At 45.2% G+C, this 72,089-nt stretch overlaps 1 protein-coding gene across 1 annotated transcript; it reads left to right on the top strand.

The window, feature by feature from the left end:
* The first annotated feature begins 26,514 nt into the window (after positions 1-26,514).
* On the top strand, positions 26,515-41,377 carry LOC137546375 (vomeronasal type-2 receptor 26-like). The gene is made up of 2 exons (XM_068268798.1): positions 26,515-26,615; positions 40,470-41,377. The coding sequence occupies exons 1-2, from the start codon at positions 26,540-26,542 to the stop codon at positions 41,375-41,377; spliced, it is 984 nt and encodes a 327-aa protein (XP_068124899.1). The 5' UTR covers positions 26,515-26,539.
* The last annotated feature ends 30,712 nt before the right edge of the window (positions 41,378-72,089 follow it).

Raw genomic sequence — 72,089 nt, 5'->3', positions numbered from 1 at the left:
ATGTGTGTCAGCTTAGCCAACCTTAAAGCGCGAATGAGATTACTCCCATTATCACACACAACCATGCCCGGTTTCAGGTCCAGCGGTGCCAGCCACAAATCCGTCTGTTCCTTTATTCCCTTCCAAATTTCCTCCCCTGTGTGCTGCTTATCCCCAAGGCAGATCAGCTTCAGCAACGCTTGCTGACGCATGCCAACAGCTGTGCTGCACTGCTTCCATGATCCTACTGCTGCTGGGTTAGCGTTTCCGGATGAGGTACAGCTTTGAGATGCGTTGGAGGAGAAGGAGTCAGAGAGGTAGGTGCTGCTGTTGTTATCCAGTGGGAGGGACGGCGGTGCAGCTGTTTGCTGCGTGAGCAACACCCGCGCCGTAGCAGGTGAGGAATCGCTGCCAGGCTCCACAAGGTTCACCCAGTGCGCGGTAAGGGAGATGTATCGACCCTGTCCGAACGCACTCGTCCAAGTGTCAGTGGTGAAGTGAACCTTGCAGGCAATGGCATTCTTCAAGCTTCGGGTTATTTTGCTGACCACGTGCTCATGCAACTCAGGCACTGCAGAGCGCACAAAGTGGTAGCGGCTGGGAACCACGTAACGTGGGATGGCCACTGACATCATGCCCTTGAAGCTGTTTGTCTCCACCACTCGATATGGCAGCATTTCGCAGGCCAGAAGCTTGGCTATGCTGGCTGTTACTGCTACGGCCCGGGGGTCATTTGCTGGCAATTTCCTCTTGCGCTCAAACATCTCCGACACAGACAACTGAACCGTAGCGCTGCACACGGAAGGGCTGTTGGTTGTTGTGTTTGATGAACACTGGGAGACCTCAAGAGCACTACTCCGGAAAGTGACAGTGTCAGCGTCGTCTGATGTTTGTGAATGTTGTGAACCACGCAATGGCTGGGCTACTGCTGCTGCTGAGGCGGGTCTGGTGGTGAGTCTAGTGAACCCAAGGGAGGCAGTGTTGCTGGTACCCTGTCCTGCCGCGTTTGCCCACAGAGTGGGATGTTTGGATAGCATGTGGCGGCTCATGCTGGTGGTGGAGAGGTTGTTAATACTTTTCCCCCTGCTCAGGCGGGTCTTGCACACCTTGCAAATCGCCATGGTAACATCCTCAGTGCAGTCTTCAAAGAAAGCCCAGACTTTGGAGCACCTGCCTCCTTGCTGGCGATTTCTGTTTGCTCCTCTTTTGCCTCTCACTTGAACTTCCACGCTTGTGGTGCCTGAAATTGCGCGCCGCCTACCTTGTGGCACAAGGCGAACTCGTGCAGCAGTGGGTTCTTCAACAGACTCATCTATGCTGCTGCTACGATGGCGATGTTCTCGTTCAGAAACAAAATCTGGGTCTATGTCCACATTGTCCATCTCCTCAAACTCGTCATATGTCATTGTGGGGGGCCGCCGCCGTGGAGTAGAGCTCCCCAGAACAACCTCTGCGCAGCTCACTCCAACGTCGTCTTCCAGATCTTGTCGGCCGACCTCCTGCAATTGCAGCCCCTCCTGCCCAACTTGCTCTGGGATTTGGGTTTCCGAGTCCTCCTTGGACTCGCCTTGTATTTCAGTGCGCGGTGCATTTCCCACAGTTAATGGTTGTGAATCTGGGCACAACATTTCTGGCTGTTCCTCCATTGACCTTTGAAAGGTGGAAGTTTGTTGGGCTGGGAATAGCTCCTGCGAATACCCCATTGTGTCCTGAGGTAATTCATCGGACTGGTTATCTGGCAGTTGTGTGCGTGGTGTCGCTGCCGGTTGTTTCAGCTTTGTGCCCACTGGCTCCTTGTAACTGGCTGAGGACTCGGACCTCGTACGTGATGTTCTGGTGCTGCTTAACCCACTGCTGGACGCTTGAGAGGTCATCCAAGTAATTATCTGGTCCTGTTCTTTTGGATCTGTGAGGGTTGTTGTCCTGGACAACATGGGCGGTATTGAGTGGGTTTTCTTGGGTGCTCCCCTGTGGCCTGTACGTGAACCGTCAGGGGAAACACCTCTTCCCTTGCCCCTTCCTCTTTCACCGGATTTCTTCCTCATTTCACTTATCCTTACAGTACACGCTGACTGGCAGCAGTACAGTGGCAGTACAGAAATGCTATACAGTACCACTATTCCCAGCAGCGACACAGAGCACAATGCTATACAGTGGCGGGTGAGCGGTGTACCACTATTCCCAGCAGCGACACAGAGCACAATGCTATACAGTGGCAGGTGAGCGGTGTACTACTGTTCCCAGGCCCAGCAGACACAGAGTGGAAGTAAACACAATGCTATATAGTCTGGCTGAGCGGTGTACACAGAGTGGCAGTACACACAATGCTATATAGTCTGGCTGAGCGGTGTACACAGAGTGGCAGTACACACAATGCTATATAGTCTGGCTGAGCCGTGTACACAGAGTGTCAGTAAACAATGCTATATATAGCGTGGCTGAGCGAGGTACACAGTGGCAGTACACACAATGCTATATAGTCTGGCTGAGCGGTGTACACACAGTGTCAGTAAACAATGGTATATAGTCTGGCTGAGCGGTGTACACAGAGTGTCAGTAAACAATGGTATATAGTCTGGCTGAGCGGTGTACACAGAGTGGCAGTGCACACAATGCTATATAGTCTGGCTGAGCGGTGTACACAGAGTGGCAGTACACACAATGCTATATAGTCTGGCTGAGCGGTGTACACAGAGTGGCAGTACACACAATGATATATAGTCTGGCTGAGCCGTGTACACAGAGTGGCAGTACACACAATGCTATATAGTCTGGCTGACCCGTGTACACAGAGTGTCAGTAAACAATGCTATATATAGCGTGGCTGAGCGAGGTACACAGTGGCAGTACACACAATGCTATATAGTCAGGCTGAGCCGTGTACACAGAGTGTCAGTAAACAATGGTATATAGTCTGGCTGAGCGGTGTACACAGAGTGTCAGTAAACAATGGTATATAGTCTGGCTGAGCGGTGTACACAGAGTGGCAGTAAACACAATGCTATATATAGCGTGGCTGAGCGAGGTGCACAGTGGCAGTACACACAATGCTATATAGTCAGGCTGAGCCGTGTACACAGAGTGTCAGTAAACAATGGTATATAGTCTGGCTGAGCGGTGTACACAGAGTGTCAGTAAACAATGGTATATAGTCTGCCTGAGCGGTGTACACAGAGTGGCAGTAAACACAATGCTATATATAGCGTGGCTGAGCGAGGTGCACAGTGGCAGTACACACAATGCTATATAGTCAGGCTAAGCCGTGTACACAGAGTGTCAGAAAACACAATGCTATATATAGCGTGGCTGAGCGAGGTGCACAGTGGCAGTACACACAATGCTATATAGTCAGGCTGAGCCGTGTACACAGAGTGTCAGTAAACAATGGTATATAGTCTGGCTGAGCGGTGTACACAGAGTGTTAGTAAACAATGGTATATAGTCTGGCTGAGCGGTGTACACAGAGTGGCAGTAAACACAATGCTATATATAGCGTGGCTGAGCGAGGTGCACAGTGGCAGTACACACAATGCTATATAGTCAGGCTAAGCCGTGTACACAGAGTGTCAGAAAACACAATGCTATATATAGCGTGGCTGAGCGAGGTGCACAGTGGCAGTACACACAATGCTATATAGCCAGGCTAAGCCGTGTACACAGAGTGTCAGAAAACACAATGCTATATATAGCGTGGCTGAGCGAGGTACACAGTGGCAGTAAACAATGCTATATATATAGTGTGGCTGAGCGAGCGGTGTACTACTGTTCCCAGCAGCGACACACAATGACTGGGGGGGACCCTGGCTAGCGTGGCTGGAGAGCGAACTACCCTGCCTGCCTACCCAAAGCTAAACCCACAGAGAAATGGCGGAGATATGACATGGTTCGGGTATTTATTTACCCGAACCACGTGACCGTTCGGCCAATCAGAGCGCGTTCGGGCCCGAACCACGTGACCCGTTCGGCCAATCACAGCGCTAGCCGAACGTTCGGGGAACGTTCGGCCATGCGCTCTTAGTTCGGCCATGTGGCCGAACGGTTTGGCCGAGCACCGTCAGGTGTTCGGCCGAACTCGAACATCACCCGAACAGGGTGATGTTCTGCAGAACCCGAACAGTGGCGAACACTGTTCGCCCAACACTAGTAGCCACCATGAAGACGGGCCCGTACTACCCCTAGTTTACCAGAGGTGCTTGAAAATCCTGATTGGCATTCCCCTGATTCTGCCGCACCCGTACTGCCCCCTTTCACCACCCAGTCTGGAGTCCAGGTGGAGTCAGATAATCTAGGATCGGCCCTAGACTTTTTCTATCTGTTCATCACCCAGGATCTCTTAGACTTAGTCGTGGCAGAGACCAACCGTAAGGCCACTCAATTTATAACCGCCAATCCGAATAACTTTCTTGCCCAGCTTTATCGGTGGAAACCAGTCCAAGTTTCCGAAATTAAATTTTTTTGGGCCTTTTCCTTCACATGGGACTAGTCAAACTGAATGTGTTGTGGTCTTATTGGTCAACTGACCCAGCATATCACGTTCCCTCGTACTCTGCCGCCATGTCCAGGACACGATTTGAGAACATCCTGCGCTTCCTGCACTTCAATAACAACGAAACCTGCTTCTGCAGCAATTTAGGTCAGCCTGGAAGTCATGTTAGTCTATGGCGACGCACTTCATTACTAGGCCGAATGCTACTCTTGTGGTATTCCCTGAAGGTCTGTTTTGGGCGATACGGTGTGGCGGGCTCGACCCACTGGATATGCCAATATGCAGTGTGAAACCAAACATCTGGTTTCAAGAGACCCTAATACACAGGGCTGCCAGAAACCTCTCCTTTCACTTGGGACAGAATGCGTAATGTACTTCGCCACAACTCTGTGTGATTTGCACTTCGCACATTGTCCCATGGGGGAGGAGAGGTTTGTCCTCGGAAGGTAAGTTAAAAAAAAAAAAAAAACAGGTGAGCAAAAAAGTGAATGTTTGGTTCACAATGTAAAGGTTTTGTTGAAGTTATTGCTTTGCTGCTTGCTTGGTTTTTTTCTCTTTTTTCCATCCATAACCCTTCCAGGTGGACCGAGCGACCGACCAACCAGCTGCAGCACTGATGGTGCACCCTGACAGAGGCATAGTGCGTCTGTCAGATTACACACAAGTTGGTGCATGCAGCACTGCAGGACGAGATTTCTCCTCCGCAGTAAAAAATATAAGTTTGCCGAGGCATATGAGCCGAGGGGCAGTGTTGGAGTTCCTATGCTTTGGCAAGCACTTTGTATCAAAAAAGAACCCTGGCAATGATTTGTTCATCCACATCGATTGGTGTGTGAAAAACACATACTACTTCTCCTGAGTACGGCAATACCACATGTGTGACACTTTTTTTGCAGCCTAGGTGCGCTAAGGGGCCCATAGTCCAATAAGCACCTTCAGGCTAATTTTGGCACATTTTGTGGGGCACCCCCCCCCCCCCAAATGCAAGGACAGTAAACACACCTTACCCCACAAATGACCCCATTTTGGAAAGTAGACACTTCAAGGTATTCAGAGGAGCATGGTGAGTCCGTGGCAGATTTCATTTTTTTTTGTCACAAGTTAGCAGAAATTGATTTTTTTTTTGTCACAAAGTGTAATTTTCCACTAACTTGTGACCAAAAATAAAATCTTCTATGAACTCACCATGCCTCTCAGTGAATACTTTGGGATGTCTTCTTTCCAAAATGGGGTCATTTGGGGGGTATTTATACTATCCTGGAATTTTAGCACCTCATGAAAAATGACAGGTGCTCAAAAAAGTCAGAGATGCTTCAAAATGGGAAAATTTACTTTTTGCACCATAGTTTGTAAACGCTATAACTTTTACCCAAACCAATAAATATACACTGAATGTTTTTTTTTTTTTTTTATCAAAGACATGTAGCACAATAAATTTGGACAAAAATATATAAAGAAATCTTACTTTGACAAATTTATCACAGAAAGTTAAAAAAAATCAGTTTGACAAAATTCATGTATTTTTTGATGAATATAACAAAAACTAAAAATTTCAGCAGCAATCAAACAGCACCAAAAGAAAGCTGTATTAGTGACAAGAAAAGGAGGTAAAATTCATTAAGATAGTAGGTTGTATGACAGAGCAATAAACTGTGAAAGCTGCAGTGGTCTGAATGGAAAAAAAGGCTCTGGTCCTTATGGGACGAAAAGACTGTGGTCCTTAAATGGTTAAACAAAATTAGGCAGGTGCATAAATTTGGGCAATACAAAAAAGAAATGAAATCAATATTTAGTAGATCCTCCTTTTGCAGAAATTATAGCCTCTAAATGCTTCCTTTAGGTTCCAATGAGAGTCTGGATTCTGGTTGAAGATATTTTGGACCATGACTCTTTACAAAACATCTCTAGTTCATTCAGGTTTGATGGCTTCCGAGCATGGACAGCTCTCTTTAACTTACACCACAGATTTTCAATTATTTCAGGTCTGGGGACTGATATGGCCATTCCATAACATTGTACTTGTTCCTCTGCATGAATGCCTTTGTGAATTTTGAGCAGTGTATATGGTCGTTGTCTTGTTGAAAGATCCAGCCCCTGCACAGCCATAGCTTTGTCATGGATTCCAGGACATTGGTCTCCAGAATCTGCTGATACTGAGTGGAATTCATGCGTCCCTCAACTTTGACAAGATTCCCAGTCCCTGCACTGGCCACACAGACCCACAGCATAATAGAACCACCACCCTATTTTACTGTAGGTAGCAGGTGTTTTTCTTGGAATGCTGTGTTGTTTTTCCTCCATGCATAATGCCCCTTGTTATGCCCAAATAACTCAATTTTACTTTCATCAGTTCACAGCACCTTATTCCAAAATGAAACTGGCTTGTCTAAATGTGCTTTAGTATACCTCTGTTTGCGCTGTGGGTGGAGAAAAGGCTTCCTCTGCATCACTCTCGCATACAGCATCTCCTTGTGTAAAGTGTACTGAATGGTTGAACGATACACAGTGACTCAATCTGCAGCAAGATGATGCCGTAGGTCTTTGGTTCTGGTATGTGGGTTGACTCTGACTGTTCTCACCATTCGTCGCTTCTGTTTATCTGAGATTTTTCTTGGTCTGCCACCTCGAGCCTTAACTTGAACTGAGCCTGTGGTCTTCCATTTCCTCCCTAACTGTGGAAACAGACAACTGAAATCTCTGAGACAGCTTTCTGTATCCTTCCCCTAAACCATGATGGTGAACAATCTTTGTCTTAAGGTAATTTGAGAGTTGTTTTGAGATCCCCATGTGTCTATTCTTTAGAGAAACATAAAAGAGGAGGGAAACTTACAACTGAACCCGTTAAATACTCTCTCATAATTGGATTCACCCGTGTATGTAGGTCAGGGGTCGCTGAGCTTACCAAGCAATTTCAAGCTCATATAATGAGATCTAAAGGTTTTGGAATCAATAAAATGACAACAGTGCCCAAATGTATGCACCTGCCTAATTGTATTTAAACAATTATTGCACACTTTCTGTATAACCACCCAACTACATTTTCACTTCTCAAATATCACTGTGTGTGCCTCCTATATTATATATTTAACTGACTTTTTGTATTGTAACAACCAATGATTTATAAAATAAAAACAAATAAGATCCGCGCTCCTGGAGCTACTTTCTACACATTAAATTATAGTGCGCCCTCACACAATCCGATGAATCCGATGAATCAGATTAGTCCACAGTCCAAACATACAATAGTGAGTAGCGCACAGAGCCTCTCTTTGAGAAAAAGGTACTGGAACCTACTATACAGTGACAGACCGATATTAAGTCCTCTTTTTGTCAAGGTGCGGATATCCAGGTTCCTCCGCTTTATTCTCATAGGGCCAACACAACATATGTACAAAAAGAGACAAAAGAGACCAATAGCGTAATTCCGTTAGAGTATACGATTCACCACCTCCATATATACTATGGCTGGATAGGCCGTGAGATTAGGATTACTGCAACACCTCAGGTGAGCACCGTGACATTCCCCCACAATGTCTGCACTCACCCAGCAGTCCTCCACAATTCTCCGGAGGTAGGATTAATCACTTTGGGGGTAACTCCAACCAAATCAGCTTACTCCAACTAGACCAGTTCACCACGTCATTCTATAAACTAAAATGACACCTCATAGCATAAAACTGTTTAATATAAGAGAACTTTAAAATTCATTCACTGCACTCACAAGAGGAGACTTGATCAAGAGCATTTTCTGTGTTACAGATGGGTCCCAGGTGACCTCCCACACAACTGCCACTCGAAATCCCCGCGTCTTCCTCCTATTGCACTACACACCAGCAGCGGCCGACGTAGAAAATGCTCTTGATCAAGTCTCCTCTTGTGAGTGCATTGGATGAATTTTAAAGTTCTCTTATATTAAACAGTTTTATGCTATGAGATGTCATTTTAGTTTATAGAATGACTTGGTGAACTGGTCTAGTTGGAGTAAGCTGATTTGGTTGGAGTTACCCCCAAAGTGATTAATCCTACCTCCGGAGAATTGTGGAGGACTGCTGGGTGAGTGCAGACATTGTGGGGGAATGTCAGGGTGCTCACCTGAGGTGTTGCAGTAATCCTAGTCTCACGGCCTATCCAGCCATAGTATATATGGAGGTGGTGAATCGTATACGCTAACGGAATTACGCTATTGGTCTCTTTTGTCTCTTTTTCTACATATGTTGTGTTGGCCCTATGAGAATAAAGGGAAGAGGAAACTGGATATCCGCACCTTGACATAAAGAGGACTTAATATTGCTTTGTCAATGTATAGTAGGTTCCAGTACCTTTTTCTCAAAGAGACGCTCTGAGCGCTACTCACTATTGTATGTTTGAACCAATGACTTATACAGGAAAATCATGATGATTAACAAGGTTGCCCAAACTTTCACATCCCACTGTATAACATGAACAGTATAACTCTTCTCTCTGCTCTGCCCCCCCCCCTCCCCCTCCCCCCTTGCTGTGGTGTTGTATGATTAGTTACTCGTTTTTAATTATTTTTCTTTATGTGTATGTTTCAATATCTGTATTTCTTGTTTAGATTTATCATCAGCTTAAATCCATTAAACATTCTTTTGAGCCAAGTGGACCAATGCCATTATTTAACGAAGATAGAGAATTTGTTTATCACTACAGGATAACAAATGGTGTAGCAAAAGAGAATTCTTCCAGTGTGAAGACTGTGGGTAGATTTACCCCCTGGGCGTCTGAAGATCAGCAGCTTCATATCAACACATCGGCCATAACATGGAGATCCTCCACTGAGGTAGGGCTAGAATGATTGGAAGCAGGGCCAGTTTAAGTAGAACAGGTGTTCCCGGGGCAAAGGTAACCTGGGGGTATACAGACACCAGCGTTTTGCTCTTTCAAGTGTGAATGGGCACTTGGAGATCTAAAGCTAAAACTATCCCAAAAAAATACTTTGGGCGGAAGGCAATTTTGACCCTTGGAGATGTCTACACAATAATGAAAAAGACTATACATATTTCTCTAATGTACACCTATCATACCCCTGCATAGATCATATACTGATGGATATTGTTATCCTCCAGGAAGTCTCAGATGCAAAAATAGGGAGCATAACATGTCTGACCATGCTCCAATTAGCATAGTTTTAAAAAATTATAACAAAACTAAATTGTTCCCCTCTTGGCGACTCCATGTCTACCTTGTCAATTCCAAAGAACTGAAAAACAAGATCTTACAGGAAATAGAAAAATATTTTTTTTTCTATTAATGACACTCCGGATGTTTCCCAATTTACAATTTGGAACGCCCATAAGGTGTATATTAGAGGAATATGCATAGCAATAGCCTCTAAACTCAAAAAGGAAACATAGGCTTATACTAATCCCATACTAACTAAAATCCATGCATTGGAACAGACCCATAAAAAAGACCTTAAACAAGACAGTCTGCAATCTCTTAAAAAACTCAGACAAGAATTATCAACTGAACTATTATGCCCAGGCCAGGACAACAAGGCAGGAGCACTTCTAGCTAGGCAGATTAAAGGCAGAAAAATTAAAGTCAAAATTCCTTATCTTTTCAGCACACAAGGTACTAAATAATTTAACCCTAAAGATATAGACAATAGATTTGCCAAATTCTATGTCACCTTATACAATTTAGAAAAGGATCCTAATCCAATGTATATCTGCTCTCTGGAAATCCATAGAACAATATATCAAATGCAACTTTATCCCAAAATTCTGTCTGTCACCACAGTTAGTGTTATTTACAGGAATGCTCGGATACCCCTTTTTATTTGATTCAGATCCGGATAGTAAGCTATCTGGATAGATTTGGATATCTGAATTCGAACTGTTCTGGAATTCGAATAGATCCGGATATAAGAACGCAATATGCGGGTTAATCCCGGTATCTGTATTGAAAACCGGAAGTGCCTTTAAATTGCTTCCAAAACATATTTTATAGTAAGGTATATTGGTAGGAGAACAGAGGCGCCAGAAGGATAAAAGTACATACATTTTTTTAAAAATTGCTGGGAGGAAGTGGTGTCCCAGAGGTGCTCTGCTTGCTATAACTGAATTGCTGTTGTTTATCCTCTGCTTATTGCCTGAAGAAGTGGGCTGTGCCCGCGAAACGCGTTGCATCTTTGGGGTATTTTCAATAAATGTGTATATCTATATATTTACAGTCCTTGGTGTCTGCTTTAACAGAGGCGAGTCCACCACTTCCTCCCAGCAATTTTTTAAAAATTTTATGTACTTTTATCCTTCTGGCGCCTCTGTTCACCTACCAATATATTTGAGTCCACCCCAGGTGGAGGGGTGATCTACCCTCTTTCCTCCTATCTACAGAGAGCGACTTCTTAATCCTGAGTGAGGACAGGTCTAATCTCCTCACCTGCCTAATGAGTGGTTACCTAGGTGGTAACCTGTGTTTGTGAGTATTACCATCTCACTGTTTCATTTATCCAATCAATTTTGACATACTACACCATATTGGGCTCTCGATTTCTCTTCAACTTTATCTTTTATAGTAAATGATGCATGAAGCATCATGTTTTTAAAGAAAAACAGTAATTGTTTATGGGGGCAGTTATAATACAAAAAAAAATGGCTGTAAATTGACATCAGGAGGTTCCAGACAGCGGCCAAATGGCTGTAAATTAACATCAGGATGTTCGAGACAATGGACGTGCAGCCCACATTATGTCCAAAGTCCAACACACAACTGAGACATCACAGGTTTCAGCCCAGACACTTCAAAAAGATTACACAGCAATTGTGTTTTGGGTTAAATATAGGTGGTATCAGCAGTGGCCTGTGGCACCCTGGCGTTGGGAGCAGCACAGGCAGCAGGAGCAGGGCAATGCAGCAGCAGCAAGTGTAACATGTGCCAGGAGCATGTCGGAGATTGCACCATAGCACGTAGCATTGGTACCACGGCTGTAAAAAAAAAATTGTGAACCGGGCTTAGTTAGTAATAGTTAATGATCAGGAGCCAGGAGGTTGTGGTGGTAAATGGTGGTAAGTCAGGCAAAGTGATTCCTAGCCACTTCATGTCCCCCTCTTGACAACAACAGTTAAAGACTCGCCCGACAGGGTCTGGCGGCATTTTTTCCTTGCACAGGAAGCGAAGGAGGGAGAACTGGCTGCCCAAACAGGCCTAAATGTGGGCAAGAGTGGCAGAGGGGGTTCTGGTAGTCTGAGGCTGGAGGTGCCATTCGGGTGGGGGGGGGAGGTTGGTTCACAACCTCCGCTCAGCTTTAGTTTGCACACATTGCATATGGCAAACTTGCTGTCCAATGAGGGCAGAGTGAAAAACCGCCAGATTGGGGAGGTGAACATTCCCCTGCGGCCTGAATGGGATGCTGCTGCTTTTCTCCCTGTGGTGGTTGGGGGTTGAGTGGTGCGGCTGGTGGTAGTGGCAGAAGATGAAGCAGCAGGCTGTGGGTCCCGCATTCTACGCTACTCCTGCCACTGTCTGCAATGCTGATCCTCCATGCCAAACCCACCGACGCATCTTCCTCCTTAGAGTCAGAACTGACATCCCCCTCGTGTGGATGGCAGTCACGGTCCTTCATCTCATCATCAACATCATACTCCCCCTCCTCAAACAACTGTTGCTGGGATGATGACCCCCAAACTCTGCTTCTGCTACCACCAGCAAGGACCCCTCCCCCCAACAACCACTGTCTGCATCTGTGACTCCTCCACATAGCCCAAAGCACCCAGAATATCCATCTCAAACTCTCTGCTGGTAACAGCCCTGCTGAGTGTGAACATGGTGCCTGGAGTAAAACGTGCACTCACTGAGGGTAGGCAGGGTCAACGCGATGACCGAGTCCCCAGTAACTGCTGCTGGGTGGCTGCTGCTGCTCTTGTGAACAGGAGTGCTGGTGGGGGTGGAGCTCTCTGTTGTAGAGCTGCTCATCCATCATCAGCTGGGAAATGGCTGCTGCATGCTGCTGCGCCTCTGCAGTGTGACTACCCCTAACAGCTGGATGGCAAGTGGCTAGCAGCGGAAGAGGAGAGGGAGCAACATTGCTGCCACCGTCTGCTACGTCAGTAGCAGACAGTGGCAGCAATGTTGCTCCCTCTCCTCTTGGCCTTGCTGCCCCTCCCCCGGCTGCCAGTGCCAGCAGACATAGTACAACTTATATGTGATGATGATGTCACCAGATGATGTGGGGTACTTGTCCTTTATTAAAATCGGGGTTGGGCTTTCAAAAAAATCAGCACGGAGTGACAGACAGCAGAGTAGAAGACAGTGCACACTAACTGGTCCATCTGTCACACTGACACTCAGCACAGCAGCACTGCAGTAATCTGTAGTAAGCTGATACAGTACTACTCTAACAACTAACCAGCACTGCAGTACTAACTACACAATAACACAGTAATCCTATTCCCTAACCTATACTGTAGCTAAGGCTAATAGCAGGCCAGCAGCAGCAGGCTTTGCCTGCACACACACAGGACCTAACTAGCAGCTGCTGCAGCACTGAGTCTGACTGTCACACTAACTAAAACCATAATACAAGCTAGCTAACTAAAAAACAATAAAATAGTGGTATAGTACAGGTGTTTATGTGCAAAAATGTTACAGTATACAGCACTTGCTTAGCCAACAGCACTGGAGATGTCTCTCAGTGAGCAGTCACAGCAAGGACAATTTTTATCATGGCTCCTACCTTATATACAGGATGGGCTGGCCAGGGTTCCCCTCTGTGATTGGTTGCTAGGGTTTCGGCTGGGAGCCCTCTAATTGGCTCAATGAGATCATGGAGCCCTCTGATTGGCTCAATGACATCATCTATGTAATGCTACCCAGATTCAGATATCCAAACTAGATATCCGGATTTCTTTCCGGATATCACATGTGTATCTGTATCCGGATTCTGGATTTGGCCAGCTATCCGGAATCCGGATCCGAGGTCGGATAGCTGAAAAGATTTGGATAATCTGAGTAGTTCGGGTACCCGGAATCCGGATGAGCATCACTGAATATTTATCACTATTGATAAAGTTTACCTTGCATTCCATAAACAGATTACTCACCTAAGCATGGCAACCTTATGCACCATCTCGAGCAATTGGAGACCTACAGATTTATTTGACTTTCCCATTCTCTTGGCAGTGTATAAATGCAATATGACTTTAGAGGAATATCTTAGGCCAAATCCTACCCCTTAATAGATGAAGATGCATTTAGTGGTATGGTCATTAATAGCTCAAATATAACTTCAATATAAGGTTTATGGTGACGTCCCAAGTTCTATTTTAGAAATGTTGATTTTATGTTTAATTATATTTGTTCTGCTCTTACTTTCATAAGGATATTTTATTCATCTCATAATAACCAAGTCTACAAACGTCATATCCCTACTTTATGTACTTCATTTACAAATGTCTCTTGTTAAATGATTCCTAGACTTCTAATCTGGGGTGCTCGGATACCCCTTTCAAAATTCGGGTTGACCCGGATCCGGATACCCAGATATCTGGATCCAGATCTGATATCCGGATTTGAACTTGTGTATCCGATCCGAATCGGATATCCAACCCCAGTATCCGGGATATCCGGGCAAATTCGGATATCCCGATAGAAAAAATGGAAGTGGCTTTTAAATTGCTTTAAAACGTTTAGGGTAAATGAATCATGTAGCATTATATTTTTTTAAAGGGGAACATTAATTGATGATTTGGGGACTAAAATTCCCCCCCCCCCAAAAAAAAAATGGCTGTCAATTAACATTAGGCCTAGGTTCCAGACAGCGGTCGTGCAGCACACATTGTGTCCAAAGTCCAACCGCACAACTGAGACATGGCAGTTTTCAGCCAAGACACCTCAAAAAAAAAGTATGCAGCAATTGTGTTTTGGGTTAAACATAGGTGGTATCAGTGGCACTTGCCACGTGTCATGTGACACGTGCCACTACAGTACTAACTACACAATAACACAGTAACCCTATCCCAAATACCTAACCTAATCTATACTGTAGCTAGCTAAGGCTAATAGCTGGCCAGCAGGCATCAGCTGGCCTGGTCTGTGCACAACACACACACAGACAGCACTGGAGCACACACACTGACTGTCACACTATGAAATTAAGCTAATTAACAATATAACAATAGTGTAGTGATAGTGAAGGGGTTAATCACTGAACAGCTTACCACTGTGTACAGCTATTACTAGGCCTGCAGCACTGGAGCACACACTCTGACTGTCACACAATGAAATCAATCAAGCTAATTCATGATTTAACAATAGTGTAGTGATAGTGAAGGTGTTCATCACTGAACAGCTGTAGGTTTATAACTGTGTACAGCCCTTGCTAGGCCAGCAGCACTGGAGCATGTCTCTCAGTGAGCATTCAGCAAGCTAGGACGATATGTCTCATGGCAGTCATCCTGTTATACAGGGGGCTGGTCAGGGTTCCCTTCTTTGATTGGGTGCCAGGGTTTAGGCTGGGAGCCCTCTGATTGGCTCAATGAGGTCAGGTTTGGCTGACCAGGGTTCCCCTCTGTGTATGGTTGCTAGGGCTTCTGCTAGGAGCCCTCTGATTGGCTCCAGGATGTCATCTCCTTAGTTACAGTATTTCGGATCCGGATATCCGCAATATCTGCGATATCAGCGTTATGCGACCAAATATCCGCAGATTGCAATCCGGATCGTATAGCTGAAAAATGGTCGGATATCCGGGTTTCCCGGATATCCAGAATCCAGATGAGCACCAATGCTTCTAATATTTTGTCTCTGCACTCTTTTCTGTATTTTCTTTGTAGTATACTTTGCTCATTTGACATGTAATTATAATTTGTATCATTTATGTTATATACTTTGTCTTCAAACCAATAAAAACTTATTGTTGAAAAAAAGAAAAGGACTCTTAAACCCATGACCTGCTCAAACAGATATCCATACCTTTTTGCAAAATATTGGCCTACCTCAGGGATCTATAGAACAACTAGATAAATGAAATGCTCCTATAACAGAGTCAGAAGTTACCAAATATTACAATAAAATTACAGAAATCCCCATGTCCACATGGACTAATAGGACAATATTATAAAGCATTTGGGGTGGCTCTTACCCTCTACATTACTAAAGTGTTCAAACAAGCTTCCAAGAAAGGAGTTTTTCCTGAAGAAATGCTTCAAGCTTTAGTAATTACTCTCCTGAAACCTGGGAACCAAACAACCCAGCAAACTTTAGACCATTATCGCTTTTAAACATAGATTTAAAGGGATACTGTAGGGGGGTCAGGGGAAAATGAGTTGAAGTTACCCGGGGCTTCTAACGGTCCCCCGCGGACATCCTGTGGCCGCGCAGCCACTCCCCAATGCTCCGGTCCCTCCTCTGGTTCACTTCTGGAATTTCAGACTTTAAAGTCTGAAAACCACTGCTCCTGCGTTGCCATGTCCTCACTCCCGCTGATGTCACCAGGAGCGCACGGCGCAGGCACAGACCATACTGGACCTGCGCAGTACGCGCCAGGTGCCATCACCGGGAGCGAGGACACGGCAACGCAGGAGCAGTGGTTTTCAGACTTTAAAGTCTGAAATTCCAGAAGTGAACTAGAGGAGGGGCCGGAGCATTGGGGAGTGGCTGCGCGGCCACAGGATGTCTGCGGGGGACCGTTAGAAGCCCCGGGTAACTTCAACTCATTTTCCCCCGACCCCCCTACAGTATCCCTTTAAAATTACATGCCACTATCATAGCAAACCCACTGGCCAATGTTCTACACTCACTTATAAAACAAGACCAGGTAGGGTTTGTTAAAAGTATCTTCTCTGCTCCTAACATTGGACATGGAGAAGGCCTTTGATAGAGTCTACTGGGGTTACCTCAAATTGGTTCTTGACAAATTTGGGATAGAGGGCTTAATATAGGATGCTATACTTGCATTATTTACAAAACCATCAGCCAAGATATATACAGAGGGACTAATGTCAGATGCGTTCCAAATAACAAACGGAACCCAAACTAAATCTCATATTCTCAGCCTAAAAATTTTAGAGCAAAGGCAGAGGCACTTGAAAAGGAGGTAATCTTCAAACACAATTTGGGTCATCTGGTAGTAGTTAATTCAGGTTAAATTACATACCACTGCTGAAAAAAAGTGTCGGATTTGTGCTCTGGGTATGGCAGGCTTTCCTTATCCTGGGTAGGCAGAATAGCAACTATACGCATGATGGTGATGCCTATACAATTATACACATTCCGTATAGTAATAACCCCCCTCCCCAAATCTTACCTAGCTAAAATGCAAAGTATTATTACCAAATGTATATGGGGTGGAAAGAAACCAAGATTCTCAAAAAATATTCTCTCTACTTCTCCTAAATTAGGGGGAATGGGAATTCCAGATATAGATACATATTGAAGAGCCACTGTAATGGATCAGTCTTACCGACTGATTAGCCAAGCTGATAATAATTAGGTTCAAATCAAGATTTCATGTGCTCCTATAGATTTAAAATACTATTTATTTCAATCCCTGGCCCAAACACCCAAAGTCCTGAACCAATCTCTAGCACTACTTAAAGCCACAACAGAAGTATGGAGATCATGTAATCTCCATTCTCACCATAACAAAAATTTTTCCGTATTTGAACTACCCCTAATTTGGATATAGAGTGCAATCTCAGAAATAGATTTAACCTCCTGGGTCAAAAACAGGGTGAAGAAGCTATACCAACTAATCACTGACCACTCATGAATGTCCTTTGAACAAATCCACCAAGCGTATAATATACCTAATTCAGAGTTTTATAAATTCCTATGATTATGACATTTGTCTGCTTTGGATGTGGGTGAGCCTAAAATACATAAAGAAATTGTCAGATTCTTAACATACAGATTAAATAAAAGGAAAGGTATAACCAGGTTTTATAATATACAACATACTAATACAATTAAGGAAAATATGAAAATTCATCAATGGGAACCAGATCTTAAAGAGACTCAGAGATGAAAAAAATAGTAGATGTACTGTATAGATGACCAGCTACAGACCTGTCTCTAATCTCCCCTTTCTGGGTAAGCTAATTGAAAAAGCTGTTTACCTCCAGCTAGAAGCCAAAATCCTACATGACAACAGTTATGACCCATTCCAGTCTGGCTTCAGGAAACACCACAGCACTGAAACTGTCCTCATCCAAATATGCAACCACCTGCTCATTGCAAGAGACAGAGGAGAGTGCTACATCCTCATACTGCTAGACCTTTCTGCAGCCTTTGATACAGTTGACCATGACATCTTGATAAACAGGCTACAGGAATACTGCGGCATTGATGGCATAGTTCTTCAATGGTTTCAATCCATCTTGAGTGGCTGAATGCACAAAGTGTCTATGGGGCCCTTCCTGTCCACCCCTGTACCACTTATGTATGGGGTGCCCCAGGGCTCAATCCTCTCTCCCCTGCTTTTCATGACTTACATGTTACCGCTTGGAAAACTAATCCAAAAAAATGGCCTGACATACCACTGCTATGCGGACGACACCCAACTATATCTTTCCTTCAACCCTGGTGTGACAGACCCAACTCTAACTATAAACGCCTGCTTACGTGAACTACAGCAATGGATGCATGACAAATGGCTGAAACTAAATGCAGAAAAAACTGAAGTCCCTCTGATTGGAGGACAGCACATGACAACAAAACAACTTAACTTGCAATCTTCACCACTGGGAATAGGAGGCACGGATCTACGCAGCTCTGAATCTTGTGCGTAGCCTGGAAGTTCTAATTGATGGGGATTTAAACTTCAGAACTCACATCTCTGATGTGGTGAAATCATCCTTTTTCACCTTAAGAACATCGCAAAAATCAAGCACCTCATCCCCCCAGAAGATATACCAACTTTAGTTCATGCCTTAGTTACCTCCCGACTGGACTACTGCAATGCTCTCTACAATGGCCTTCCGAAAAAGGTCTTGTACCGCCATCAGCTGATACAGAATAATGCTGCCAGACTACTAACCAACCAACCCTGTCACTGCCACATAACGCCAGTCCTGCACTCCCTTCACTGGCTTCCTATAAAATGGAGGGTCCTATTCAAGATTGGCCTGCTGACATTTAAATCACTGAATAATCTGGGTCCTGGATACATGAAAGAAATGTTGAAGCTGCATAGCAATCCCCGCATTCTCAGATCCACAAGATCTAATAATCTAGTCATACCCAGAGTCCACTTGGAAACTTTTGGTCCCAGAGCCTTTTGCCATGCTGCCCCTACGTTTTGGAACTCCTTACCTCAACAGATCAGGACAGCTCCATCCCTGGACGTGTTTAAATCCAGAATGAAAACCCACCTGTTGAGTTTGGCATTTGGAGAAATATAACTTGTTGTGTGAATACTTCATCCTACTACTAATTACTGAATCTGAGAGAGCCTAAGCGCTTTGAGTCCTATGGGAGAAAAGCATTATAGAAATGTTATTGTATTGTATTGTTTTGTATTATACATAGCTGGTGCTTCCTCCAGCCCCATCTGCCTGGATTGCTCCTCCGCTGCCTCTATCACCGGTACTGGGTCCTGTCTCTTCAGCCAGTGAAGGCCAGTCGATGCAAGCGCAGTGCACTACCTCCATACTGTGCAGGCGCAAGTGTAAAGCAGGTGCTGACGAGACAGAGGGAGTCCCTGTGCATGCGTACAACTGGCCGCTTCCAGTGGAAGTTACAAGACCTGGTACTGGCGATAGAGGTGGCGGAGGACAGCGTGGGAGCGATCCATGCAGATGGGGCTGGAGGAAGCGCCAGGTATGTATAAATCTACTTTCCACAAGAAAAGTTATGCGTGCATCAAGCACCAAGTTTAACCCTAACAAATCTGGCTTTGGAAATTTGGCTTAATTGGCTTATCATGAGGCAATATTATATGGGATGGAACAGAGGCGCCAAAAGGATAAGAGGGGTTTTAAAGGAGCTTAAAAGCCAAAAATTTGGTAATTAGAGGAGGCAGTGGTGGACTTACCTCCTACAAGCAGACACAACACGACTGTACATTCAGTCTATTTATTAACGAACTCCAGATAAAACAAAGCAACGCGTTTCACGGGTCAGCGCCCGCTTCCTCAGGCAATAGAAAAAGGAGTTACAGCATCTAGCAAAACAAACAACACTCGGCACCTCTGTCTATCATGAGGCAATGCTCATGAAAATATGCATTTACTTTCGCATGCCAAATGATGCAGGGTCAAAAACCAATACCGCAAAGTGGTTGCCCTGCGGGAATTAGTTCATGCAACATTAGCACTATCCAGGAGCGCCATAGGGAGGCTTCCCAATGCCCCCATACAACAGGGGGGCCGCAGCCCCAAGCTCTCTCACTGCTTGGGAACCACAGCGGCACCCTGGAGGGCGAGGCTGGGGAGCGCAGGTGACCCCCCCCCCCCCCAAGCATGGCCAGCTCTGGGGAGGGCCGTCCACACCCACTTCCCAATATTAAATGGGTTGTGCCATTAACAGTGCAAGAATGGCTGCAATTACATATTCCCCTTGAAAATCAATAGGTACATTTTTGGATGTTTTTTACTCGATCACACAAAAATGGCTGAACAGATTTGAATGAAATTTGGCACATACATAATACATTACCTGGAATAAAGTATAGGATACTTTTTATTCCTATAACCAAAAAGTGGGTGAGACAAATACAAATTTCACTAGGAAAATGTAAACTGCAGCCATTCTTACACTGTTAATGGTAGGGTTCTCAAACTGTGCACAGTTGGTCAATGGGTGACTAGGATTAATATTCAGAAAAGTGGGTGGAGTCTATAAAAGCCAATCAAAATTCACCTATTGATTTTCAATGGGAATATTTACATTGCTTGCATTCTTACACTGTTAATGGCACAAGCCTCAAACCTGGTACAGCTGATCATTGGGTGACTGGGGTTCAATTTCAGAAAGGGGGGTAGAGCCACAGCTAATCATATTTGTTTCATTCCGATGCAAATTATTGATGTCATACACCACAACACTCACAAACTCGGTAATTGAGTAATTGATTAATTGTGTGGTAGGGTTAGAAAAGTGGGCACAGCCAACTACACCAGCCAACTACATAAGCGGGCAACGCGGGGTCATAAGTGGGCAGAGACAATACAAATTTTACTAAAAAAAATGTAAACAGCAGCCATTTTTAAACTGTTAATTGTAGGGTTCTCAAACTTTGCACAGTTGGTCACTGGGTGACTGGGATTACTATTCAGAAAAGTGGGTAGAGCCTACAAAAGCCAATCAAAAATTACCTATTGATTTTAACGGGGAATATTTCATTGCTGCCTTTCTTGCACTGTTAATGGCACAATACTCAAACCTGTTACAGTTGATAATTGCGTGACTGGGGTTTAAATTTATATAAAGGGTGGACCCCCAAACAGCCAATCTCATTTGTTTCATTTTAATGCAGGTTATTGATGCCAAAGACCGCAAAGCTCACAAACTTGGTCATTGAGTTATTGATTAATTGTGTGTTAGGGTTAGGAAAAGTGGGCGCAGCCAACACCAGCCAAATACATTGCCAGGTCATCAGTAGGCGGAGACAAATACAAATTTCACTGAGAAAATGTAAACTGCAGAAATTCTTACACTATTAATGTGACTAAGTGACTGAGTGACTGAGATTAATATTCAGAAAAGTGGGTGGAGCCTACAAAAGCCAATCAAAATCCACCTATTAATCTTTAAGGTGAATATTTAATTGCTGCCATTCTTGCACTGTTAATCACCTTTACCTGGTACAGTTGGCCATTGGGTGATTGGGGTTCAAATTCAAAAAAGGGGTGGAGCCACATACAATCAGATTTATTTTATTTCAATGCAAATGGATGCCAAAGACCGCAAAGCTCACATACTTGGTCATTAAGTAATTGTGTGTTAGAGTTAGGAAAAGTGGGCGGAACAAACAGCGGCCAAATACATACCAGGGCAATTCCGGGCGACTAGCTAGTATATAATAATATCAGTAGGGTTATTATTCATTTATAAAGCACCAACATACTCTGTGGCACTGTACAAAGTAAGAAACAAACATGGGGTACATAATAATACAGACAATGGTGTACACCAATCCATAAGATACATCATTAGTGATAGCAGAGGCCATAACAATGTTGGCATTGGCATATACATTACATATACAATTTGTTTTGAAATGTTTGCTGCAGCCACTATAAAGTAGGTGACAAAGCTCCTTCTGCTGGTGATTGTGACCACAACTCTCCCTGTTCCTGATCCTGGTCATGCTGATCTATGGCCTGGCCAAGCTCTCATATTTTTGAAAGATTTAGAAGAAAATTGTCTAGGGAGCTGTATAATGGCACAGAACAGACCAGCCTGTGTGTGCAACCTAACCTAAGGTGACTGTTGTGGGTAACCTATTGGGCCTAGGCACTGTAAACACCCCTGCACCATGTTTTAGCAATTTTTTTTTTTTGGGGGGGGGTAGTTATTGTGAAATCCTTCATTCTAACTAGTTATGAGACCATTCAGCCATGCAATATTGAGTACTAACAGATCTTTAAGGCCCTTGCCCTTAGGTGTCTGGGGCTGCATGTGTGCTAAACTTAACAGACCAACCTGGGTATATAGCAGAGGCCAGAATGATATTGACATGGGCAAATACATCGTATACATTTTTTTTTCTTTGAAAAACATGTTAGTTGTAGCTACTGTAGCAGAGGCCAGAACAACGTTGTCATGGATATGCATGTTTACAAAAAATGATTGGGTTTAAAAAAAAGCTCGTTGCAGCCCTGGTGACAATGACAACAGATGCGGTGACTTGGTTTTGCACATGATGGATGGTACAGGTTCACATATAAAAGTTTGAAACGTGCGGCATGTGTATGTACATGTCGATCAGGCAGTGTATGGGTTAGGCTCGCTTCCTACTGACATACCAAACTCCCCGTTTAACGCACCACAAAGAACCAAAAACATAAATGTTAGTCCTCTCGGCGGTAGTCTTTTTGTAGTGCTGTGTAGTGGTCGCCATGCTTGTGTACACATTCGCAAAAGTTCAGGGGATGAATGTTTTCCTGCCCCTATGGTCAGGCTGAGGTAGATCAATAAGTGAAAAGTGACCAAAAAAAACCACTGATCCTGCAGTATGGGTGCAGTGTTGGCCTAGTAGGCTTTATTGATTACCTGAGGTAACCATAAAAAAAAAAAAAAAAAAAAAAAGAGTTTTGCCAAAACGTATCCAGCCGATCAAATTTACTCTGTCCACAATAATGCAAGGCAGTGGCGTAGGGACCGGGGTCGCAACGGTCGCCATGGCGACCGGGCCCAGCTCCTAAAGAGGCGGGGGAGGGGCCCGGGGGGCCCATCTCCGTGTGGAGGGCCGTGCAGCCCGTGCGCGCTGGTAGGGGGAGCCGCAGCCGCGGGGAGGGCAGCCCTCTCCCTCCTTTCCTCTCCCCGGGCCCCCCCCTCAGATGCAGAGTGACGCGCACGGAAGCGCTGTAGGCAGAACTCACCTCCCTGCGTTCCACTCGCCGCTAGTCTCCTCCCGCTCTGCATAGATGCTGTTACACACTGCTTCCGGCTAAACAGGAAGCAGTATGTAACAACATCTATACAGTGGGAGGAGATCAGCGGCGCAGGGACGGAGGTGAGTTCTGCCTACAGCGCTTCCGTGCGCGTCACTCTGCATCTGGAGGGGGGGGGGGAGAGGAAGGGAGGGAGAGGTCGGGCTGCCCTCCCCGCGGCTGTGGCTCCCCCCTCCATTATGTGGGGGCAAAGCGGGGGAAGCTACCTAATCTATCCTGGGGGGCAACGACCTACCTCATCTATCCTGGGGGGCAGCTACCTACCTAATCTATCCTGGGGGGGCAGCTACCTAATCTATCCTGGGGGCAGCTACCTACCTAATCCATCATGGGGGGCAGCTACCTAATCTATCCTGGGGGGCAGCTACCTAATCTATCCTGGGGGGCAGCTACCTACCTAATCTATCCTGGGGGGGCAGCTACCTACCTAATCTATCCTGGGGGGGCAGCTACCTACCTAATCTTTCCTGGGGGGCAGCTACCTACCTAATCTATCCTGGGGGGGCAGCTACCTACCTAATCTATCCTGGGGGGCAGCTACCTACCTAATCTTTCCTGGGGGGGCAGCTACCTACCTAATCTATCATGGGGGGGGGGCAGCTACCTACTCTACCCTATCCTGGAGGGCAGCTACCTACCTAATCTATCCTGGGGGGGCAGCTACCTAATCTATCCTGGGGGGCAGCTACCTAATCTATCCTGGGGGGCAGCTACCTAATCTAACCCATACTGGGGGCAGCTACCTAATCTAACCTATACTGGGGGGCACCTACCTAATCTAACCTATACTGGGGGGCACCTACCTAATCTAACCTTATACTGGGGGCACCTACCTAATCTAACCTATACTGGGGGGGCACCTACCTATCTAACCTATACTGGGGGGCACCTACCTCATCTAACCTATACTGGGGGACAGCTATCTAATCTAACCTATACTGGGGGGCACCTACCTATCTAACCTATACTGGGGGGCACCTACCTATCTAACCTATACTGGGGGCACTTACTTATCTAACCTGTATTGGGGGCACCTAGCTAGCCTATACAGGTGGCAACTATACTGGCTACCTATATTGGAGGCACCTACCTAACTAACCTATACTGGGGGCACCTACCTATCTAACCTATGCTGGGGGCAACTATTCTGGCTACCTATATTAGAGGCACCCACCTAGTTAACCTGTACTGGGGGCACCTGTCTAACTTATCTAACTTATACCGGCGGCGCCTGCCTATCTAACCTATACTGGGGGCAACTATACTGGCTACCTATGCTGGAGGCACCTACCTGGCTAACCTATACCGGGGGCAACTATACTGGCTTACCTATGCCTGGCTACCTTTACTGGGGGGACCTATAGCTGGCTATAGGGATTCGGATATGTGTGTGCGTCGGGTGTTGCCGGGGGAGGGGCGGGCTGTTGTTGCCGGGGGGGCTATTGTTGCCGCGGGGGGGGCCCACATCCAGATTCTGCATCGGGGCCCAGAGGTTTGTAGCTACGCCACATGATGCAAGGACCTTATCATCTTGGGTGCGCCAACACACTAATATAGGTCATTGCTTCATTGAGATATGCAAGACCCTTCACCACGACAAGGTAACGATCGCGAAGGGGAATTGACATGTACATGCCTTTTGTTATTGTTGCAGCCACTGTGTAGCACCAGAGGCTAAAAAAATTTAGCATGTATACAGGCCTGAAAAATTTGCGAAACAGTTGTACGTAGGTGAGTGTTGAACTTCCCATGACTCAGTTTCTTATGGCATAGGTTGCAAATGGTGTTACTGTTATCAGAGGTAGGCACACACACAAAAAATGCCACACTGCTGAGCCTTGTGATGATGGCATTCGGGGGTGGTACCAGCAGAAGTTGGCTTGCGTGTTGGTTGGCTGGTCTCAGGTGCCTTTTCATGCTGTTTGCCATTGCCACCAGTCCCCTGTGAACTCCCCCTGCTTCCAACTCATCTCCTCCTTCTCTCTTTCTCACCATCTGAACTGTCCTCCTCTTGATCTATTCTTGTGGGAACCCACATCCCATCCATGGACACATCATCATCAGCATCAGCTGCTTCACATGCCTATGACAACTCACAAAAGGCAGCAGCGACGACATCATCACACCTTACGTCCATCTGTGTAATGTTGCCTGACTAAGACATATCAGGTGTAACATCCTTATCTCCATCCTCTGGCAATAATGCTTGTGCGTCGCTAATTTCCACAAACTAATGTGTAAATAACTCCTCTGTCATCTCATGTGATGCAGCTGTAGTGGTGGTGGGATGAGTGGTAAGTCGTGGGGATCCCAAATCAGAGCAGGAGAAGGATGGTGTGGTAAGGTTCCGAGCAGAAGCAATAGAAGATGGGGTGCTCGGTGTAAGCCAATTAAGTACATCATCAGCATTTTGTGAGTTCAGGGTACATGCCTTCTAAACACCCAGGCACCATTCTAAGACCACAGAAATTCACAGCAGCGTGGCCTCTATGCCCCATGTGGTGTGGTCTGCCTCTGCCTGCCTATTGTGTGTGCAAGGTAGTGTACACACCACTATAGCAGCAGTGTACGCACCTGTGTCTGTCCAACAGCTAAAGCCACTGCACTAAGGACAGTCAGACACAGAGAACTGCAATATAACAATAGGAATAGAGAGACAAAAAAATGTTCTTATGAGTTGTATTGTGCATGTAAGGTACTGCACACCACTATAGCAGCAATGTGCACACCTGTGTCTGTCCAACAGCTAAAGTACTTGGACAGTTCCACAAACAGAACTGCAATATAACAATACGGATAGAGAGACAAACAAAATGTTCTTATGAGTTGTATTGTGCATGTAAGGTACTGCACACCACTATAGCAGCAATGTACACACCTGTGGCTGTCCAACAGCTAAAGTACTTGGACAGTTCCACAAACAGAACTGCAATATAACAATACGGATAGAGAGACAAACAAAATGTTCTTATGAGTTGTATTGTGCATGTAAGGTACTGCACACCACTATAGCAGCAATGTACACACCTGTGGCTGTCCAACAGCTAAAGTACTTGGACAGTTCCACAAACAGAACTGCAATATAACAATACGGATAGAGAGACAAACAAAATGTTCTTATGAGTTGTATTGTGCATGTAAGGTACTGCACACCACTATAGCAGCAATGTGCACACCTGTGTCTGTCCAACAGCTAAAGTACTTGGAGAGTTCCACAAACAGAACTGCAATATAACAATAGGAATAGAGAAACAAAAAAGGAACTTATAAGAGGTATGGTGCGTGCAAGTTACTGTACCACTATAGCAGCTAAAGTCAGTGCACTGAGGACAGTCAGATACAGAGAACTGCAATATAACAATAGGAATAGAGAGACAACAAAATGCAGTGTTGAAAATGACAATAACAAGTTGAAAATGATAAGAACTTGTATTTGTGTGTGTGATTTCAGCCCCCAGTATCTCGATGCAATGACCCCTGCTTGCCTGGGAGCAGAAAAATGTCTGGATCTTCCCCTCACATTTGCTGCTATGAGTGTGCCCCGTGTCCTGATGGCCACATCTCCAACACAACTGGTACACTTTCTATTCTTACCTGAGTTATGCAACTGTTATTGTTGTAGCCAGATAAGTATTCCAGATTCATCAGTGTTTATTTGTGTAATTACACCAGCAATGTGTATGTAAGAAACCACCCAAATTCCATAAACATTGAGATGTTTCGTAAAATGTAAAGCAAACAGAATTTTGAAAACATTTGAATTTCATTGAAATTGATGTAAAGCCAACATGCAAAATTGTTTAACATTTTTTGTTCATTTTCCGTGTGATACTGTCAACATGTTTCACTAAAGTTGGTACAGCAACTGAGGCATTTGGGCTCAATTCTGGTAGCATTTAGTAGATAATGACTTCATGGAATTTGATTTACCTCATGAGGAAAATAAACTTTTGAATTCTGAAGAGGGAAACCGAGAGCCCAATAATAGTGTAGTAAGTACTGCAAAAATGGATATATGTAAAGAGTACAATATATATACTCACAGGACAGGGTTACCTCCAGGCAACCACTGTATAGGCAGGTGAGGAGATTATCTTGTCCCCACTCAGGAATAAGAAGTCGCTCTCTGTAGACAGGAAAAAAGGGGTATCCCCCTCCACCAAGGGTGGATAATTCATATTATGTAGAAAGAACAGAGGTGCCACCATGATAACATCAGGTAATAAAATGTTTAAAAGTGCTTTGGAGGCAGTGGTGGACTTACCTCCTGTAAGCAGACACTATAAACTGTCAGTTCAAATCTGAAAAAAAATTATTGGCATACTCCAAGGGGGTCGCAACGCGTTTCACAGGTGTAAACCTGCTTCCTCAGGCATTATAGCATAAGAGCATACAACTAGGGACAAAGGCAAAAGTAGGTGTACATCAGAACCAAATCACTTTATAAAGATATAGTAAATAGTATAGTTGATAAACATAGGCGTACCATATTAGTGTATTGTGTAATGTAGATAGAAACATATGCATGTATGCATGGTGTGTATGTGGGTATGGGTGGTGGTGGAAGTGTGTGTGGGGGGGGGGAACAAAAGGAAAGCAGGGGGGGGGAGGGGGTTGTGGGGGTTTAGTGACTAATGATTATTTGTATGTGCAAAAAGCATGAAAATAGTTGCAAACGTATGCATCAAACATAATGGGATGGCCAAAAAATGTTTGTGAACAAGGGGGGAGGGGAAGGACCTGGGAGTAGAGCTTATATGATGGTGATAGGGATGGGGGGGGAAGCTGATCAATACAAAGTAATCTAAAATAGACAGTAGAACAGTATGAAAATAGTTGCAAACATATGCATAAAACTTAATGGTATGGCAAAACAATGTATGTGAAACAAGTGGGGAGGGGGAGGGGGACCTGGGAGTATGTATGTGCAAACAGTATGAAAATAGTTTCAAATGTATGCATCAAACATAATGGTATGGCCAAAAAATGTATGTGAAACAAGGAGGGAGGTGGGGGGGGGGACCTGGGAGTATGTATGTGCAAAAATCATGAAAATAGTTGCAAATGTATGCATCAAACATAATGGTATGGCCAAAAAATGTTTGTGAACAAGAGGGGGAGGGGGGGGGGACCTGGGAGTAGAGCTTATATGGTGGTGATAGGGATGGGGGGGGGAAGCTGATCAATACAAAGTAATCTAAAATGGACCTGAGCATAAAACAGGTCTAGGTGGACAATGGTGTGAATAGTAAGATAGGCAGAGATGAATAACACAAAGATTAGTCAAGCACTTACCAGTAATAGGTCCGGGTAACACCTGGCGCCTCAGTGCCAAGGTGTCCAAAAACTGTGGATTAAATAGTGTGATAGCCACGCCTCCTGTCCAATCAGGGAGTGGGGTGGTGCGGTGGTTTCCCTCCAGAATGGGGGAGTGTTGCTGATTGGATGTGACAAAAGAGGAAGTGCCTTTGTGGCCATATTGCTCCAGGGCATCTTGCCCTTTATTTGTAAAAAGTAAAGTATGGGCTACTAATGAAGCCCAGGTCTATAATACTTTCACCATGAGGATAAATAAAGGGAAGGATTTGTTATGCAAAGGTAAAATTAAATTAAATGTACAAAATAAAAAAGAAAAGGAAAAAAAAGCATGGATGTGTGTTTATGTGTGATGTGGGGTATCACATCACATGAGGTAATTCATGTGGTAATTTTTGACTAAAAATGTGTGGTATTTAGTAGTGAAATACCTCACACTTCAATTCTGAAGAGAAATAAGAGGAATGTTTGCATGTCTTTGACCTCACATAATTAGACCTACCTCTACCACATGATAAATGCAGTGTTGTGATAGAATTGTGATATCTGTCACATAACATGGAGCCTTTTCAGCTTGTTCTGTGTTCAGGGTCCCCATATTTTGCTGAAATAACTAAAAGTGATCTGACCAACGAATCCCCCCCCCCTCCCCAAGTTCCATTTTGTTTTAAAAAAAGAAAAAGTACTCCAAACCCCGTACAATCCTTCATCTTCCGCGTCCCCCCAACATTGCCATTCCCCAACATCTGGTTGGAAAAATGCTCCAACCCACAGCCTCTACTTTTTAAAAAATTAAGTAAAACTGCGGCAAACACAGAACCCCCCCCCCCTCCTCTGGTTAAAGGGAACCTTAACCGGCGGGGAAAAAAAAATCACTTACCTGGGGGCTTTCCCAAGCCTCCTGCAGCCGTCCGGTGCCCGCGCCGGTCCTTCGGTGCCCTCCGGTCTCCCTCCGCCGCTAAGTTTCGTTTTCGGACGACTGCCAGTCGTCCTCGGGCCTCTTCCGCATTCCTCGTCGTAAACTGCAGTAAAGCGCGTCCGCATGACGCCAAACGTGTCATGTGCATGACGCCAAACGTGTCATGCGGACGCGCTTTACTGCAGTTTACGACTAGGAATGCGGAAGTGGCCCGAGGACGACTGGCAGTCGTCCGAAAACGAAACTTAGCGGCGGAGGGAGACCGGAGGGCACCGAAGGACCGGCGCGGGCACCGGACGGCTGCAGGAGGCTTGGGAAAGCCCCCAGGTAAGTGAATTTATTTTTCCTCGCCAGTTAAGGTTCCCTTTAAAATTGCTCCGAGGCCTCCCCAGCAGCCTATAAAAGTAAAAGTGCTGTAACACCCCCCCTCCAGACCCCCAGCCTCTAAAAGTAAAAGTACTCAAACACCCAGTCTCTAAAAGTGCTGACCCCTCCCCAGCCTCTAAAAGTGCTCCACCCACCCTCTTCCCCAGCCTCTAAAATTGCTCCTACCCCCCCCCCCCCCCTACCCCCAGCCTCTAAAGGTAAATGAGCTGGATTTTTTTTTTTTTTTTTTATAATGGATGCCTATAAATTTACTTTTCATAGGTTGCTACATAATCAAATACACCTTCCCTCCTCAAAAAAAAAAAAAAAAACATCTTCCAAAGACTATTCTAACTTATGGAAGACAATTAAAGATTATTACTTATTTGCTGCAGGCTTACCACTGAAATACCTCACGTTTTGCCTCACTCTATGCATTACCTCATGTTTTACCTAAGGTTTGGAAATGGAAAAAAATCTTTCAGAATTGATAAAAGAAGAGGAAAATACCTCATGAGGTATTTTACCAACAAAAAAACATTTACCCCACATAGCTACCAGAATTGAGCCCATTGTCTCATAGTAATAGAGCAGATGTGACAACATCACTCTGTTCAATTGCACCTGATGGTGGGCCCAGAGGAAAATATCTGTTTTATCATTGTACCTAACTGGGACCTTTACCACTGCAAACCCATCTTTATTTGCGTTTTTGGATCCAGGACTGGCGCAGTATCATTTACTTTTAATTTGTTTTTAAAATAAAAAGTTGTCCCATTATTTCCTTTTTCAAATGTTGTTTTATGAAACACATGCTAACCATAAATTTGATGCTAGTGATGTGGTTTTCAAAACTCATTGGCCAGGGGACCCAGAAGACTGTGAAGTTGCACACTGCTAAAAATACACAAACAACTAAATATAACAAGAAAGAAAAAAAAACATTTGGTGTAACAGCCAACAGATAATTTGGTTAATAAGATGACTGAGCATAAAAAGAGCATCCCATATGTAAAAAGTATATAGGTGTGTGTGTGTGTTGGGGGAGGGGGGTAGTCTGGGCAATGGTCATCACTATATGTAACACTTAATGGGAAAATAATAAAATAAATACACACATGTGATCATTATTACCCGCCTGGATCGATAATGGCCTCTCCGGAGCACAAATTGCGGCTTCATTGAGAAGCCATTTCTCTGATCTCTGATGAGCGAAAATGCTGATATTCTTTTTGCATTCATATTTGCAAAAAAAATGTTGAATTAGACTTTTGAACGAAAGTGCCATAGATAATCATGTCATAGAAAGCACATTTGTCATTTCTCACGGTTTTTTTTGCAAATGTTTGCGCTAAATAAACAGTTTTTCACATTTTCACTGTAAAAATAAAGATTTATTGCATTTTCCCATATTTTCACCATATTACGAAATACAATGTATATTTTCACAAAAATGTTCTCGAAAATCAAAAATGCCATTTTCTATGTGAAAAATGACTGCCAATAATTCATGAGCTACACAGCTGTTTTTATTCACTGAGGTGATCAAATTAAATTCTCCTGTGGCAAACTTCAAAGATTCCTTTTAAAGAAGTTAAGACCAGTAAGTCTCAAATCTAGACTCCATTATTTTATCTATCTTCCACAAATGTGAAGAGAGAGAGTTTTGTTGACCTTTGTACATTAAATATCATCCACAGTGTCTTAAACACACATATCACAAATCCCAGGCTTTCTGTTACCAAGAAAACCCTTCTCTAGTATGTCAGCCTGGCTGACTGCAGGTCGGGGCACCATTGGAGAGTTGTAGAGACCATGGAAATCATGAGAAGTGGAGACAGAATATACCGTAGGGGCCATCTGGCTGGTCACTGAGTGGGGGAATAAGCACAGTCATGCAGCAGATTAGTGGTCCTTCTATAGTGCATCCATCTGCTGTTACAGGACATCCAACATTTTCTACAGCATGTAGTCAGATTTAGAAACAACAAATGTATGATTAACCACATGTATATGAATGACTTGTGTGTATAGGGCCATACTTGAAATAGAAGCCCAAGGAAGTTTGGATGTCTGCCATATCAGCTAGTAAAATATTGCTAAAATTACCAATAATTTTACTATTGCCTTATCTGACCCCATTTTCACTTGAACCCTCCTTCTATCGATGCCTAACTATAACCGACCCCTCAACCAATTCATAATCCTAACTGACCCTCCCAACCAATGCCTAACCCTTACCAATCCCCCCAACCAATGCCTAACCCCAACTGACCCCCCCAACAATGACTGACACTAACCAATCCCCTCCCCACCTTATTCCTAACTGTCCCCCACCTGCAGCAATCCCCACCAATATTTACACCTCTATCTATGCCATTGCCTAGCTCTAACCTAACTGTAGCTACCAAGCGTCCTTTATTTTATCAGGTGCTGAATTCACTGGGGAAGTTTGGGCACTGCCATAGATGCCAACATTAATAGCTGTGATTAGCAGCTATAACTTGAAATTTGGACACTGAAGGTGTCTGATAAAATAACGAGCCCTGGGGCAACCTTTTGTACAAACTGTAGCAATAAATAGTGGGCACAAGGCAATTAACATGCTGATCACAGCTATTAATATACTGTCCACCTTTCCCAGCCTTATGAGCGCACAAGAACCTATTGCTATATGCCTTCATTCATTTTATAGTATTCTCTTGGACTAATGAATGGACACATTACAGAATATAATTTTTCCATAGGTGGCCTTACTGCAAGAGCAATTAACAAAATTGGATTGTTCCCATTTATCTAAAGGAGAGTTCCAGGGGTAGTAGGAAAAAAGGTGCTGGTGGCTAGTGGGCGAAAAGGGCACCGTAGACTCTAATGCAATTATTGTTCATACGGCGAAAAAAACTGAAAAAAGGGTGCCCAATAAATATTGTTAACAACATCAGAACATTACAGTTTTTTAAGTATGTTGTTTTCAGAATCCGCTCTGCTGGCCTTGATTCCCTGGACTGTGTTGATTCCTTTCTGTCAGTTTGCAAGGCTGACTGATTTGCATCCACTTATCTTGCAGATCTGCTTGTCTGCTTCCTTTGAAGGTCTAGTATAAATGTCATTTCCTCCCAGAATTCCTCGCTCGACATAGTTTCTGATTAGGGAAACTTACCTTGGAGCCTCAGCCTCTTTTGCATCTTGTTGCGAATATTCTAGTGTAGTTCATTATTGGGGAGTGCACTTTGCACTTCCTATAGTGCAGTCAGGTTCTGCTTTATTTGTACTGTTTTTTCCTGTTCTGTCTTGTCCTGTCCTTGCGATTGTACTGTCACCTGCGGTGGCTGACAGTGAATCGTTTGGTCTCGCTCCTAGATCGCATTCGCCCTAGCGGTAGAGGCGGTGGATCTCCCTTGTCTGACTCTTGGAGTATAACCTTAGCTGCGGTTGCTACTGGTTACTCCTTCAGTCTGTCTTGTCTGGAGCGAACGCTTTCTGTTGTCTGGTGTGAGACAACCGATTAGCAAGCGTTCGCGTTATTTGTCTGTCGTCATTTTTTCTGTGTTCATTTGTTAGTCAGGGTTGGTACGCTTTGCCAATGTTGCGCTTAACATGCGGTGGCCGTACCGTTAACGTGCTTGTCTCTGTTGCGCATATCGTGCGGGGACCGCATTTAGCTAGTTCTTTTGTTATTTACCTTGGCGTTCAGATTGTGGTTATTTGCTGTGTCTTCCTTGCTCAGTTCACGCTCTGCCTTTGTTCGGTCTTGTGTTGCTGGTGGCAATCGCCTCTTGCGATTAGCTTTCTCACTCTGGCCTGCTATGATGTGATATGTTTGCCGTCGCGGGGTGGCAACTAGATTGGTGGACAATCACATAGTCTGTCTCTGTTCTTGCTTTCTTCTGAGTTGCTACTTTGTTGCCCTGTCTTGCTCTATCATACAATTTCAACCTGGCATCTGTGGCTGTACAGAGGACTTATCCCTCTGTGCTCCACAGCCCCATCTGCTGGTTGGAATTCTCCTCTACAAATCTATACTGGGTGCTTTGCTTCTTCGATTGTGGCGATTTCCTTCTGCTTCAGCGCACATGGTGTGCGCTGACTGGAAATCGCCCGCAGATCATTACAGTTGTCATTTTAGAAACTTGCAAAATTATAGTTTTTATTGTTTGTAAGTACAGATTTTACGTTATCAAAGACATTATTGTTTCTATGTGTAAAATAATTTTTCTGCAGAGGGAGTGGTTAGGATTAGGCATCAACAGGGCAGAGGTAAGTTTTAGGCACCACCAGGGGAGGGTTCTTTGTGAGAGTAGAGCTGTGTTAAGCTGTATTGTTGAATTACGTAACAATTTTTAATGTTAATATCTTCACGTTATTATCTCCCATCTGTTATTGAAATGGTATTTATCATCAACTAAGTTTGACAATGATGCTTATCGCTATAAAGATTGTGTTATCTTCCTTGGAGGATTCTACATGGAACAGAGAGAGACTACTCTCATTTTTTCCATGTCCATAAAACACATTTTCAGATCGATTTTTTTTTTTGACTGATAAGATTATGCTCCAGGAGGTGATCTCCTCTAGTATAGCTACAGTGGGTTGCAAAAGTATTCGGCCCCCTTGAAGTTTTCCACATTTTGTCACATTACTGCTACAAACATGAATCAATGTTATTGGAATTCCACGTGACAGACCAATACAAAGTGGTGTACACATGAGAAGTGGATCGAAAATCATTCATGATTCCAAACATTTTTTACAAATAAATAACTGCAAAGTGGGGTGTGCGTAATTATTCGGCCCCCTTTGATCTCAGTGCAGTCAGTTGCCCATAGACATTGCCTGATGAGTGCTAATGACTAAATAGTGTACACTTGTGTGTAATCTAATGTCAGTACAAATACAGCTGCTCTGTGAGGGCCTCAGAGGTTGTCTAAGAGAATATTGGGAGCAACAACACCATGAAGTCCAAAGAACACACCAGACAGGTCAGGGATAAAGTTATTGAGAAATTTAAAGCAGGCTTAGGCTACAAAAAGATTTCCAAAGCCTTGAACATCCCACGGAGCACTGTTCAAGCGATCATTCAGAAATGGAAGGAGTATGGCACAACTGTAAACCTACCAAGACAAGGCCATCCACCTAAACTCACAGGCCAAACAAGGAGAGCGCTGAGCAGAAATGCAGTCAAGAGGCCCGTGGTGACTCTGGACGAGCTGCAGAGATCTACAGCTCAGGTGGGAGACTCTGTCCATAGGACAACTATTAGTTGTGCACTGTACAAAGTTGGCCTTTATGGAAGAGTGGCAAGAAGAAAGGCATTGTTAACAGAAAGCATAAGAAATCCGGTTTGCAGTTTGCCACAAGCCATGTGGGGGACACAGCAACCATGTGGAAGAAGGTGCTCTGGTCAGATGAGATCAAAATGGAACTGTTTGGCCAAAATGCAAAACGCTATGTGTGGCGGAAAACTAACACTGCACATCACTCTGAACACACCATCCCCACTGTCAAATATGGTGGTGGCAGCATCATGCTCAGGGGGTGCATCTCTTCAGCAGGGACAGGGAAGCTGGTCAGAGTTGATGGGAAGATGAGGGAAGATGGATGGAGCCAAATACAGGGCAAACTTGGAAGAAAATCTCTTGGAGACTGCAAAAGACTTGAGACTGGGGCGGAGGTTCACCTTCCAGCAGGACAATGACCCTAAACATAAAGCCAGGGTAACAATGGAATGATTTAAAACAAAACATATCTATGTGTTAGAATGGCCCAGTCAAAGTCCAGATCTAAATCCAATCGAGAATCTGTGGCAAGATCTGAAAACTGCTGTTCACAAACGCTGTCCATCTAATCTGACTGAGCTGGAGCTGTTTTGCAAAGAAGAATGGGCAAGGATTTCAGTCTCTAGATGTGCAAAGCTGGTAGAGACATACCCTAAAAGACTGGCAGCTGTAATTGCAGCAAAAGGTGGTTCTACAAAGTATTGATTCAGGGGGCCGAATAATTACGCACACCCCACTTTGCAGTTCTTTATTTGTAAAAAATGTTTGGAATGATGTATGATTTTTGATTCACTTCTCACGTGTACACCACTTTGCATTGGTCTTTCACGTGGAATTCCAATAAAAGTGATGCATGTTTGTGGCAGTAATGTGACAAAATGTGGAAAACTTCAAGGGGGCTGAATACTTTTGCAACCCACTGTATCAGAACTAGATCGGATCACGCCCCTGTCCATATTTGCATCAAAGAAGGTCCTCCCCAAAAGAAAGTTTTCTTCTGGAAATTAAATAATTCCCTATTAACAGATAAAACATTAACTGACAATTTAAAAAAAGACATTAAGGATTTTTTTGAAAGCAATCAAACTCCAGATAGTGGCCCCTCTTCTATTTGGGTGGCTCATAAAGCCTTCTCTCGAGGTCTCCTAATCAAACGTGGAGCCTTAGTTAAAAAACAAAGGGATAAACAATATGACAAATTAATTAATCGAATTCAAGAAAAAGAAAGATTGCTGAAGAGGTCTACATATTTGGAGTTAGAAAAATAACTTTTATCTTAGAGAAGAGCTACAACTTATTTCAGTACATCAATGCAATTATATGTTACAAAAAGCAAATTTGAATTTTTACTCTCAAAGCAATAAAGCACGTAAATTACTAGCCACCATGCTACAAAAAATGAAGTATAGAATTCATAAGATGGTTCACCCAATATCTAAAAGCCAGATAACTAACCCCAAGGACATTGCTGACCTCTATGGCGACTACTACGCCCAACTGTATAATATAAAAAATGACTCCTCAACTACTCAACCATAGGAAGAATCCATAAATAAATTCCTGAATGCCATAAATTTACCTAAAGTTTCAACTTCCCAATAAGGAATTCTAAACAGTCCCTTAACTGAGGTAGAAATTTTAAAAACCATAAAATTACTCAGAAGTAATATGGCCCCTGGACCTGATGGGTTCAGTAATGAATACCTGCTTACCTTTGCAGATTCCTTAGTGCACAATTTGACAATATTATTTAATTCCTTCCTAGAGGGGAAACCAATTCCTACGGAGTACTTGGAAGCAATTATTACAGTCATCCCTAATCCAGACAAGGATCAAACCACCCCAGCTAATTTTAGGCCCATCTCATTGCTGAACGTAGACACGAAGTTATATGCAAAGTAGTTAGCAAATCGTTTGATGCAAATAACCCCTTTTCTTCAGAATTACAATCAAGTTGGCTTCACAAAAGGACGTCAAGCAAATGACGGTACGAGGCAAATGCTGGATTTGCTTAGACATGTGGAGCTCTGTTGAATGCCTTCGGTTCTCTTAACTTTAGACTCCGAAAAGGCATTCAACAGCATTCATTGTCAGTTCTTAAGACATGCACATAAAATTTGGGTTTGTGGTCCCATTATTAAAGCTATCATGGCTCTATACTCCGTACCTACAGCAAGAGTTAATGCAGCAGGATTTATATCTAAATCCTTTAGTATCTCAAACGGAACTCGTCAGGGGTGTCCCCTCTCCACTATAATTTTCATAATGTTAATGGAAACGATCGCTCAAAAAATCTGTTCCAATGCAAATATAAAAGGGTTACACATAGGGAATACCCACCACATCATCAATATATTCACTGACGATGTAGCATTGTTTTTAACTAACCCATTGAATCATTAAAACACTTACTAGTAGACCTTACCATGTTCTCTGAAGCTTCAATCTATAAGCTTTACCAGCACAAGTCTCTTATGTTAGGATTACATTTGCTTCCTCTCCATTCTCCTTTCCATGAGCTGAACATGAGGTTCCCTACTTGGGTATTAAACAGTCAAGTCACGCTGAGTATCTGTGTAAATATAATTATCTCCCCTTACTTGTTTTTGTAAAAAAAAGTCTGCTGACTTGGCCAAGTCTTGGCTTTCCTGGTCTGGCCGAGTGTCTGCAATCAAAATGTTTATCCTTCCAAAAATTTTGTATCTATTTCATACAGTTAACATTCCCCTACGGGAATCATTTTGAATGGATCTAAAAAGGTGTGTCTCAACTTTATTTGGCGGGGGGGAAAAATAAGAGTTCCGTACAAGGTAATGATACTACAAAAAAAACTAAAAAAAAAAAAAAAAACAAGGGGGTATGGGCCTTCCCTGCTTAGAATTGTATTATTATGCTGCAAATTTAGCTATTGTCAAACATTGGTGAAACCTTTCTTCCCAAAAACCATGTGTAGACTTAGAAACAGCTCTGATCGGCTCGACCCCCCGCACAACATTAATGAGTAAGATGTTGGGTGCAAAGTCTCTCCCCTCCCAGTTCCCTATGATCCAATCTACACTTCTGGCTTGGGAGCTCTTCCTCAAACATCCATCAGATGACTCCCATGCACAATGCCCCCTCTTTCCATTATCAGTGCTGCAACAATTTATCCCTCATCTCAATCTTCGCCCCTGGTATAATGCTCAAATCACCTTACTGTATGCTCTATTTGAGGATTTGATGATCAAGTCCTTCGCTGATCTTTAAAAACAGTTTCAGATTCCAAACTCCCAACTTTTCACTTATCATAGAATATTTCATCTAATCAAAATTCAATCCATAACTCTTTCTAAATTACCTTCTCAGATACTCACTCTAATAAACTTTAAAGGCACTCAGAGAGGGAACATTTCGACTTGGTATGAAGCTCTAAGTACAAACTCAGTTTCCCCACTTCAAAGATATGCCTTAGAGAGGCACTTAAGTCAGATCAAAAAAATGAGTTTTTTTTTCTCACCTGGGGCTTCCCTCAGCCCCCTGCAGCTGTCCGGTGCCCTCGCAGCCTTGCTCCGATCCTCCTGGACCCGACGGCGACCACTTCCGGTTTTGCCATCAGGACCCGACAGGCTGGGAACGCGAGTGATTCTTCGCGTTCCCAGCCACAATAGCACCCTCTATGTTGCTATAGCAGCCCTCTATGCTGCTATAGCAACATAGAGGGAGCTATTGTGGCTGGGAACGCAAAGAATCACTCGCGTACTCAGCCTGTCGGGTCCTGACGGCGAAAACAGAAGTGGTCGCCGGCAAGTCCAGGAGGATCGGAGCGAGGCTGCGAGGGCACCGGACAGCTGCAGGGGGCTGAGGGAAGCCCCAGGTGAGTAAAACTCATTTTTTTATTTGGCTTAAGGTTCACTTTAAGCTGGTCTAACAATCTTAAAACCTCAATATCAATTAAGCAATTGATTAAGACCACTACCTCAATCTTGAAGCTCTCTAAATGTAATTCCCATTGGGAGCAATCTCATAAATTACTGTACAAATGGTACTTTACTACTAGAAGACTGTCTTCCTTCTCGGCCGATATGTCCCCTCTATGCTGGCACTGTTCTTCTGCCCCAGGCACTTTACTTCATATGTTTTGGGAGTGCCAACAAATTTACTTATTTTGGGGTCAGGTGGAGGCCTTGATCAGAAGGTCCTTTGATCTCAATTTCAGAATTATGCCACAATTGGCACTTTTGCTAATAGGACTAGAAGACTTTTTAAAGCAATATCAAATACATATATGCCATATTCTAATTACAGCTGTTTCATTAATTTCTCTTAATTGGGAGTTAGCAGATCAAATTTCTATATCCCAACTGAAACCTATATTTAGGAAAAATTTAGTTATGGAACTAGTTCTTAGAGTTAATTAACAGCAGGACATATAATCAATTACCCCCTCCCCCCACCCACCCCAAAAGTTGAGTACTCAAGTATTGAGAATGTAAGACCAGAATATTTGGTTACCTGTATGTTTAACTTTATTTTCTTCTCTTCTTTTTTTCTCTTCTCTTTTTCCTCTTTCTTCTTGGTCTGTCTATTTTCTTCTATTAGACTGTTAGGTCTCTAGTTTTAAATTTCAACTAACCACTTTGTCCTGAAAATGTTTGATCTCAGGCTGTTAATACAACACTCCTATTATCTCAATGTTTAAAGAGACACTGAAGCGGAAAAAAAATATGATATAATGAATTGGTTGTGTACTATGAATAATTACTAGAAGATTAGCAGCAAAGAAAATATTCTCATATTTTTATTTTCAGGTATATAGTGTTTTTTCTAACATTGCATTATTCCCTAATATGTGCAGATTACACAACACTCTGCATTCAAAATGATTCTTTCAGAGCAGTCTGTGAACTAATGATCTCTCCTCTGGCAGAGAAAAAGAAAACTGTTCACTTATAGTTGAGATAATAAAAGTCAGAAGACAGCCCTCTCCACGACTTTGAAAGTCGTAGAGATTAATGACTTTTTTGCATAGAGATAACAACTGGAGTTTCTTAACTCTTCCTGTACTGGAAACAATTAGACTGATGTATCTGATCTTAATGTTTTATTTCTTAGCTGTGCTACACATACAAATCATAATATCATCATTTTTTTTTTCGCTTCAGTGTCTCTTTAAGCTTATTGTTTCAATAAGATAAATGTTATTTCCTTGGTTGGTAGAATACCTTATGGGTATTTATGTATAAATACAACTAATAGGACATAGCTGTATTTTAGTGTTGGATGTTTCACAACAACAATTGAATACGTTTGGACATGTTATTGTAAACATATGAATATGTTCTTTTCATTTATTGTGTTGAATTTTTATGTACCGCAAGTTATAAGCATTCAATAAAACCGTTTCATGAAAAACAAAAAAAAATTCGTTATCTAGCCAGGCCCTTTTTTCCTGGCACCCTTTTTTCATACACACATTCCAGGGGTTCATGTATACTCACTAACCAAATGTATGGAAACATAATTATTTCCTTAGAATTATTGTGTTGATTATGCTTTTTTATATCTGCCTTCAGACAGTGAAAATTGCATGAAATGTCGAGATGAAGAATGGTCAAATGAGAAGAAGGATCTCTGTGTTCCAAAACTGGTGGTATTTCTCTCCTACACTGAGGATTCAATTGCTGCAGTATATTCATCTGGCTCTATTTTGTGTTGTCTTCTGACTTCTTTAATATTGGGGATTTTTGTGCATTACAAAGACACGCCGATTGTTAAAGCTAATAACAGGAACCTGAGCTATCTTCTCCTGGTCTCCATCATGCTGAGCTTCCTCTGTGTCTTCTTGTTCCTCGGTCGTCCATCAGATGTAACCTGCAGGCTACGTGTGACATTTTTTGGTGTCATCTTCTCAGTAGCCATCTCCTCTCTACTTGCGAAAAGTATCATTGTCTGTGTTGCTTTTAAAGCCACCAAGCCTGGGAATTCCTGGAACAAATGGATGGGAACCAAATTATCCAATTCTGTAATATATGTGTGTTCAATTGTGCAAATAAATATCTGTGCCATTTGGTTGTCTACTTGTCCTCCATTCCAGGAAGAAGATACTCACTCTTTTCAGGACATAATTGTCATTCAGTGCAACGAAGGGTCAGCCATTGCATTTTACTCTGTCCTGGGATATTTGGGGATTCTTGCAGCTGTTAGTTTCATTATAGCATTTTTAGTCAGAACATTACCGGACAGCTTTAATGAGGCCAAGTACATCACGTTCAGCATGCTGGTGTTCTGCAGTGTCTGGATTGCCATGATCCCGACCTATCTGAGCACTAAAGGGAAATACATGGTGGCTGTAGCAGTCTTTGCTATTATGGCGTCAAGTGCTGGACTTCTCGCCTGTATTTTTTTCCCAAAATGTTACATAATTTTGTGTAGACCTGAACTTAACACAAAAATAGGTTTGCTCGAAAATAAAGCAAGATAATATTATACAGTAGATACTAATTGTATAATGCAAGTCTAAAAAAAATTCTATAGAGTATTAGAATAAAATATATGCATCTACGTACAGCATGTATGAATAAAGTATCTATGTATGTATAGATTAACTTTGTGGGTTATATAGTCTAGCCTTTATTACTTGAAGAGACTATGAGGGTGCCTATTAACGGTACAATTTTTGTTCATAAAATGCCATCTTTTGATGCAATTTGTACGATCGAAAGTAATCTGAAAGTGTGAGGGCTGCCAGCGTGGTGTATGTATACGTAGCTGTGCTACTTCAATATTCAGCCATATAAAGAGACTCAAAGCAGCTCCAATTGGACTGAACACTGGTGAAAATGGAGATGGGCAACATAGAATTAGAGCCAAATAAGAAGTGTAAGAAGGGAAAGCCGAAAAAGCTGACAGACTTTTACCGGGAAAAAGCTCTGCGCTCAGCGGCTCTCCGCTCCAGCCGCACAAGGAAAAATGGTGCATGCAAGTCCCTCTCCTCAGTTATGGTGGACACGTGCACAGAGCATCAGTCCACTCCAGAGGCATAGCTAGGGCTTTCAGTGCCCGGGGACAAAGACAGTTTATGTGCCCCCCCCCATGGTGGCAAAGAGCATAAATGGGCGTGGCCCTGCATCAGAATGTGAGCATGGTCATCGGTGCTGCTATGCAAATACAAAATAATATGGTAGAAAATTACACTATGACTATGGTAGGATTACAGTGTGAGCTCCTCTGAGGACAGTCTGTGACATGACTATGTACTCTGTAAAGTGCTGCAGAAGATGTCAGTGCTATATAAATCCATAATATAATAAAAAATAATAATAATAATAATAATATGGTAGGGCGTTAGACTATGACTATGGTAGGATTAGATAGTGAGCTCCTCTGAGAACAGTCAGTGACATGACTATGTACTCTGTAAAGTGCTGCAGAGGACATCAGTGCCATATAAACAAATAATAATATGGTAGGACACAAGACTATGAATATGGTGGGATTAGATTGTGAGCTCCTCTAAGGACAGTCAGTGACATGACTATGTACTCTGTAAAGTGCTGCAGAAGATGTCAGTGCTATAGATGCAGAGACATGACAGAGAACATTTATATCACACTTTTGTCCTGTTGGACTCAAAGCGTCAGAGCTGTAGTCACTGGGACGCGTCCTATAGGTCTCCTACTTAACAGGCGCAGGCTTACTGAACAGGAGGAGCGAAGATTTATTTGAACCCAGGTCTCCTATGTTAGAGGCAGAGTCCCCAGTACTGCATCTAGCCACTTGACAGGGCTTTTTCCCTTCCCTACCCCCAAAAAAATACTGTGATAATGGCTTGCTGAATGAGCAATAAAATGCTAAAAGCTTTAAGCCTGAAGAGTCAGTCAGAGAAAGGGAATGTATGTACAGTATGTGTATGTGACATACATACATTCTGTGATTCCATCCCTGACTGTCTGACCCCTGTCCCCGACCCTGCAGGCTTCTTCAAGCATTTAGCATTTTATCACACAAGTACAAGTACAGTATTTTATGGACCATGAGACCCTCCCAGCCACAATAATCCCCCCCCCATAACAGTAACCCTCCCAGCCACAGTAATTCCCCCCCCATAACAGTAACCCTCCCAGCTACAGTAATCCCCCCCAATAACGGTAACCCTCCCAGCTACAGTAATCCCCCCATAACAGTAACCCTCCCAGCTACAGTAATCCCCCCAATAACAGTAACCCTCCCAGCTACAGTAACCCCCCCCCCCCCCCACAACAGTAACCCTCCCAGCTACAGTAACTTCCCCCCAATAACAGTAACCCTCCCAGCTACAGTAACCCCCCCCCCATAACAGTAACCCTCCCAGCTACAGTACCCCCCCCCCATAACAGTAACCCTCCCAGCTACAGTAGCCCCCCCCCCCCCAATACCAGTAACCCTCCCAGCTACAGTAACCCCCCCCCCCATAACAGTAACCCTCCCAGCTATAGTAACCCCCATAACAGTAACCCTCCCAGCTACAGTAACCCCCCCCCCCCCATAACAGTAACCCTCCCAGCTACAGTAACCCCCCCCCCCCCCTAACAGTAACCCTCCCAGCTACAGTAATCCCCCTCCCCAATAACAGTAACCCTCCCAGCTACAGTAATCCCCCCAATAACAGTAACCCTCCCAGCTACAGTAATCCCCCTCCCCAATAACAGTAACCCTCCCAGCTACAGTAATCCCCCCAATAACAGTAACCCTCCCAGCTACAGTAATCCCCTCCCCATAACAGTAACCTTCCCAGCTACAGTAATCCCCCCTCATAGCGGCTCCCACAAAGGAATTCCTGGCATGTGTGCAGAGAGTCCCTGTCCCGTTCTGGCTGGCATTCCTATTGGATGGCTTGCTCTAGGTGGTATAGGGGGCATTGGGAAGTTGTATGGGGGCATTGGGAAGCCTCCCCGTGGAGCTCCTAGATAGTGCTATTGTAGCATGAACTAATTCCCGCAGGGCAACCGCTTTGCAGTATTGGTTTTTGACCCTGCATAGTTTGGCATGCAAAAGCAAATGCACATTTGCATGAGCATTGCCTCATGAATAGCCAATAAGGCCACATTTGCAAAGCCAGATTTGTAAGGTGTTCACTTGGTGTTTAATGCACACATTAAACTCTCTGTGTAAGAAGCATGTATGTCGGATTAACCCAGCCCCTCCATCTAAATCTTTATGGATAACGCAACTCAATTCATATTTAAAACTAGAAAAGTTGGTTTATCAGCATAGAGGAGCACCCCATAAATTCGAAAAAGTGTGGGCTCCCTAGCTAGACACTCCTGGTCTTCCCAACCGCACACTCATTATTGATAGACTATTTATGGCAGGCAGTTGAGTTGTTGTTCATTGATAACAAAGGTATTTGTCGTGGATTTCTCTATTCTTTCTTTTTTTTTTTTTTTTGTTATACTTTTTTTATTGATTTCCATCTTATCAATAAATGTATCATACAAGTTTTTAACATGAGTAGGAAAAGTTATAAAGCATATTATCAACAGATGCAATGGTAACAACATATATAACATTAAAGTAGGAGTATCAATAGTACTCTATAGTATCAATAGAAAAATGTCACATTAAGGCGTGGAAAAGATTGCTTAGATAATCTTATGGAGGAAACAACCGTCTAACAGATAGCATGGAAGTCCAATGAGATTGGGAATGCATCCTCGATGGCGGTGAGTTTAGAGTGTTGTTCTCATCCTGGATACTTACTACAGGTACCAGTTCTAAAGTTTATAAAAACCTAACCTATTGGAGGAAAAAGAAAACGTATTCTCTTTATAGAAAATTATGTCAGTCACTAAGAGAGGAAAGTAAGCTATTAACGCTAATAGAAAGAGGTCGTAGGGAAAGGTGGGGGGGTGGGGGATATGGAGGGAAATTAACTGGAGCGGGGAAGACAAGGCAGTGCTTCTTGCTACCAGGGTTATAGGAAATAGGAGAAAAAAGAAGGAAAAAGGGTTAGCCAGTGCCTTTGATTTAGGGCCCAATGTTATTTTAAAAGATAATAAGATAATACAATATTTCTCTGGTTTCATGAGGTCTCTTTAGGTCTAAAATAGACGTGAAGCTATGTTATTATGGGGGTTGATAGACAGGGGATACATAAGGCCATGAGTCCCAGATTTTATGGAAGTTATTTTCTGTATCTCTCAGAGAAGCTGTCAATTGTTCCATGGACCTAGTCTAATTGACTTTGAGGATGACCTCAGAGATGTCTGGCGGAGCTATTTTCTTCCAGGAGGAGGATATAGCCAGTCTAGTTGCTGTTATTATATAGGTAATTAAGTGGTTTGTATGTTTGTTTATCGTTGGGATTGGTTTGCCTAAAAGCATGTGAAGGGGATCAAGAGGTATCATGACACCAGTAGTGGAGTGGATAAGTTCTTGTATCTTGCTCCATAGAGGGGAGAGAAGAGGGCAGAACCAGAAGATGTGTTCTAGGGTGCCTTTGTTATTGCATCCTCTCCAACATAAATCAGACGTACCTGGGTAGGCTTTGGACAGAATTTCTGGTGTAGGGTACCAACGAAATAGAATTTTGTATATATTCTCCCTGATTTGAATACACATTGAAGAACGTTTGGCATTATCCCATATATCGAGCCAGTCATCCAAAGATATAGATGTGGAGATTGCAGATGACCATTTTGCCATGTAAGAGTGGTCTGGTGACCAAGATCCAAATTTAGTCAACAACAAAACATAAATTTGGGAAATCAGACCTTTCTGATGTCCTGCGTTGTCACATAATCGCTCAAAAGGAGAGAAATGTAGTGTGGTATCAGGTTTATGAATAGTTGAGTGGATGAAATGAGTAATCTGATTATGTTCCATAATCAATTGAGGGGTGAAGGAGATTTTGTTTTCAAGCTGTGATCTGGTACGTGCTTTTCCTGTGAGGGGGTGTATCCAATCATTAAGGTTGAAGTATCCCAGTTTATACCAAGTGCTCATGAAGGACTCAAAAAGGCCTGGTTTGAAGGAGGGATTGCCCAGGATTGGAACCCTCCATGGGTTTTAACTATCATCTGTATGCAGATGACACCCAGATCTACCTCCACACCCCTGACATATCCACCACTACCATGGACAAGGTCTCCTCCTGTCTATCAGCCATCTCCTCCTGGATGTCCCCTAGGTTCCTGAAACTAAACCTAGACAAAACGGAATTTATGACCTTCCCACCCCGGACATCCATAAACCTCCCAGATGTGCATGTCACTGTTAACCACACTACCATTCACCCTACCTCTCAAGCCCGCTGTCTGGGTGTCACCCTGGACTCCGCACTCTCCTTCACTCCCCACATCCAAAACCCCACAATGTCCTGCAACTTCCACCTTCGTAACATCTGTAAGATTCGCCCTTTCCTGACCTCTGCCACCACCAAACTCCTCATCCATGCCCTCATAATTTCCCGCCTTGACTACTGCAATGCCCTGCTGTCTGTTCTCCCTATGACCCGAACAGCCCCACTGCAGTCCATCATGAATGCAGCAGCCAGAATTATCCACTGCTCCCATCGCTCCACCATGGAAGATCCCCTCCTTGAATCCCTCCACTGGCTTCCTATCCAGTCCAGAATCAGATTCAAGATACTGTGTCTGACCTACAAATCTGTCCACAAAACCTGTCCAACCTACATTTCCGATCTTACTCGGAGGTACACACCTAGCCGCTCACTCCGCTTTTCCAATGAACTTTGCCTAACCGCCCCCCGCATCACCCAGTCCTATGCACGCCTCCAGGACTTCTCAAGAGCTGCTCCAACACTATGGAACTCCCTACCTCCACCCATTAGGGCAGCCCCCTCCTTCAACATCTTCAAGAAAGCCCTCAAAACTCACCTTTTCACTCTGGCTTACTACCGCTCACAAGTGCTCTAAACCCACAGCTGAACTCTGGTCTCCTACCTCTCGTGTCCCTACCTCTCCCTTTAGATTGTAAGCCTTTGGGCAGGGTCCTCCTCCTTTTGTGTCCAACCTGATCATGCACCTCCATTACTGTGAACCCATGCTAGGCATCTGAGTGAACCTAACTTGCCTAATCTCCATGCTCCATCCAGTGACTGACTAAGCATTACCTTGTACTCATACTGTGCTGCATGATCTGATCTTTCTTGTATTCAGGTATTGTCATTTTGCTGTATGTCACCCCTAAATATTGTATGTATCCCTATTTATTGTCCAGCGCTGCGTAATATGTTGGTGCTTTATAAATACAACAAATAAATGAATAAATAAGGAGAGGACTTCAACCTGGCCATAGGGGCGGTGATATGCCAAATATGTAGTGTGAATTTAATTGTGGGGAGTATAAGTTGCTGCTGCTGTATTTTAGGTACAGTTTGTGTCCATAGTAGGGAAGCTACTATGTGTCCATAGTAGGGGGAGACAGGGAGCATACTAGTTGCTTCTATGAGGCCCCATTTTGTAAATACTTTTACATCGGACCATTCAGATAACTGATGTAGGTGAGCAGCATAGTAGTAGTAGCGTATATGTGGTAGCCCAAGACCCCCTTGTTCTCTAGGAGAGAGAAGGATGTTTTTGTGGACTCTTGGTCGTCTATGGTTCCAGACAAATTTGTGAAAGGCCGCTTGTAGGGTCGTCAATTAGGAGGATGGTATCAGTACTGGAAAGGTTTCAAAAAGATATAAGAGACGGGGCAAGATATTCATTTTTAAAGCGTATATTCGGCCTAGCCAAGAAATCTTGTAGGCAGTCCATTTGTGTAAATCTTGCATGATTCGTTGTATAAGGGATGAGAAGTTACATTTGTATATAGTACTATAAGTGGGAGTAAGATGGATTCCTAGGTATTTTAGGGATTGGGTTTGCCATTTATAGGGAAAGCTACTTTGTAGAGAGGTAAGGAGGTCTGGGGGTACTTTTATAGGTAAGGCCTCAGTTTTATCCTGATTCAATTTGAAACCAGATAAAGACTCAAATAAAGATAGGGTGTCATGTAAAGCTGGTAATGAGGTAAGTGGGTTTACAATGGTCAGTAGAATGTCATCTGCAAATAGAGAGATCTTATACTTGTGCTTACCATGGTTAACTCAGTTTATGTTGACATTTTGTCTAATTGCTTCCACAAGAGGCTCAATGCTGAGGGCAAATAGGAGTGGGGAGAGGGGGCAGCCCTGTCTCGTGCCGTTGTGAATTTGGAAGGGGTTAGGAGGAGCAAAAGGTAGCTTGATTGAGGCTGTTGGGCTCGAATATAAAAATCTAATTAGATGCATGAAGGGACCTGTAAAGCCTTGGTGTTCAAGTACTTTGAAAAGAAATAAAAGCAAGAATAACAGAGGCGCCAGCAAGTACAAAATAATTAAAATCCGCTTAAAAGGAGGGGTGTAGGTGGACACACCTCTCAGGTACAAAATAGACCAGCCAATACGCTGTTATTTTTTAACAGTAATATTTATTGGGGATTCTCCAGGTATGCAACGCGTTTCACGGGTAAAGCTCCCGCTTCATCAGGCAATCAGATAGGAGAAACACTGGGAGGGAAAAAACAAAAGGAAAAATATGCCAGGGAATGCTTGATTTACAGAAATGACAATAAACGCGAGACATCTCTACACACATTATATATAAAATTATATATACAATATAAGCAAAAAACTCTTTTTTGGGGGGTGTTTTTACCACAATCTGAATCATAGGGATATGTAACATATCTGAATATACTAAAAATCATAAATGCAAATGAATACCACCTAGTATCACACAAACCATATGCTAAATATCCTTGTATATACTGCTCTTTAAGATATGGTCAACTCGATGAAAACCACTATATAAAGGTCTTAGTACCAGATCATATAAAAAACAAGTAAACACTAAACCAGGCAAGTAGTACCAACTCTACTTCCAAAATAAAGAGGGGTGTGAAAAAGCACATGTATGTGAGGATATATGGAGAACGATTGCTTACCAGTAATAGGTCCAATTCTGGATCAAGCGCCTCTATAGGGGTCTGTGATGGTGCCTCTGTGGTATATAACTCCCTATTGGCGCCAAACTGAGCTCTGAATGTGGGCGGAAGTATGTGCCGGGAGCGTCGCAATGACGACTTCCGGTCTTGCGGTAGGACGGGCAGCGCAATATGTTATTTAGGACGCAACGCCCGTGCTATTGGTATGGGCGGATGCGGATGTAATGTCGCATCCACTCTAACGGAGGTGTTATGGCTTATGGGCAGACGCATGCACAGTGGATGTTAGAGGCTGCAGTTGACATTTTGACTGGCGGCTACAGTCCGTGATGTTACAAGGGGCGAAATTGTTCTTATCAAAAATGCCCTACAAAGTTTTATTAAATATATAAATCAATAAACAAAAATATGAACAACTCATACGGATAATGTAACAAGTTTTTCTGTAAAATGGTGCACATTGGATAAATAATAATGCTATTTGCATTCTGATGCTGCCATCTACTGGTGTTTTTGGAAGTAACATGACTACTTCAAATAACCGTATGAGGAAGAGATGTCTCCTCACAATGCAAGCATCTCTTTGCAACAGAGTTGTAGTGTTCTCTGAATACCTGTCTATTTATTCTTCTCTTACATAAGTGTCCATGGTAATTGGAAGGTCATAAAAACTAGTATCTAAAATTAGTAATAAGTGTCTACAATCCCTATCCTATGGTGATTGTAGTCGTTAGATTTGATGGGCTGTATCTAAAAAGTAAAAATTATATAAAGATTGTATAAAAATGTAAAATGCAATCTGCGACTCCCAATAGACTACAGTAAAACGACAGATTAATAAAACATTTTTTGCACTGAAAAACTTAGCATCTAACATATTTTTACACGAATAAAAGTAATAATAGATATAGTAATAAGTATTTTTTCACAGAATTTTTCACAACGAGAAGGGGAAAGAATAAAAGAGAACTGACAAAATGATTAAAATGTCTCGTATCTAGAATAATTTGTCCAATTTTGAAAAGAGATGACCAGTTCAGTCGGTAAAAGGCCTTCTCTGCATCCAAACTTAGAAGCAGAGAAGGCCTGTTGATATAAAGTTTATAGCTCTACACATATTATCTCCCGCTTGGCGGCCTTGGATGAAACCTACCTGGTCGTTATTTATAAGTACACTGACCAGATTTTTCTTGGCTCAACCTGGGACGGAAGGGGGGGGGGGGTGCTAGCTCACTGCACCAAAAATGGGCGTGTCCATGACCACAGTGGAAGAATGGGCATGGCCATGACATGATGTGGGCGGAGTAAACGTCTGAGGCAGTGGGCCAGAGTTTCCTCCCAAAACACAAATAGGCAAAGTGACCCTAAAGGTAATTAGGCAATGTTCCCCAAACACATAAGAAAGAGCAGTGTTCCCACAATGATGTGGTGAAATAGGAGATTTGCATCATGGATGTCAGTCCATGACATGACTATGTACTATGTAAAGTATTGCAGAAGATGCAAGTGCTACATAAATACATAATAATGATATGGCGGCAGATTAGACTTTGACTATGGCTGGGATTAGAGTGTGAGCTCCTCCAAGGACATGACTACATTCTCTGTAATGTGCTGCAGGAGATGCCAGTACTATATAAATACATAATAATATTGTAGGACATTAGACTATGACTATGGTGGGATTAGATTGTGCATGTAATCTGCAGAAGCTGCTGATGCTACAGTATTAGCATACCATTTAATAATCATGAGCCCCCAAAATGTCAAATGCTGCAACTATAACCCTAAAGCAGCAAATGCAGTCTCTATGGCCATCAAATAATAACTGCAGCAACCGTTACCTTTGACACATGAATTGCAATAACTGTTACCTCCAACAAATGATATGCAACTACCGTTACCTCTGACACATGAAATGCAGCAGAAAACGATTACTCCGACTACACAAACGGTAAATAAGCCAAACATTGCCTCATGCGGCCACAGAGTGCCACGGCTGGGACACCCGGTGGCCAAAAGTGGGACATAACTTGGGACACATTGCAGCCTGGGACAGAGGACCCTGAACCTGGGACGTGTCCCAGATAAAATGGGACATCTGGTCAGTGTATTATAAGTCTAACTAACTTTGGATTAAGACGATTAGCTATAGTTTTTGTAATCATTTTTAAGTCCGAGTTTAGAAGGGAGATGGGTCTATAGCTTTGGGGGAGTTGGGGGTCTTTTCCGTCCATAGGGATAACTGTGATAAGTGAGTTAAGAATTGTATTGGGTGGGAGTTCGCCCCGCATCATTTTATTGGCCATGTCAGTTAAAGGTGGAATGAGAACTGATTGAAAGTATTTATAATATGAGTAGGGGAGTCCGTCTGGTCCTGGGGATTTAGAGTAGGGTAATTTTTTGAGGACGTCTAGTATCTCTGTCGTGGTGTTCAGGGCAGTAAGATCTTGGTCCGTTAGTTTGGGGAGGTGAAGCTGTTCCAAAAAACTTGATATTTTTTCAGGAAATTGTGGGTTGGTGGATGGGTCTGATAGGTTATAGAGTTGTTTATAGAAAGAGGCAAATATATTTGCAATTTTAAGTCGGATCATAATGGGTGACACCCTGAGGATCCTTCATTGCGTAGATTGTATTTTGGGAATTTTGCGGATTAAGCTTTCGAGCTAAGATACTGTGCGGTTTATTGCCTCTCTCAAAAAACAACTGTCTCGTCCATTTAAGGCTTTTTTTAAGTTGGGAGGATTGGAGAGTGCGAATATCTAGTTTAAGTTGCTGAATAGCAGAGAAGTTCTCCTGTGTAGGTTGTTGTTTATATATATTAAATGCTTTTGCGAGGGATATATTTAGTTCTTTGAGTTTGTTTGAGGTGTATTGTTTTTTTCTAGAGCCATGTGCAATAAAAAAGCCCCTAATGAAAGCTTTATGGGATTCCCAGACTAAGCCTGGCGATGGTACTGAGCCAGTATTTGTTTCAAAAAATGATTGTAGTTCCTCTAGACATTTTGAAGTGATCATTTTGTCTTTTAATAGGGATTCATTTAGTCTCCAGTGCATTGGTTTATGTGGGTTGGACCACCAGTCAATATCTAATAGTACTGCTTGGTGATCAAACCAGGCGGTGGGAATTATAGAAGCGTCAGTTAAAATGGAAAGGAGTTGGGTTTTGGCAAATACATAGTCGATTCGTGAATGTGATGCATGGGGGGGGGAGAGAAGAATGTGAAATCAGTCATTGTTGGGTTGGCTATTCTCCATAGGTCTAATAAGCCGAACTTTCGGAGGAGTATACGAAAGTTACGGGAGTTTCGGTCGTGTGAAGCAAATGAGGACGGGGAAATATTTTTGCTTCTATCCTTAATGGAGGAAAAGGCCAGGTTGAAGTCCCCTCCCAAGATAATTGTACCTTAGCATTATTTTGCAGTTTGGTGAGGAAAGAGGACAAGAAGGAAAGTTGTTGTTTGTTTGGGACATATACATTTGCTAGTGTAATTGGTTTACCTGCAAAAGAACCCAATAAAATCAAGAAGTGTCCTTTGTCATCACGTATAATTTTTTCTACTTGTAGGGGAAATCCTTTCTTGCAGATTAATGCTACCCCAGCTCTTTTTTTAGGCCCAGAAGCTAGGAACACATCAGTATAATATTTATTGAGGAGGCGTACGGAGTCTTGAGAGGTCAAGTGTGTCTCCTGAAGGAAAGCTAGATCTACATCAAGTCTCCGCAGGTCTCTCAAAAGAGATATTCTTTTTTGAGGAACATTGAGGCCCTTAGTATTTAACGTATAGAGCTTAACCATTGTCTAGAAAAAGGAGTGAATTAACATGTAGGCAACTGGCAAACTTTAAGTATAGAATCTTAACATAGCATGGCAGTGTAAAGAAGAAAGGAAGAAGAAGAGTATATACATAAATCACAAATATGCAATATAACGCCTTTTGAGCAAAGCTGAATTTTTGATAGCCACTGTGTAAGTTGTGGCAACAGGTGAGGACAACTAAAATTAGTTGCAAGAGGTTAAAGTGCCAGAGGGTGGCTGGTCCTCTAGGGGGCCAGGCAGTCTCATAGGCATCTTTCCGGAGGTACATGTAGGGGCCCAAGAAAGAACCCTCAGAGTCCAGAGCCTGATCCCCAGTTGAAGAAAGGTTAAGGAGATCATGGGTTATTGTGGGCTAGTTATATCAGATGGGGGAAGGCTTATTGAGTCTATCCCGCTAGTCCGCCATTAACAATTTCCCCTTGTGGATAGTTCAACTAGGCAGAGCTTCCATTTCATCCTGATTTTCAGGGTAAGTGAGGCTGCGTGCAGGAGTTTTGTTCCACTCGGATATATGCCGAATCTTTCGTGGTGGGGATCTGGCAGATGGAGAGAAAGAGTGTTGCACAGGTAATATTGACGGTAGTCGGAGACCCAATTGCTTCAAGAACATAGGAGCATCATCTAAGTCAGTAAGTGTGAACTGAGCTCCCAACCTGCTGACCATAAGGCGGAATGGGAACCCCCATTTATAAGGGATTTTTGCGTCATTTAGCAATTGCGTAACAGGTTTGAGGGCCCTCCTTTTGTTCAGAGTAATGAGTGACAAGTCGTTGTAAATCGACAGTTCATCTCCTTTGAATGACACTTTGGGGGTATTGCGTAGAGCACACATTAAGGCTTCTTTCGCTTCGTAATAATGGAGTCGTATTATTACATCCTTGGGTCGGCGTGCTGTCGGTTGCCGTTCTCCTAAGGATCGGTGAGCATGATCCATTCACCAGAATTCACTTCGCTGGTCAGGCACTATAGAGTTATAGAGTTCAGTGAGATGCGGTTTTAGGAGATCAGGTGTGATCGCTGCAGACATGCCTTTGATTCTAATATTCTGTCTCCTGTCTCTATTTTCACTGTCTTCCTGAACAGATCTAATAGCTTTCAAGTCATTCTGCATAATATGCTGCTCATCCTCTAATTCGTGTTGTTTAATAGTTAGAGTGTCTATCTTTCCCTCTAAGCCGTTGGTGCATTCCCCTAAAGATGTAATGTCCCCCTTAAGGTCTTTAATGGCAGAAAGTATTACTTGCTGCAGTGAATCATGCAGAGCATGATAATGCTTGTCTAATGTTACCTCCAGCATTGCTGCAGTCAGCGGTGTCTCCCCTGCAGACTGTGAGGCCGTTCCAGTGTGCTGCTGCTGTGAGATATGGAGGGCGGGTGCAGAGCCTGCAGGATCAGCGTGGTCGGCACCATCTTGGGAGGGAGGAGGGCGGATGAACCGATCCATGGATCCGGCTTGTGCGGCTGGCTTGGGGGCTTCTTTTGTAGCCATCTGTGCGGGGAGATGTTTGGCTGCTGATCTCCGTGTCCGCCAAGCTTTTGGAGCGAAGAGGCAGCGAATAGCGGCGGTTTCAGTGCGGGGACGGGCCGGAGCTCTGTCTCTAAGCGGCCATCTTGGGTCCGCCGTGCATGCGCCTTGGATTTCTCTATTCTTTCTAAAGATCTAATGGCTGTCTGTGAGTTAATGAGCCTCTGCTCTGTTTTATATGCTTCATGTCGAGTCATTTGTACCATTCTTACCCTTGTTTTGTACATCTGCTGCTGCTGTAAACTTTTGTTATTCTTCATAAAACTGTTGTTTTATATATTTGCTGTTTTGCTTTAATAAAGGCTGATTTAAAAAAAAAGAAGCATGTATGTCTATCACCAATTTGGAGGCGGGTGTTGGATGGCTTGCTCTAGGTGGTGTGAGCCCTGGTGTGAGTTGTCTACACCTGTCCCCCCCCCCCCCGGAGTGCTGTGTGTGAGCCAACCCCGAGCTCTACAAGCTCGGGGTGACCCATGCCTCACTCCTTTCTCTTATGTGTTGCACCCAAGCCATGCTCAGCAGCAGAATGCAATGGACGTTAAGTGCCTGGTTTTAAATTTTGGGAGGTGGGTGCGGATAGCTCGCACTGGCCACACTTGGGGGGGGGGGGGGTTGCCTGCGCCACCCAGCCTCCCCCTCCGGGGTGCCACTGTAGTTCCCAGGTAGTGAGAGCACCTGGGACCCCGCGGTCCCCCCGGTTGTATGGGGGCATTGGGAGGAAACAGTAAATTCGGGCGCCTGAGGCTAGTGGACAAATCGGGCGCCGCCATTCACTCCTATAATAAATATCGTTTAATGGGCGCCCGATAGGAAAAAAGGGCGCCGGAGAAAAATAACGTTTTAAAAGCGGCGCCTGGAGACGTAATGTTTTATTACTGTTTCTCATGATTACACATTATTTAATGATTTATACATTTTTAAATTTTATTTTTAAACGAAAAACAGTACAATATTTTTTTTAAACATTTTTTTTAAACGAAAAACAGTACATTTTTTTTTTAACATTATTTTTAAACGAATAAACTAACAGGGGGGTCTTAGGTTTAGGCACCAACAGGGGGGTCTTAGGTTTAGGCACCAACAGGGGGGTCTTAGGTTTAGGCACCAACAGGGGGTCTTAGGTTTAGGCACCAAAAGGTGGGTCTTAGGTTTAGGCACCAACAGGGGGGTCTTAGGTTTAGGCACCAACAGGGGGTCTTAGGTTTAGGCACCAACAGGGGGGTCTTAGGTTTAGGCACCAACAGGGGGGTCTTAGGTTTAGGCACTAACAGGGGGGTCTTAGGTTTAGGCATCAACAGGGGGGTCTAGGGGTTAGGGGTAGGTACAGGGAGGGTTACTTAGTATTTTTTTTTTTTTAAACGTTATTATACGTTTCACTATTTAAACGAAAGATTAACGTTTTTACAATTGCCGATTTAATGCACATTATTTAATGATTTATAACTTTATAAAACATTAATTTTAAACGAAATACAGTACAATACATTTTTAAACGTTATCCATGCTTATCGTTAAAAACCCGGCGCCCTTTTTTCCCAGCGCCCCTTTTTAACGTACGCGCATTGGGAAGCCTCCCCGTGGCGCTCCTGGATAGTGCTATTGTAGCATGTACTAATTCCCGCAGGGCAACCGCTTTGCGGTATTGGTTTTTGACCCTGCATAGTTTGGCATGCAAAAGCAAATGCACATTTGCATGAGCATTGCCTCATGAATAGCCAATAAGGTCAAATTTGCAAAGCCAGATATCTCAGGTATTCACTTGGTGTTTAATGCACACATTAAACTCTCTGTGTAAGAAGCAGATGTGGCACTTGGCAGTGGCACTTGTCACTTTGCACTTGGCACGTGGTACTTTGCACTTGGCATGTGGCACTTTGCACGTGGCACTTTGCATGTGGCACTTTGCACGTGGCACTTTGCAATTGGCACTTTGCACTTTGCATGTGGCACTTTGCACTTTGCATGTGGCACTTTACACATGGCATTTTGCACGTGACACGTGCCAAGTACCCTGTATTACGTGCAAAGTACCAAGTGCCACGTGCAAAGTGCCACGTGCCAAGTGCCAAGGACCACATGCCAAGTACCGAGGGCCACGTGTCAAGTGCCACGTACCAAGTGACAGTCAGACAGCAGAGGAGAAGTCACTAACTGTCACAGTGGTACTGCTCAGCAGCACAGCAGTTCTGTAGTAAGCTAACACAGTAGTACTACTACTCTAACTACTACTAGCACTGACTGCAGTACTACAGTACTAACTACACAATAACACAGTAATCCTAATCCCTAACCTAACCTATACTGTAGCTAGCTAAGGCTAATAGCTGGCCAGCAGGCAGCAGCTGGCCTGGTGGTCTGTGCACAGGCTCAACACACACACAGACACATAGCAGCTGCCTGCAGCAGACATGCAGCACACACTCTGGCTGTCTCACAATGAAATCAAGCTAATTAACAATACAACAAAAGTGTAGTGATAGTGAAGGGGTTAATCACTGAACAGCTTTAGGTTTATCACTGTGTACAGCACTTGCTAGGCCAGCAGCACTGGATCCTGTCTCTCATTGAGCATTCACAAGCAAGGACGAGATTTCTCTTCATGGCAGCCCTCCTTATTATACAGGGGGGGTGACCAGTGTTCATTTCTGTAATTGTGTGCCAGGGCTTAGGCTGGGAGCCCTCTGATTTGCTCAATGAGGTCAGGTGGGGCTGGCTAGGGTACCCCTTTGGGATTGGTTGCTAGGGCTTTTGCTGGGAGCCCTCTGATTGGCTCAATGATGTCCTGGTCATCATCTACTTAGTGGTGTTGATCAAACAGTGCTCGGCTCTGTTCGTTATACCCTGAACATTCGCCTGTTCGGGTCGAGCACAGCCGAGCACCGCATGGTGCTCGGCCACACTGTTCGGTCTCCTCCCCTCGCTTATTGGCGCCTTTGCAGGCAGCCAATAAGCGGCGACAATGCTTTTTCCACAGCTATGGTCACACAGCCTAGCTGGCTGTGACCATAGCTGTGATTGGATGAGTGGGTCACGTGGTTCGGGTATATAAATACCTGAACGCATGCAGGCTCCGCCATTCACATGGGGTTTAGCTTGGGGTAGGTAGGAGACAGAGCTAGTGGTTAGGTGCCAGCACTGCCAGCCAGGCCAGTCACAGTGCCCCAGCCTCATCACCACTGCCAGCAGCAGCAGCCACAGTGCCCCAGCCTCACCACTGCCAGCAGCAGCCACAGAGCCCCAGCCTCACCCACTGCCAGCAGCAGCCACAGAGCCCATGCCTCACCACTGCCAGGCATTGGCAGCAGTCACAGTGCCCCTGCCTCACCACTGCCAGCAGGCACTGCCAGCAGCCACCGTGCCCATTGTTTTTGTTGCCAGGCCAGCCACAGTGCACCTGCCTCACCACTGCCAGCAGGCACTGCCAGCAGCCACAGTGCCCATCGTTTTTGTTGCCAGCCACAGTGCCCCAGCCTCACCACTGCCAGCAGGCACTGCCTGCAGCCGCAGCCACAGTGCCCATCATATTTGGTCCCAGTTTCAGTGCCAGCTGGGAACAGTTGTGCCCATAAAAAACACAGTTTATTGAATTTTACTCTTGCTTTTTGTTTTAAAAAAGAGTACTTTCAGTGCCAGCTGGGAACAGTTGTGCCCATAAAAAAACACAGTTTATTGAATTTTACTGTTGCTTAGTGTTGTATAAAAAAGCAGTACTTTCAGGGCTAGCTGGGAAAACTTGTGCCCATAAAAACAAAACAAAACGTTTATTTCATTTTTCTTTGTGACAAGTAACGACTACTATGAAGAAATCCAGTGAAAGAGGGAGGGGCAGGGGAAGTGGGATTTCCCCTGACGGTTCACATAGATGCTTTGTTTGCACACCAAAGAAGAAAACCCACTCAATACCACCCATCTTGTACGGGCAAAAAACAACCCGCAATAACCCACAAGAATGGGACCAGGTCGTTAATTGGTTGACCTCTCAAGCATCCAGCAGTGGGTTAAGCACCAGCCCATCCTTGTCAGGCACGAGGTCCTCTGCCAGTTACAAGGAGCCAGTGGGCACAAACGTGACACAATCGGCAGCTATACCATGCACATAACGGCCAGTCGGCCACATACCGAGTCCGACCAATTGTTCCACGACACAATGGGATATTCACAGGAGCTATTCTCGCCCCCAGATGTGCAACCTTGCATCTGTGAAAGGTCAATGGAACAGCCACAAATGTTGTGCCTGTATTCACAAGCAGTGGATGCTAAAAATGCACCAAGGCAAAGCGAGGACGAAGACACCCAAATCTCGCAAAATGCGCAGCAATTTGAATCGCAGGAGGTCTGCCAAGATGAGGAAGAGAATCACGGGATTGAGGTGCGCAGAGGTTGTTCTGAGGAGCTCTAATGCAGTTCACTCACATGAGATGGAAAAGGAGGTTACGGACGATGAGTTCACAGACCCAACATGGGAAGCAGGCCATCGCCCTTGGGATAGCACTACAGATGAGTCATCTGAAGAACCCACTGCTGCAAGAGTTCACGTTGTGCCGCAAAGTAGTCAGGGAATATCAACCACAAGGAGCGCACAAGTAAGACGCAAAATAGGGATGCGCCAAACTCCCCAGCAAAGCAGTAGGTCTTCGAAAATCTGGTCTTTTTTTGACGACAGCAGGGAGGCTGTAGCCAAGGTGGTTTTCAAGGTTTGCAGGACCACAATGAGCAGGGGAAAAAAAATTTAACAACCTCTCCACCACCAGCATGTGCCGGCACATGGAAGCCAAACATCGCAATTTGTGGGCAGACACACAAGGCCAGGGTACTGGCTCGCTTCCAGCCCCCAGCAACACTGCCTCCGTTTTGGACACCAGTCCCTCCTCAGCAGACCAGCCATTACATGTTGGCCAACCATCAGTACCTGATGTGAGTCGCAGCAGTAGTGCACTTGACTGTTCCCAGTCATCGACAACAACCAACTGCCCTTCAGTGGGCGAGCCAACTGTTCAGTTGTCTGTCTCAGAGAAGTTGGAGCGCAGGAGAAAATTGCCAGCAAACAACCCCTGGGTCATGGCTGGCACTAACAGCCAGCATTGCCAAATTCCTGGCCTGCGAAATGCTGCCATATAGAGTGGTGGAGACAGAGAGCTTCAAATCCATGATGTCGATAGCCAAACCATGTTACGTGGTTCCCAGCCGCCACTACTTTGTGCGCTGTGCCGTGCCAGCATTACAGGAGCATGTGGTCGCAAAAATCACCTGAAGCCTGAAAAATGCAGTTGCCTGCAAGGTTCACCTCACCATTGACAGATGGACGAGTGTGTTTGGCCAGGGTCACTACATCTCCCTTACGGCGCACTGGGTGAACCTCTCCAAACTCTACCTCATCCGGCATTGCTAACCCAGCAATAGGTGCGTGGAAACGGTGCAGCACAGCTGTTGCTATGCGTCAGCAGGCCTTAGCTGATCTGCCTTGGAGATAAGCAGCACACAGGGGCTGAAATTTGGAAGGGGATACAGGAACAGACCCAGTTGTGGCTGGCACCGCTGGACCTGGAACCAGGCCTGGTTGTGTGTGATAATGGGAGCAATCTCATTAGCGCATTTCAGTTGGCAAAGCTGAGACACATCCCTTGCCTGGCCTCACGTTCTGAACCTAGTGGTTCAGCGTTTCCTGAGGACATACCCAGTCCCAGACGTGGCGGATCTTCTGCAGAAGGTGTGACGAGTGGCAAAGCATTTTCGCAAATCCAGTACCGATTCGGCCGCACTCACCAAGTTGCAGCAGCGATTCAGTCTACCCAACCGCCGCTTGGTGTGTGATGTCCCCACGCACTAGAATTTGATGCTGCACATGTTAGCATGCCTTTGCAAGCAGAAAAGTGCAGTAGTCCAGTATCTGATGGAGCAGTACCAAGGCAGTCAGCTGTCAAACTTCAGTGGTTCAGAATGGGCCACCATGTTGGACCTCTGCGAATTCCTCCAAAATTTTGAGCAATCCACGTTGCTTGTGAGCGGTAATAACTCATTAGTCAGCATTACAATACCACTGCTGTGTTTACTGAAGAAATCAATGTTGAAGATCAAGGAAGATGCAATCAGGATGGAAGAGGAGGAATTCAGAGAGGACACCTCAGAGCATGATATTATCCACATCAGGCAATCTGCCTCAGGAACCGCTGGTCCCTTGTATGATGAAGAGGATGAGGAACAGCTGGAGTTGGAGCAGGACATGGATACCTCCACTGCTGAGGGACATGGCCGTGCATGTTTGACTTCCACAATTCAGTGGGAATGGGCAGGAAAATATGAGGAAATATGAGGAAGAAGGTGGGCATGATGCTGGTGATGGTGCATCACAAGCAAGCACAGAACATGATGATGATGATGAGCAACCTGTTGGGAGTCTGGCACACATGACTCGGTTTAAGTTCGGCTGCATTGAACACGACCCGCGCACTGTCCAAATTCTGGCGGACGTGGAGTACTGGGTTTATACCCTTCTGGATCCACGGTACAAAGAAAATTTTCCAACATTTATTGAAGAAAGTGTCAGACAGTGCAAGAATACCAGAAGGCCCTTGTGGAGAAATTGGTGAGGAGATTTGCATCCTCCTCCAGCCACGCCGACAGACTGACTTCCGCTAACCCAGGAATAGGAGGGGAGCAAAGAACCACACAAGCTGCAGCTAGTGTCCACAAGGGAATGGTATCGGCAGTGTCCAAGGTGTGGCAAAGTTTTCTGACACCCAGGCGGCAGCCCACAGAACAGCATTCGCGCAGTTCCACCTCCAACACCGCTCGCCTGCAGAGGATGGTCAAGGACTACATGTTGGATGGCGTAGCCGTGTTCAATGATTCATCAGTCCCCTTTAATTATTGGGTCACTAAGCTGGCACGAACTGGCAATGTACGCAGTAGAGGAGCTGGCTTGCCCTGCCACCAGCGTTATGTCCGAACGTTGTTTCAGTGCTGCCGGAGGCATCGTTACAGATAGGCATATCCGCCTGTCCACAGCAAATGCAGACCGTCTGACACAAATAAAAATGAATAAACTATGGATTGGAACCGACTTCGCAACACCCCCCGACCAACCACCATGAACATCTGTGCTGGGTTAGCGTTGCCGGTCCCAGATAGGAATAGGACTGCTTTTCAGGAATATCTCCTTTGTATAATATTTATCAATGCATGGCAGCAAAATGCATTGGTTTAAAGTGAACCTGATGTGAGAATGAGATGGAGGTTGTCATATTTATTTCCTTTTAGACTATACCAGTTACCTGGCAGCTATAATGATCTATTTTAACGCAGTGCTGTGTGAATTAAACCAGAAAGAAGTATGCAGGTAATCTTGCCAGGTCGGACATTATTGTCAGAAACACCTGATCTGCTGCATGCTTGTTCAGGGTCTATGCCTGAACGTATTAGAGGCAGAGGATCTGCAGGACAACCAGGCAACTGGTGTTGCTTAAAAGGAAATAAATATGGCAGCCTCCATGTCACTCTCACTTCAGGTTCACTTTAAGCCTGAATTTTGTCCTCATGCTAGGCCTGGGTTGTGTCACAAAGCGTGGCCTTGTTCTCCTGTACCTCCTCGTCCATCCTGTGTGCTGGGTTAGCGTTGCCGGTCCCATTGGTAGGACTGCTTTTCAGGAGTATCTCATTTCTATTATATTTATCAATGCATGGCGACAAAATGCATTGCTTTAAAGAGAACCCGAGGTGGGGTACAGGCAATGAAATCCACATACAGAGGCTGGGTCTGCCTATACTGCCCAGCCTCTGTTGCTGTACAGATACCCCTTAAGCCCCCCCTCCGCTCTGCTATCCCCCATAAATCACATGACATGCAGCGTGTCACAGCAGGCTGTGCTTACCTCTGTATTGTCAGTCTCGGTGCTCCCCCACCTCCTGCATAGCTCTGGTCCCTGCCCACGTCCCTTCCCTCCCCGCTGATTGGAGTGAAGGGACACGGTCGGGGACTGGAGCTATGCAGGAGGTGGGGGGAGCGCTCAGACTGACAATACAGAGGTAAACACATTTATGGGATGATCACAGAGCACAGGGTGCTCTTAGGGGGATCTGGATAGCAACAGAGGCTGGGCTGTATAGGCAGTCGCAGCCTCTGTATGCAGATTTCATTGCCAAAACGCCACCTCAGGTTCTCATGATGAGAATCTCGTTCTTGCTTTGTGACTGCCACTGAGATACTTTGTCCGGTGTGTTTGGCTAAAGCAAGTGCATTATCTGAGTGTTAAACCCAGCATTTTTACACACAAACACCTGTATTATAACACTGTTGTATTGTTGTTTAGCTAGTAGTGTTTTATATTGTTGTAGTTAGTTAGTGTGTGTCAGTCTGTGCTGTCTGTGAGCTGTGACAGTCTCTGCTGCAGCCTGCAGCAGCTCTGCTAGTTAGGTGTCTGTGTCTGTGTGTGCTGTTTGTGCACATAGGCCAGGCCTGTGCTATTGCCTTAGCTACACAGTATAGTTTAGGGCATAGGGAGGATTACTGTTATATTGTGTAGTTATTCAGTACTGCAGTGCTAGTTGGTACTAGACTAGTACTGTCTGTGTGACTACTGCATTTCTGCTGTGCTGATCACTCTGAGTGTCAGTGTGACAGACCTTCCATTACTAGTGTGCACACTGTGTTCTACTGTGCTCTGTGTCACCCCCCGATTTGAATAAAGTACCCCACATCCATCTGGTGACATCATCAAACGTGCACTATGTCTGCTGGCACTGGCAGCCGGGGGAAGGCCATCAAAGGCAAGAAGAGAGGGAACATTGCTGGCACCGTCACCGCCAGCAGTTCTGCCACACTGCCCATTCAGCCGGTAGCCACAGGCCGTGGACGCACTGGGCGCCCAGCTGATAGGGGGAGTCACACTGCAGAGGCGCAGCAGCGTGTCGTGGCCATTTTTCAACAGAGTAGGTGGCACAAATTGGAGGAGAAAGATGCCAAGCCTGTAATGCATCTATTAATGGTGGATGAGCAGGGCACCACCAGCTCTGCAACAGAGAGCTCCACCCCCACTCCCACTCCTGTTCGCAGGAGCAGCAGCAGCCGCCCAGCAGCAGTGCATGGGGACTGGTCAGTCATGTCGACCCCAGTGGGCAGCCTACCCTCAGTGAGTGCTGACCCTGCGAGCGCAATAAAGCCTGTTACCACCACTGAGTTTGAGGGGGATATTCTGGCCAAAATTGGCTATGTGGATGAGTCACAGATACTGATGGTGGTTGTTGGGGAGGGGTCCTACTCCTTGCCTGATGTGTCAGCAGAAGAGGAGTTGGGGTCCGCAACATCCCAGCAGTTGTTTGAGGAGGGGGAGTCTGATGATTATGATGATGAGGTGAAGGCAGGGCCGGGCCGAGGCATAGGCTGGAGAGGCTCCAGCATTAAGGCGTAGTGTAGGAGGGGGCGCACAATTCATTCAGCTGTCATTCCTAATTGTGTATGAAGCAGAAAGAAATAAGAAAAGGGGATACATGGCAGTGACTGCAAGCCAGATAACTAGAGATTAAGGTGTTGGGGAGGTTGTGGGCCCTGTGGCGCCTCTTAGTCTAATAGCAATCAATGTGTGATGGCTGGGGTGGGAGGGATGGAGGGGCACACTTTGGTGTCTCAGCCTTGGGTGCTGGAGGACCTTGTCCCGGCTCTGGGTGAAGGACAAAGACTACAACCCACAGGAGGGGCATGTTATCTCTGAGTCTGAGGAGGAGGATACGTCAGTGGGTCTGTCATGGAGGATCATGATCTCTGACATTTGCAGGAATAGCAGTGACCCACAGCCTGCTGCTTCATCTTCTGCCCCTACCACTCAACCCCAGGCCCCAACCCCCGCAGGAACAAAACTAGCAGCAGCAGGGCGTAACGGGAAATTTTTATCCCCCATCTGGCATTTCTTTCATCTGCCGTCAGTTGAAAGCAAGTTTGTCACCTGTAAGGTGTGCCAGGTGAAGCTGAGCAGAGGTAGCACCCCTGCCAACTATGGCACCTCCAGCTTCATAAAACACCTGGCCAATAAACATCCCATTGAACATGAGGAGTTCAAGAGGCTCAAGGAAGCTGGCACTGGCAGTGTTCCAGCCAAAACCACCACCAGAACCCCCTTTGACACTGCCAACACTGAGGCCTGTTCAGGCAGCCAGTCCTCAATGGTCTCCTCTGCTCCCTCCTCGGCTTCCCGTGCAAGCCAGAAGTGACACCAGACCCTGCTGACCAAGTCGTTTGTTATCATTAAGGCTCAACCTCCCAGCAGCCATCGCATCCGGCAGCTCAACGGCCTGCTTACACGGGCCATGTCCTCCCAACTCCTCCCGTACTCCTTTGTGCAGGAGGGGAGCGACATGCGTACACTCCTGCAGTGCACAGCGCCGGATTGGCCTGACCCCAGCCGGCACTACTTTTCACGAACGGCCATGCCAGCACTACACTGCTTCGTGATTGCCAACGTGGAACGTGAGCTTAACCATGCAGTGGGTGAGCGGGTCCATGTGACTATGGACTCGTGGAGCAGTCAGTTTGGGACAGGCCGCTATCTGTCCTTCACCACACACTGGGTCAGTTTGGTGGAAGGGGGTGAGGAGGGGACAGCAGCATTGTCAAGCCAGTGGGTGGTGCCACCCCGCAGTAGGGTAAGGGGAAGTGCAGCAAGTTCCTCTGCTCTGGATCCACCCTCCGGCACACCCACCACTGCCAAACGCCCCCACCTCAGCAGCAGTGTGAAGGCTCGCCACTGCCAAGCGCTGCTGGAGATGGTCAGCCTGACAGCAGAGCACGTCCTGGCCAAACTCCAAGAGCAGGAGAGGCGTTGGCTGACACCCAGAGGCCTCAGAGTCAGAGAGGTGGTGTCCGATAATGGGGCCAACCTTCCTGCTGCCATCCGTCGGGGAGACCTCACCCACATCCCCTGTCTGGCCCACATCCTGAACCTGGTGGTTCAGAAATTTCTGAGCACCTACCAGGGGATGGAGCCACTTTTAAAAGTGGCTCGCAAAACAGTGGGTTATTTCCGCCACTCGGGCGGTGCCTCAGCGGCCCTGGAAGCCGTGCAGCTGGAGCTGAACCTGCCACGGCACCGTCTGATCATCGACGTTCAGACACGGTGGAATTCCACCCTGGCCATGTAGGAACGTCTGGTTGAGCAGAGGCAGGCTGTCAACCATTACTTGGCCAAAGCCACCTCCAATGCCACCGTGTACAGGACCAGCACCAGCAGCCACCTCCCGGAGATCATACGCAGTGCTGAATGGAGGAAAATGCAGCTGGTGTGCTTGGTCCTGGCACCCTTCCTGGAGGCCACCGACATGGTCAGCTGGGACCTTGCGTCAGTTTGTCAGTGGGTGACCATGGTGATGCATGCTACACAAGGTCCTGGATGGTCTGATGGAAGTGGGAGAGAAAGACTTGATCCAGCAGGAGCAGCAGCCACCTGCACAGTCCACCTCTGTGCAGCAGGAAGAGGAGGAGGTTGAGGACTTGGAGTTGGAGGAGTTGGAGGTCCCTGACCTTGAGGATGAGGAGGCACTGCCAAGTGCAGTTGCAGTGGTGCGGGGGTGGAGAGAGCAGGGGGAGTTTGAGGAAGAAGAGGAGAAGGACAGCACTTCTGAAGATCATGTGCCAGCAGATATGGCAGCCCTCTTCCCCATGGCAGCTCACATGTTGCAGTGCCTGCTCAGGGACCCAAGGGTCAAAGAGATGCGTGGTCGGGAGAACATGTGGATCTCTCTGATGCTGGACCCACGGCTGAAGGGGAAGATGCATTACTTCCTGCCTCCTGCAGGAGGAGACCCTGTGCGCCAAATGAGGGAGTTGCAGCGGTCCCTGGTTCAGCGCTTGGAGTAAGCCTTCCCCCAGACTCCCACCACTCCCTACTGTCACAGTCCAGCCAGCACAGCAGCAGGTGCCTGTATCTATCAGCAGCAGGCGCCCATCACACCTGCTGTCTCTCACAAAGGTGCTGTATGCCACACCAGTACAGCTGCCGAGTGAGGAGGTGCCTGCATCAGCAGCAGCATTTGGCTCTCAAAGCCAGAACCAGCGCCTGACCCGGATGGTGGCAGACTATATGGGGTCCTACAGAGGCCTTGAGAGCGACACTACTGTGGATCCCTTTGATTACTGGGTCAAGAACCTTGATATTTGGAGCGAGATGGCGCAGTACGCCCTGGAAGTCCTTGCTTGCCCCCCTTCCAGCGTGCTGATCGAAAAGTGTTTCAGTGGGGCCGGTGACGTGGTGACAAGCACCCCCAAAGCACCCCCTGGCGTGAACTGACTTCAGGCGTCTAAGAGACGCTGAGTCAGTTCACAGCGGCAGCCCGGAGCAGCAGGCAGGGCTAGGGTAAGCTGGCCGCCCGAAGCCCTGCTCTGCAGACTTGGAGTCTGCAGTGCAGGGCTTCGGGCGGCCATTTTCCCGTAGCCCTGCTCGCCGGGTAATGCAGGCTGCTGCAGGAAGTAAGAGGATCGTGGGAGCTGAGCTGCGCGCCACAAGGAGGTCGGGAGAGGAGGAGGTTGGAACAGGAGGTCTTCTGACTAGGTGAGGTAAATGGGTTTTTCTTTTCTTTTTCAGGTGGTGCTGCTGATTGTGGTCAGAACCGCTGAGCATTGAGCATATTGGGGTCAGATCTGCTGAGCATTGTGCATTTTGGGGTCATATCTGATAAAGGTTGTGCATATTGGGGTCATATCTGATAACGGTTGTGCATATTGGGGTCATATCTGATAACGGTTGTGCATATTGGGGTCATATCTGATAATGATTGTGCATATTGGGGTCATATCTGATAACGGTTGTGCATATTGGGGTCATATCTGATAACGGTTGTGCATATTGGGGTCATATCTGATAACAATTGTGCATATTGGGGTCATTGAACGTGTTTTTTGTTCAAATATGCTCACATTACGTGTATTTTCTTGAGAAAACCTACACAATTATGTGAATTTTCTGGGGAAAGGGTCACCTCTGTCTTTGCGTTGCACTTTTAAAGGGAACCTGAGGAGAGAATAATATTGAGGCTGCCATATTTATCTCCTTTTAAGCAATACCAGCTGCCTGGCTGCCGTGTTGGTCCTCTGCCTCTAATTCTTTCAACCATAGACCCTGAACAAGCATGCAGCAGGTCAGGGGTTTCTGACAATATTGTCAGAACTGACAAGATTAGCTGCATGCTTGTTTCTGGTGTAATTCAGTTCACTACTGCAGCCAATAGATCAGCAGGGCTGCCAGGCAACTAGAATTGTTTAAAAGGAAATAAATATGGCAGCCACCATATCACTCTCACCCTGGGTTTACTTTAAATTACAGTTAGCCCCGCCCTCATCCGATCATGACCACGCCCAGCCATACCCATTGGTCGTCAGCTCCCCCGGAAATTGGTCCAGCACCTGCATAGCACCCCCTAAAAAAAATTCCTGGAGCCGCCACTGCTGTGAAGCCCTTTCGTCTGTCCACCCAGTCTGTGGACAGACTGACGTTTCTCAAAATTAACCAAGCTTGGGTGGTTGGTGAATTCCTGGCCCCTGTTTTTGGCAAGAGGGGGAAATGAAGTGGCTGGAAATCACACTACGCCTGCCTTACCACCCTTTACCACCACAACCTCCAGGCTCCACATAATCCTGGTTCAAAAATTTTTGACAGCCGTGGTACCAACACACTAGGTGCCATGGTAAACACAATTGCTATTTAAGTTTTAGGAGGTGTCTGTGCTGTCCGAGTTGTGGGGAGGCCCCAACTGCGGCAGTACGAGCGCTTCCTGGAACCTCTCCTAATTTTTGAACTGTGCCGTGGTACCAACAAACTAGGTGCCATGGTGAACTATCTATGCTGCCTGCCAGACGTTTCACTTCTTCTCCTCCTCCTGTCTCCTGCTGCCTGTGCTGCTCCCACCGCCTGGGTGCATCGACCTACTCATCCTGCTCCTGCTGCTCCTGTCTGTGGTACCGACCAACACCAGGGTCTACACTAAACTACATTGTCTGCTGCCACCAACTATTATGCCACTCCAATAGCTGCATCGAGCTACTCATCCTGCTCCTGATGCTCCTGTCTGTGGTACCCACCAACACCACGGTCCACACTAAACTACATCGCCTGCTGCCACCAGCTATTACGCCACTCCAATAGCTGCATCAACCTACTCATCCTGCTCCTGATGCTCCTGTCTGTGGTACCCACCAACACCTGGGTCCAAACTAAACTGCATTGTCTGCTGCCACCAGCTATTACGCCACTACAAATACAATAGCATGTCCCCAGCTATCACACCACTACAATAGCTTCAATTTTTTGTCAGAGCTGAAAACTTTGATGTCCCACTTGTGCGGTTGGACTTTGGACACAAGGGGCCTGATTCACAAAGCGGTGCTAACAGTTAGCACCCTGGTGAAAAGCCCTTTATCATGCCTAAACTCAGTTTAGGCATGATAAGTTTAGGTGTGATAAGTTTAGGTGTGATAAGTTTAGGCATGATAAGTTTAGGTGTGATAAGTTTAGGCATGATAAGTTTAAGTGCCAACTGCGTTAGCACCGCGGTGAACAGCTGATCAAAAGTTTTACGCTAGCAAAGTCTGGTGTACTTCGTATAAAGTTTAATGGCGCTGCTTTGCGTGCGGGACTTTGCAAGCGATCTAAACTTATCTAAACTTAGCATGCCTAAACTTATCACACCTAAACTTATCATGCCTAAACTTATCACACCTAAACTGGCTTTTCACCAGAGTGGTGCAATGGTTATCATGCCTAAAGTCTCTAACTGGGTTAGCACCGCTTTGTGAATCGAGCCCAATGTGGGCTGCACGACCATCGACCGCTGCCTGGAACCTATCCTGATGTTAATAATTTACAGGCCTTTTTTTTTTTTGTTAACCAAATAATAAATTAGTGTTTCCCTTTAAAAAAACATGATGCTACATGCATCATTTACCTTAAAAACCCTTTTTAAAGCTATTTAAAGGGCTCTTCCGGTTTTTCTATCCGGATACCTGAATAGATCGGGTATCCATGGGTAATGCCGTCGGATATCCACGTTCACACGGATATCCGAAAGGTCGGATCCGGATATTTGAACTGGATCGGGTTATCTGGGTACCCGGATCCGGATCAATTCGGGTATTAAAAAGTACTACCCAAGCATCCCTGCCTACAAGAGCCTAACTATTCTTTCCCTAGCAGAGTTTGCCAGCAGCTGTCCCTTCACTAATTACTGCAGGCACACGAGTGAGGGATATGGCCGGAAGACCTTGCCTTTTATAAGGGGGGAGTGGCTTCAGGAGTGAGTGTAGCCTGATTGGCTCTCCTGTGCCTGCTGACTGTGATGTAGAGGGTCAAAGTTGACCCTAATGGAGCATTATGGGGGTGAACCGAACTTCCAGAAAAGTTTGCGTGCGAAGGCGAACGAGAACCACCAAACTTCACCTGGAACCATTTGCCGGCGAACCTTTCGAGCCATCTCTAGCAGTCACTGCATACATTTTCACTGCACCTGTGTGACTGCACATTGTTATGCCAGCAGTCATTGAATACCTTTTCCCTGCATCTGTGTGACTGCACATTTTTCTACCAGCAGTCACTGCATACCTTTCACTGCAACAAACACAATTGCTAACTTCCAGCCAGAGCAATATCCTGCCTCTATCTGGCCAGCAGACGCCAGTCAGCCAATCAGGTGCACTGTCATACACCCTTTGCCTGCTGTACCATACCTAGCAGGAATTACATAGATTAGCATTCAGGTGGGAGGCTTCGGTTGGACGCAATCGTGAATTGCGTCGTTTACAGGGACGCCCCGTGTAGGCACATCTCCCACACGGTCCCCTCCCTAACCACTCACCTGTCAACCGCATCCTAGAAGCTGCAAAAAATAAATTTAAAATCACAAACACTGGTCCACATGACAGCCCAGGGGCCCCAGGTCTCTCTCACTCACTGGGGCCCCCAAACCACCATGCGACACCTAGAGGGAAGTGCGGGCAAGCCCTGGACCTCTCACCTCCAGGGAACTCACCCCACCACCTCTAAACTGAATGTCAACTGCAACAAACACAATTGCTAACTTCCAGCCAGAGCAATATCCTGCCTCTATCTGGCCAGCAGACGCCAGTCAGCCAATCAGGTGCACTGTCATACACCCTTTGCCTGCTGTACCATACCTAGCATGAATTACATAGATTAGCATTCAGGTGGGAGGCTTCGGTTGGACGCAATCGTGAATTGCGTCGTTTACAGGGACGCCCCGTGTAGGCACATCTCCCACACGGACCCCTCCCTAACCACTCACCTGTCAACCGCATCCTAGAAGCTGCAAAAAATAAATTTAAAATCACAAACACTGGTCCACATGACAGCCCAGGGGCCCCAGGTCTCTCTCACTCACTAGGGCCCCCAAACCACCATGCGACACCTAGAGGGAAGTGCAGGCAAGTCCTGGATCTCTCACCTCCAGGGAACTCACCCCACCACCTCTAAACTGAATGTCAACTGCAACAAACACAATTGCTAACTTCCAGCCAGAGCAATATCCTGCCTCTATCTGGCCAGCAGACGCCAGTCAGCCAATCAGGTGCACTGTCATACACCCTTTGCCTGCTGTACCATACCTAGCAGGAATTACATAGATTAGCATTCAGGTGGGAGGCTTCGGTTGGACGCAATCGTGAATTGCGTCGTTTACAGGGACGCCCCGTGTAGGCACATCTCCCACACGGTCCCCTCCCTAACCACTCACCTGTCAACCACATCCTAGAAGCTGCAAAAAATAAATTTAAAATCACAAACACTGGTCCACATGACAGCCCAGGGGCCCCAGGTCTCTCTCACTCACTGGGGCCCCCAAACCACCATGCGACACCTAGAGGGAAGTGCGGGCAAGCCCTGGACCTCTCACCTCCAGGGAACTCACCCCACCACCTCTAAACTGAATGTCAACTGCAACAAACACAATTGCTAACTTCCAGCCAGAGCAATATCCTGCCTCTATCTGGCCAGCAGACGCCAGTCAGCCAATCAGGTGCACTGTCATACACCCTTTGCCTGCTGTACCATACCTAGCAGGAATTACATAGATTAGCATTCAGGTGGGAGGCTTCGGTTGGACGCATGTCATGATCGCTGCTGCAGCAGGCATTGCTGGAAGTAGTAGTGCTGCAGCTCAGGTAGTTCTGATCTCTTTCCATGCAAGCTGCATAGCTTTGTCTGCCTTTCCCTGCTGTCAGCTTGTGACTGATTATCATTCACCTGTGTGGGAATCTGCATGTCTGCTCCCATTGGATGACCTCAGTATAAAGATCTGCTTCCTGCAGGACTCCTCGGGTTTTCATAGCTTCAGTTTAAGCCTGTCTTGCTGTCGCTTCAGCCCCCGATCGTGTTTCTTGTTCTAAAGATACTTTGCTGGTTTTGCATCATATATTGGTTCATTGCCCATATATATGCATACCAGCACGTTTATTATTTTCCTTGTATTCGTGTTACGTTGATACATCAGTGACGCTGATATATACGTACACAAACTGTTTATATCCTGTGTTCAGTTAGTCAGTTCTAGCACGTTGATCACCCGTGCTGAGCTAGTTATCCTGTTCCTGTTACCGTTTGTGGATTGCGTTCATCTCTGCGAAGAGATAGCGAATCCTTCTGAGTCCTGTTCCCTGTATTACTCCAGTCCTAGCCAGCATTCCTGCTTATGTCATATATCGGTTCATTGCCGATATATACATATGTTAGTCAGACGTTACAAATAGTTTCATTGATAGCTGTAATTGTAATACACTAGGAAAACATACTTATTGTATATTTGTCTGTGTTACGTTTATCTATCTTGATCCTGCTATTTCCTGACTATCCTGTCCTGTCTTTGTGAGGCACGCCATCGCTGCAACGCATTGGC

This window comes from Hyperolius riggenbachi, chromosome 1, assembly GCF_040937935.1.
Source record: "Hyperolius riggenbachi isolate aHypRig1 chromosome 1, aHypRig1.pri, whole genome shotgun sequence".
NCBI classification, from domain to species: domain Eukaryota; kingdom Metazoa; phylum Chordata; class Amphibia; order Anura; family Hyperoliidae; genus Hyperolius; species Hyperolius riggenbachi.
This window is presented reverse-complemented; position numbering and strand designations above follow the sequence as displayed.

Coding starts and splice junctions, on each gene's coding strand:
- LOC137546375 (XM_068268798.1), top strand. CDS start 26,540: ATGTCTGGATCTTCCCCTCACATTTGCTGCTATGAGTGTGCCCCGTGT. Junction 26,616..40,469: donor CCACATCTCCAACACAACTG/GTACACTTTCTA, acceptor ATCTGCCTTCAG/ACAGTGAAAATTGCATGAAA.